This window comes from Zophobas morio, unplaced genomic scaffold (assembly GCF_036711695.1).
Source record: "Zophobas morio isolate AGI-343-1 ecotype UQ-CSIRO unplaced genomic scaffold, CSIRO_AGI_Zmor_V1 ptg000823l, whole genome shotgun sequence".
NCBI lineage: Eukaryota > Metazoa > Arthropoda > Insecta > Coleoptera > Tenebrionidae > Zophobas > Zophobas morio.
In genome coordinates, this window is record NW_026972925.1 from 36,693 (window position 1) to 98,565 (window position 61,873).

At 22.4% G+C, this 61,873-nt stretch overlaps 1 protein-coding gene and 5 long non-coding RNA genes across 6 annotated transcripts; 3 read left to right on the forward strand and 3 right to left on the reverse strand.

Annotated features, from left to right (window-relative positions):
• The first annotated feature begins 27,512 nt into the window (after positions 1–27,512).
• LOC135121990 (uncharacterized) lies at positions 27,513–28,430 on the forward strand. The gene is made up of 3 exons (XR_010279194.1): positions 27,513–27,587; positions 28,196–28,259; positions 28,320–28,430. It is a non-coding gene; the product is annotated as an uncharacterized LOC135121990 (long non-coding RNA).
• Positions 28,431–29,413: 983 nt separating this feature from the next.
• On the forward strand, positions 29,414–30,283 carry LOC135121986 (uncharacterized). Its single transcript, XR_010279191.1, has 3 exons — positions 29,414–29,554; positions 29,724–29,802; positions 30,067–30,283. It is a non-coding gene; the product is annotated as an uncharacterized LOC135121986 (long non-coding RNA).
• A 3,225-nt stretch (positions 30,284–33,508) lies between these two features.
• On the forward strand, positions 33,509–33,853 carry LOC135121989 (uncharacterized). The gene is made up of 3 exons (XR_010279193.1): positions 33,509–33,585; positions 33,644–33,701; positions 33,773–33,853. It is a non-coding gene; the product is annotated as an uncharacterized LOC135121989 (long non-coding RNA).
• Positions 33,854–34,276: 423 nt separating this feature from the next.
• Positions 34,277–38,129, reverse strand: LOC135121985 (uncharacterized). The gene is made up of 5 exons (XR_010279190.1): positions 38,068–38,129; positions 37,014–37,157; positions 36,425–36,520; positions 35,880–35,984; positions 34,277–34,332 (listed from the first exon to the last, which is right to left on the reverse strand). It is a non-coding gene; the product is annotated as an uncharacterized LOC135121985 (long non-coding RNA).
• A 1,374-nt stretch (positions 38,130–39,503) lies between these two features.
• LOC135121994 (uncharacterized) lies at positions 39,504–42,847 on the reverse strand. The gene is made up of 5 exons (XM_064046247.1): positions 42,714–42,847; positions 41,412–41,505; positions 40,233–40,340; positions 39,855–39,948; positions 39,504–39,598 (listed from the first exon to the last, which is right to left on the reverse strand). The coding sequence occupies exons 1-5, from the start codon at positions 42,845–42,847 to the stop codon at positions 39,504–39,506; spliced, it is 525 nt and encodes a 174-aa protein (XP_063902317.1).
• Positions 42,848–47,758: 4,911 nt separating this feature from the next.
• On the reverse strand, positions 47,759–50,985 carry LOC135121988 (uncharacterized). The gene is made up of 4 exons (XR_010279192.1): positions 50,925–50,985; positions 49,892–50,028; positions 49,312–49,356; positions 47,759–47,833 (listed from the first exon to the last, which is right to left on the reverse strand). It is a non-coding gene; the product is annotated as an uncharacterized LOC135121988 (long non-coding RNA).
• Between the last annotated feature and the right edge of the window lie 10,888 nt (positions 50,986–61,873).

The window sequence follows — 61,873 nt, forward strand, 5'->3', positions numbered from 1 at the left end:
TGACAATAGTTAGCTACATTATCGAATATTAGCTTTTATATATTCTATTGCCAGCTAATAATCTTATGCAATTGTTAACTTGAACCTCCTAATTTTACTTTAAAACGTTTATTTTTTCTACCACTAACTAAAAACGTCAATTAATTTTCATTTACTAAATAAATTTACTTTATTCATTATTGTACAGTAGTTTGGAATCTTCAATAGCATTTAACTCAATACATAAACAAATTAAGTTATAAATCTTTGTCCCATAGCATTTTATTTTTTAATAAAATTAGTTATCCACCGTTTAACCAATCAGCTTGAGTAATTTTAACCAATAAACTGCTTAGATATTAGTTATATACACCAATTTTGAAAGCTTAGCCTTAATATTATTACGTACTTACATGATTATGAGTTTACATAAACCTAAAATAAAAAATATATATATGTAACCCTTACTATATTTTATATATGAAAAGTAAGAAAAGTATTAATTATTAAAATATCAGCTGTATGCTTTAAAAATTATCGGGAAATTTATAATCAAAAAAAATTAGCTGAAAAATTTCTAATTTTAGAAATTCCAATTGCTATATATATAAGGGCAACTATTACACGCTTATTCCGATCCTTTGCTATTGAACCGTTAGCTCGCTTAGTCTTAGCAGATTTTTTTAACGCGAGAATCCCGGCGATGGCTGCTACTGCCGTTGCTACTCACCACACTCCTGCGGTCGGTGCTATCAAGTCGAAAGGAGGCTCTAAGAAGTCTGCAGTTCCTGCTTCGCATCCCACTTATTCTGAGATGTGTGTAGCCGCTATTACTGATCTGAAAGAGCGAAAGGGTTCTTCTCGCCAGAAAATATTTAAGTGGATTAATTTAAAGTACAAGCTTGGAGAAAATGCTCGGCGTCATGTTAACCATGCATTAAAACTTGGAGTGGAAAGAGGTGTTTTTACCTCGCCGACCCAAGGGCGTTACAGACTTGCCACCGGGCCCAAGCAAGAGAAGACCACGAAACAAGCGAAGACAGGGACTAAAAGGACTAAGGCTACGTCTACTGCTAAGTATGGGAATAAAAAGTCTACGTCTAAAGGAAGTCCGAAGAAGCAAAAGAAGACGGGACCAAAGAAATCAGTAAAGGGGGCTAAGAAGTCGACCAAGAAGACAGCCAAGAAAGTTCCCCGTCAACCCAGTGCATAGTTTGGCTTATTAATTTGCTTTAATGTCAATGGGGTTTTGTACTGGTATTGTATATTCAGAAGGCCCTCTGCTGATATTTTTTGTAATGTTTTTTTACTAATAAATGTAAGTTTGTATTAATTCGGGCTCCGAGTCTTGGGGGAGTTCAATAAAGTTTGGGTGGAAAATTGGGGTGCGCTTCATTGCTGTCGCTGTAACAACTTTATGGCATGAAAGATAATATCAAAAAGACTCATCCTTAGTAATTGTATTTATTTAAGCTCATAAACCCTTTCAAATCCTACAAAGCAAAGAGCATCAGTATTAGAGGCCTATATAGATCAATACCTTAAATATGCGTTACAACGCGCTGATGATTATGCTGTTTGCTATAATACACTTCCATTATTTCTGTAAGGGTTATATGATGGGTTATTAATAAACGGAATATAGTCAGCCAGTTAATTAACTTCGCTTTTGTTTTTGGTTTATGACTACATTTAGTAAATATACTATGGCCTAAGTTCCGATCCTTAGTTAAGTCCTCCTAAGTAACTTGGTCAATAAATTAATAGATAGGATGGGTCTCAGTCAGTGAAGTGCAAGGACTGTTTTCCTTAAAGGTGACAAAAGTATTAACTGCGTTGGACTTTAGCTTCAAAAGTTTAAGAAATTTAGAAGGAACACAGCCTGTACAACAAAAAATTGGGTGGAGCATAGTTCTTTCTCCAAGTTTTTAAGGGCAATACTTTTGCTATTTTTATTTAAATGTGTAGCTTTTTCTGTGTAAGAACGACAATCGGCGTAATCATAAAACTAAATAAAATTTAGTCGGACTGATGTAGTATCAGCATATATTCACTACGGGCGCATCTGTGTACTTAGGGCGGACGCACGATAACTGCCTGCTGGTTTTAACGTGTCCTTGTTTCCTTAAACTTCTTAAAGACATACCAAACTTGATAAAAAAGTTTAATAAAACTAGAAGGGTTATTGTCTAAAATAGAATTAGCCAATTCCACACCCAAAGTCCTAAGAGCTAAAAGTAAATCTATATAAAGGCTTTGTTTAAGTAGTAAGCTTTAGGCTATAATATAAAGAGTACAATAGCTGACGATTTGTTTTCCTTTTCTTTATAAACTTATTATTTATAATAGCGATATGGGCTTGTGTAAAGAATGCAGAGTTGTTTCTCCTTTGTATTGTCTGGATCACAAAACTAATATTTGTGATAAATGCATATTAGAAAGTCATCAAAGGGTTCTACTTTTTTAATTATAAAATTTAATAGTATTATATAATCTTTATGCTTCTTTTTTTTTTAATTTTATTTATTTTTTAGTAGTACTTTACTAGAAAAAATTTGTAGAGCAAAAGTTTTTTAGGTTTAGTTAAAGTCTTAGATAGTTATTATATTATTTATACTAAACTACTTAAAAAGTTATATAAACCTTTTTTTTTTCGTTTTAGTGTACAGTGAAGCCTTTTATTAAGTATCTACAAAACGAAGAATGTGAAAATACTTGCTTTCTGTGTAAGAAAGAATTATCGGAGGGCCAAATTGTTCGTTTGTGCTGTTTAGGTTTTATAATATATTCTAAATATTTTTTTAAAAAATTATTATATTTCCTTGAAACTTAAGATTTTTTTATCTTTTTTTAATTTAAAAGTCGTTTTTAACATTTTGCCTTTACTTTGTCGTCTTATTTTTTCTGTTAGGATTAATAAAAAAAACTTTGTAGTTACATATTCCACTTATAACAATTTTTCTAAAAATAGCCTTTATATTTTAAAATTGTTATTAACTCGTAAAGCAGATTGTTAAATTTCTAAGAACCAATTTATTTAATTTTAATAATATTTTTATAGTTGTTTATTATGTTTATCTAATGAAAACATAATTACTAAATGGACTTTGTTAAATTTTTTTACCGTAAACTTCTATCCTTAAGAGTTTTCCGTTTGGAAACTCCTTTTAGTTTGTTTTGTTTATTTTTGCTTAAGTTATGAAACTTTTCCTCTTCACCAGCTATTTATAAATAGCCTTAATTATCTTAAACTATATAAAGTTGTAATTTTTTGACTTATGACTATTTTAAACACTCTAATCTTTACATAACTTATAATTACTTAAACTTCGCTTTTAAATTAAGAAATTACTTTTATAATTAACCTTTATAGGCTCTATTATATATTTTTTGTAATTAATTTATTTTACAATTAGTTATCATTAATTTTTTAATAAGAAATAACTAAGTTTGCGTTGAAAATCTTACTAACATATTTTATTATTTCAGATCTTTTTCATAAAGATTGTTTCAATTTTTATTTGCGCGGGGAAACTCCTGACGTCTGTCCCGTTTGTAAGGTGGTAATAGTAATAGTAGCTCATAAAAAATTACTGTTTTAAATGGTATGTATATACCAGTTTACTTTACGCGGTTAAAAAAATTAGCGGATAAAAAAATTTTTTTTAGTGATTGTTGTGTTTTACTTTTATTATTTCTTTTTTTTTCTTTGCATTAATTAAGTTTTAATAATACTTTAAAAGAAAGGCAATTTTTTTTTATTAAAAAGTTTTTAGTGAAAATTTAAATAAATATAAAAAGTTTTCAGATTTTATTTTTACTTAAAAAGTTTGTAATAGCTTATATACTAACTTTGCTAAATTTGTTTAAATTAAATTGTTTTTTTTTTATAGCAAAAATATTTCTTTACTTTCTTATTTTAAACATTTAATAAATTTTATATTAACTATTAATATTTTTATTTTATATTTTATATTAGTATTTACCTTTCTTAGTAAAGTATAAAAAGTTATATTTTATACAGTTAAATATTATTTGTAGCTAAAACTTTTTTTTAGTTATTTTTTTAATAGCAAAAGCCTTTTATCACTTTTTAGTTTTATAATTTAATATTTTTAATTATTGTATTATTGATTTATTATGCTATTTAAAATATAAAAAGTTAATAAATTCTTTAAATTAAAAATAATGATCCAAAATTTTTATATTTCTATACAAAATTATTAAAAAATATATATAAAATTTCCTAATTTTATTTAAGCAAAGGTGTTTTTTATCACTTTTTTATATTAAATATTTATTTTACTTTTTACTATTTTTTTTTTATTGTTCTACTTTTCTTAATGAAGGTTAAAAATTTAAATTCTTACCAGAATTAATTATAGCTACTTTTTTTTTTGGTTATTTTTTCATAGCAAAAGCATTGTAACACATTAAATTTAAAGTTTTCCATTTCTAAATTAATTAAATTAATAATTTTTTTAAAATTATTTGATTTTATTTTTGGTAACTTATATATAAACTTTGCTAAACTTTTTTTTAATATAAAAATTGCCCAACTCTAAAATATTTATAAAATAAACTTAATGTAAGATTTTTTTTTTTTTTTTTTATTAAACTTTAATTATGTTTATACCTAAACTTTATTTTATTAGAGTTCAGTATAAATTTTTATTAGCAAAGCATTTTATAATTTTTTCTTATTAATTTAAAATTTTAATTTACTTTTTATTATTTTCTTTATTTTATTTTAATAGCAAAAGCGTTTTACCATTTTTACTCATTTTTTTAATTTAATAACTTTTATTTTACCTTTTATTCTTTTCTTTATTTTATTTTTTATACTGTTGTTTTATTCTATTATTTATTCTTCGAGAAATTAATTTTTGAAAGTTTTTATTATATAATCTACAAACTTTTTTTTTAATATTTTATATTTTACTTTAAACTATTTTTTATATTTATTTTTGTATTTTATTGTTTTATTTTTTTAAGTTATATTTATGATTATTTTTATAAATACTATTAAACAATATTTCTCTTTATTTTTTATTATTTCGACATACTTATTTTAATTTTTTATTTTTTTAAGTATTTCAATATTTATTGTTATTTTTATAAGTACTGTTATAATAATGTTTCATGTTACTTATATTATTTTTACTTTTTATTATAGATTTATATTTTTATTTTTTAATTATTCTCTTTTATTTATCATATTTATAAGTACTGAATTAACACTATTTCTTTTTACGTACATAAATTGTACTTCTAATTATTTTTTTATTTATATTTTATTTATATTTTATTATTTAAGTTGTTCAATAATTATTATTAGATTTATTATTGTAATATATTTTTTAATGTATTTACATTGCATTACAAAATTATTATTATTATAATATTCTTTTATAATATTTTTATTTTTATTTATTTTTTCATTAGTTTATTTCTTGATTAAATTTATTTTAATAGGAGTATTACAATAATATTTTTCATTTTTTTTTTTATATTTTTTTATAGTCATTTTATTTTTGAGGCAATCCGAATTTAGTTTTAATATTTATTTAAATTTTGATGTACACTTTTTTACATTTACTTTATAAAAAATTTTTTTTGTATAAATATTGTCACATTTTCTATATAAATTTTATTAAAGTTTATGATTGTAATAAGTAAACTTTATAATTTTTCTCTAAACTTTTTTTTTTAAGGCTATGAAAATAAGTTACACTTTTTATAAATTTTTATAAACTTTTTGAAGTTTAATTCATGAATTTAGGGATCCACTTACCCTTTAGCGACTGACCATACAAATGTCGCTTCAGCGCTTCGTGCTTTTTTTTCTTTTGCCGAATATGTCCAGCACGAAAACTCCAAATTATCTCTGGTACTTTATATAATTAATAGTACCAATTTGGAATTCTTATAAAAAAATTGGTATAAATTATTGATAAAACTTCATTAAGACGTTACACGGTGCAAGAATTTTTTTTTTATAAATCCTTAATAAGAGGACTTAATGTAATCGGCTAAGCCAGCAAATCCGCACTCTTACTTGGTAGGAGGCCCCTGAATTAAATAAAGATCTCCAGATTAATAATATAATCTACCACTTTTTACGATTCGTTTCAATTAAAAAAAGTTTAAGAGAAATTGTTTTTATTTAAGTAAAAAATAATAACTAACAAAAAAAAAATTTTCTACATATAAAAAAGTTTTAGAAAATAATATTTTTTAATAATAAATAATAAATTTTCAATGTTTTATAATTGTTAATATTTATATAAACTTATAAGTTTTATTATTTTATAATAAAAGTTTCTACACATAATTTTTTATATTTACTTTTTTACTTTATTTTATCTCTTTTTAAAGAATTAATGTTCTAAAATTCTTGCTGAACTTCTTTATACTTTTTTTTTAATTTTTTTTAGAAAACACAAGTATATTTATTTTTTAGTAAACTTATAAAAGTTACTATATTTATAATAAAAGTTTTCGAACATAATTTTATTTATTAAAACACACTTTAGTATAAATATATAATAATTATTATAATAAACACTATTATATTGTTTTATAAATATACTTATAAAAATTATCATTATTATAATTAAAAACTATATTTAATTTTTATTTATTTTTTAAAACTTTATTAAAAATATAATAACTAAAATGATAAACACTTTGTAATTTTTATTTTTTGAATAAACTTTTAAAAGTTATTGTTTCTATTAATAAAGTTTTTATATATAATTTATTATTTATTTTTAAAAAAAAAATTTTACAACTAATATATAATAATAAGCAGTTTACAATTATTATTTAATTTATTATTTTTATTAATAACGTTATCATTAATAATTATTTTATTTATTTTCCAAAATTTTATTAGAAATAATTGTAATAATAAACAATATATAATAAATTATTTTTTTTAATAAACTTATGAAAGTTATTATTTTTAAGATAAAGTATATATATAATTTTTTATTGTTCAAAAACTTTATTAATAATTATAATGATGAATATTTTATTATTAATTTTTTCAATAATTTTCTATTAAAAATAGAGAAGCTTTATTAAATATATAAAAATTATATTAATAAACATTTTTATTAATAATTTTTATATAAAATTTTTATTTAAACTGAAAAGCCTTTATTAAAAATTTAATAATTATAATTATTAACATTATTATTAATATTTTATATATAGTTTTTTTGTTTAAATTAAAGAAAATTTATTAAAATGTATAATAATTATAATAATTACTTTATTATTAACTTTATCAGAGAAGTCTTAAATATAACTTATTTAATGTTATAAGAACTTTATTTAACTTTAAAAAATATTATTAAAATGTATAATTACTGATTTTAGTTTATATTTATTTTTATAAGCAAAATTAATGAAAACACTTTTTATTAGCAAAATGTTTTGGATTAAATTTCTTTATATTTATATAATACTTTTAATAATAAAAATAAAATTTATTAATTAATAATTTTTATTTATTTATAAGCATATTTTTATTATTATTCATGAATATTTTATAAAAAAACTAAATAATTCAATATTTGCAATATTTTTTTAAAATTTTATGATAAAAATTAGTGCTCCCCTGAAGCTTTAATGTATTATAAGTCACTTGATTTTTTTATTTATTTATCGGGGTTTAAATTTTTTGGCGGTATAAACAACAACCAATAAGAATCTAACTTATATAGAACAATTGCTTTTGGGGGAAAAACATCATAAAGTAATCTAAACTATCTAGTGGGATATATAAATTTATATAATAATAAACATTTTCATTAAAAAAAGGTACTTAAATTGTTTTAAAACTTAAACTACTTTGGTTGGTGATATACTTTGTGGGTTGTCTAACTTTGAAAAGATGCTAAAAGAGTTTTGGTAAACTTTTAAACCAATTAACTTTTAATTTGAGTGAAACCTGATTTTTGGCAAATGCATAAAATTTTATGAAGTTTATATATAAATTTAAAGTGCTTAAATTTTTACGCGAACATATTACACTTATAACAAATTCAATTGGTTATTTCTAATTAGTATTTTTTCTTAATTGCTGTTCTGCAAGTTATTACTGATCCAATCAATGCTAGAAAAATCGTTTATTAGTGGGAAAATGTCCTAATTAAAAGACATAACCAATCATATTAGAGTATATTATTATAAAAAGTTTAACTTTTTTAAAGGAGCCTATGGACAATGGGTTGCCCACGAATACTCAAAACGGATTGGTGACAGTGAAGAGCGAATTAAATGAATCCGTCGTTGAATTTAATGATCCCCCAATAGCTAATAGTAGTTTTTTTATGTGCATTCATAATTTCATATAGAATCGATATTTTATGAAACTTTATATATATAAATTATTAGAATTAATTAATTTATAAGATCCTTTTTTATACATTTATAAAATTATTTCACTTTTATATTTTTAAAAGAAGTTATATCTGTTACATAACATATATTTTATTATAAAAAGTTTACATTTCATAATTTTTATAATTTTTTAGAGATAAATTAATAATTGTTATTATATTTGTAAATATTTAAATATTATACTTTTATATGTGTTATATATACATATTAGTAATTATATATTTTCATTATATTTGTGAATTTATATATATTGAAAAGTATTTTTGTCTGCGTAACTAAAAATACTTTATATCTTTTTTTAACAAAAAAAATTTTTTAATTAATAAATTTCATTATTATTAAAAAAAATTTTAATCGAATCATATTTTTGCACGCATTGTAGAATTTTTTTTTCGAATGCTTACTTTTATTTAGTATAAATAAATATATGACTAGCAAATAATAATATTAATAACCTTAATAATAATAAGTACTTATAATAACAGTATTAACGCAAAAGTATTTCCAATAAATTTTTTAGGTTCAAGTATTTTAGTGGTTTATAAAGAAGTTACAATATTTTTTAAACAAAAAATGTTATTACTATTATAATAATTATAGAAATTTTTCTTTAAAAATTATTTTGCTCTTATTGATGCACTTGCTTTATTTTACATTAAAAAAAAGACGACCTCTTTAACCACGTGTTAGTCAATTTTTAAGTTTAGAGATAATTTTAAAGGATCTTTTAGGACAATAATAATAATAATGAACGTTGCACAGAAGACGTACACCCTCATGTTCCCTTTTAATTATTAATATTATATACTATTATTTTAAAGTATTCTACGTTTATATATAAATATTATTCATTATTTTATAATCCCTTGATATTTTCATTAGATTTCTGATAATTTAATTTTTTTAAACTGTTTTTTATAAATATAAATAATATAAAACTTTTAGAATATATAAAGTCCATTACAACGTCCGATGAAGGAATTTCCTCGTGGTTTTTGCTTTTGAAAAGAAAACTGAAGTAAATTTCACTATTATTGTTGTCTTTGCTTCAAAATAAAGTAACTATAAAAATAAGTTTAAAAATAAGCAGTAAATAATAAAAAATAATAACTAACAGAAAAACTTTAAAAAAATATATAAAGGAAATAAAAAATACTATGAACAATATATTTTACTTTATTTTTTTACGCTTTTTTATGTTTATTTTTTGAAACTTTCATCTTTTTTTATATTTTTTATATCCTTTTTCATTTATTTAACTGAAAAACAGAATAAAACATGACGTTGTTTAAAAAGTAAAGTATTAAAGAAAAACATTTATAATAAAAGGTATAAAAGGGGTGTCAGAAAGAGTTATATTATTTTTTAATATAATTATTTTCAAAAATTAACAAGAGAAAAAAATATTCATTTTTTAAAAAAAAATTATATAAACATAGAAATATAAATAATTTTTTTTAAAAAAATTTTAATCGACTTTCTAATTATAAAATAAATAAATAAATAAAAATTTTACAAAAAATAAATTTTTTAAATAATTATTTTTAAATCTTTTAACAAAAATTTTCATATAAAAAAAATTGTTTAAATTTTATTAAATTTGTATAAAAATATATAATTTTATTTTTTTATTTTTTTATAATTCTAATAAAAAAAGTGATTATCGCGATTTTCATTGTAAAAAAATAAATATTTTTATAAAAAGTCGAATTTTACTTTTTTATAATAATAATAATTGATTGTTTTTTCAAAAAAATTAAAAAATTTATAATGTATGATGGTAAATCATTGGGTAATAATAAAATCAACTGAATTATTTTTTTCTAGAAAAAGGTAAAAAAAATATTTTTTTAAGTCCTCAGCATGAACGTGTAATACGCTTCCACCTTCAATAAAGCATTTTTGTTTTGTATTTTTTATTGATTACTAACCACGTGTGAGGGTAAGCACTTTAAAAAAAAGTATACAATATATATCTTTTTTGTGGGTGTTATTTATATATAAACGAAAAAAAAAATAAAAAATGAATTTTTCATAAAAAAAGTACCAAATTTATTAATTATTTTTAATATTTTATATAGTAATATTAAAGAAAACAAAAAAAATAACAATTTTCTTACTGAAAAAAAAGTAGTTACTTAAAAAATATTTTTTGACTAAAAATTATAGTATATATTTTTTAGCGCTGTTTTTATATAATTATTAAACGGAAACAATAGATTTAAATTTTTTATAATAAAGTAATTTATTTTCTTTAAATTAAAAAAATAAAAATTATTTTTGTTATTTTTTATTGCTATTTTATATAATAAATAAAGAAACAAAAAAAAGTGAATTACTATTTTTAACTAAAATAAATATTATATAAACAAAATTTTTCTATAGTATTAATTTATAAAAGATTTGTTTTTAGCGCTGTTTTTCTTTAATTAAAAAAACAATAGAAATTTTATTTCTATAATTAATACTTTTATAATAAAATAATTTTGGTTTATAATAATAAAATAAAAATCATATTTTTGTCATTTTTTAACAGTATTATTATATAACAATAAAGGAAAACAAAAAAAATTATTTTTATTTTCATGATAAAGTAAATATAAAATATATTTTTGTTATTTTTAACGCCATTTCTATATAATAATTTAAAAGAAATAAATGAAGGTGATGATGAAAAGTGTAAATATTTTATTACACTATTTTTAAATATTAATATAGAAGAAGTGAAAAAAAGTGAAATCGATTTTTTTTTAAAAAAAATTTGAAAACATATTTTCTTTATATTTTTACGCTATTTCTTTAAAATAATTAAAAAAAAATTAAAGTGAATCGGATATTTTAAAAGTAAAAAAAATAATCTATTAAAGAATTAAATATTATTTTATAATAAAAAAGTGGCAAATATCATTTAAATATTTTATTATAACTTTAAAAAAAAAAGTTAACTTTAAGTAAATTATGTAAAACAAATTCAAAAAAATAATAAAAAATATATAACCTGTTTATATAACTTTTATATTACTTCTTTATTTTTGATAATCACTTATTAAAAGTTTTTGCATTATGAATATTTTAAAACTTTTATAAAAAACACTACATTTACTATAATTTTATTATATAATTATTATTTGGTCAATATTGTTAGTATTTACTATTAATAAAATCTAAATATAAAAAAAAAAATAAATTAAAAAATTAAAATATAAAGAAAATTTTATATAATAAATAAAATATGCATTATTATTATCATTTACTCTAAATAAATTATAAATATTTAAAAAAATAATAAATTTTAAAATCAAAATAAGCATAATAGTACAAAGTAAAATATATTATTTAAATATTTATACCATACATAAAAACAAGAATTCAGTTTACTTTTAGTCATAAAGTTTTTATTTTTTACTTAATTTTTTTTTAGCCTCCATCCAATCCGGTTGATGGGAAGAGATTTTACGCGAATCTTTTTTTTGCTTCTCCTTTTTTTATTGCTGTATATATTTTTTTTAAATAATAAAACTTAATATTTTTTAATTATTGATTTATATAAATTCAAGTATAACGAAATGTGAAAAGTTAAATTAAATTTTTAAACAATTTTTTTGTAATAGAAGTAAATAGATTTACTTATTATATTTTTTAAAAACAAAGTTATATTATAGAAAAATATATTATAATAAATTTTATAAATAAAAATGTATTATTAATAATTTAGGCAACTTTTACTTATTTATATAATTTATGTCAATCTTTTATTAATATATTTTTTCTAACTCACTTTTCCAATTAAAAAGTTTTAAAATTAAAAACTTAATTGGCAAAAATTTGTAAATAGTAGAAAGGCGTTTCATATAATAATTTACAAAGGAGTATATATATAAAAATGGAATAAAATTTTTATAAAATAGAAAACTTTTTATATATAAAATTGTTTTCTTGCCATTATTATTACTTTTAATTTTCTATTTAAAAAACCATAAGATCTCATATACTAAATAGTAAACTGGCAAAAAATTATTTGCCTAGTAGTTAAGTTGATAGTAAAAGCAGAAATACTATATATAAAAATTAAAAAAAAAGTTGAAATCAAAAAATTATATATAACGATATTGACATTATGCAGGAAGATTATAATACTTTTTGCTTTGGAAATAGGTATGCTTTAAAAAAAATAAAGAAATGAAAGAAGCTTAATAGTATAAAGTGGTTTTTGCTCCTCCAAAACTGAATTAAAAATGATTACCGAAGATGGCTAGTGCACCAAAATTTTGTTAATAGTATTTTTATCTTTATAAGTACTTTTAACTATTAGAAAGGAAATATTTTATAATAATTGTTTTTATTATCATTTAGAAATTATTATATATATTTTTAATTATAGAGAAATTCTTGTTAATAAGCGAGTAAAGTTTTATATTAGATAACTATTTTCTGTTAAATTTATTAATATAATCTTTTAATATAAATATTTATTATACTTTATTTGATTTATATATAATCCACACTAATTTATTGAAATAAAATAGCCCATCTTACAAATAATCATTCCTTCATTATTTCTTAAAAAGTATAATTTTAATAAATTTAAAGACATTATAGGACAAACTTTTATTACGTCACAAATAGCAATAATAGCAAAATAAAAAGTATAGCTTAGTAGGTTTTCAGAAAATTAGTTAAAGCACGATAATAAACATTTTTCTAATAATATCCATAAGTACGCTAGCTTTCTATAATATTTTAAAAACTAAGTCTCGTAAAAGAAGTACATCAGAATTATAATAGTTTTTGATAAAAAAAATTGAAGCATTTTTTTGGTCAATATTAGCTTGCAAAGTGATGATATCCAATGAAAATAGAAGCTAACAATTCGTGTTACTAAAATGTTTTTTTTTTTAATTAGCAAATCACTTGATTCACCCCTTAAGTAACTTTTTATAGTAGCAGTTTAAATTTATCATGAGATTAATAACTTTTGTATTTGTAGATTCAAAACTGCTTATCGAATATTCAGTAAGAACGTTTCAATAAATTATAAAAATTAACGTTTCTAACAAATGCTAACAAGGGTTAACGAACAGTAAATTAAAAATCATAATATATTAAATGCGATTTCCAAAAGTTAATATTATGTTAAGCTACAAAATCTTTTTATTAAGGCTTAAATATTTGTACTATTTATTTCTTGTAAATAATATTGGTCAACAATGCTTCAGGTTATTAACTCAGTAATCCATTATAAACTATTGCAGCATTTTTATTACAAATTTTATTTTAAAAAAAATTCTTTTAACTAGTACATTATATTTTTATATTACTTATGCAAAAAGTTAGCTCAAATTAGCATCTTATACACCAATTCTTAAATCTTATGCAATTGAAAACGACATCCAAGTTTATTTTTATGATCCAGCTGGCTTTTTTGCTAAAAGATATATATAATAACTCCTCGATCATTCGCAACTTCGCACAACTGACAGCTTTTTAAATAGATCTCTATAAGCATCTCCACACACTTATGATAGACTATTTTCTTAATGAAAATATTAGATTCTACTCTCGTTTTCTTGCATATTTGGTCGGCCGTAAGAGCATAGTCATTCTAAATATAAGTTTTGAGTCTTATGTCGAGGGTGAACATAACCAAGCCAAAAAGCTAAGCTCAAATTAACATATTGTGCAATAAATGTTAGGGTAGTTAGTAAGCTACTCTTATTATGGTGTATACTTAACAAATCTAGAAGAATAACGTGAGGCGCTAACCGCCTCTTTTATACTTTTATTTAATATATTTACATATTGATTTAGTATGCTATCATTATATCAAATAATTAAGACAGCTTTATCTACATTTCCTAAACTGAGAGTTCTGAAATTGTTAAACCATTGCAAAGGCTACCTGAGAAACGGTGTTTTGTGTAAGAATAAGTAAGACTGCCTATGTCTATAAATACTTTTAACATGCATATATATAAGTTATAAAATATTCTGGTTTTATAGATGGATATAATTAGAAAATTTATTAACACTACAAAACTATTATAAGTATGTTATTAAGGTCAAATTCTGGGGCTCATATTACTATTTAACTAATATTACGTCAAAGGTAATATAACTATTATATACTAATTTCTTTATCGTTTTTATCTGTATGAAAAGTAGTTACCTTTCATTTTCTGCTTTAAAAGTTAATTTCTAACAAAGTGAGGTGTTTTGAACGTCTTTACATAGGAAAGTAAGAGATATCATACGTTAGAAAGTAGAATTAGTCCATAAAGATTACTTTTATATGGTTTTAAGAAGTTTCAATGTAACTTCGCATTTAAGATGGAATTCAGTATTAAATATTTGATGTGAACATTCTTAACAGGTTATTTAAAATAGTTGCAGTCTATTCAGGCTAAAAGTCGAGAAATAGGTGGTTCAAGCTTCTAACTCTTTACTGGTTAAAAATAGTTTTGTTAATAAGTAAATTGTTATTAAAAGTTAGTACGCTTTCTTTGTATATTAGCAAGAATGAAGCGTAACTCGAGTTTCTGATTCCTTAAGTATTTAATATGAGAATACAAGTTACGTTTTTTATTTATTTTAACGCCGAGATTTAAACTTGCCTTTAAATAGAACTTTATTTTCTTTCTCTCATTATTAGAGATAAACAAGGCGTGGTTCTCTAAAAACGTTAACGGTTTTACTTAATAAACCAAGCCGCAAATAATTCAAAAAAGCTATGCTTTTTCAGCGGAAAGGAAGTTACATCAGTCTTGTATAAAAGTTTTATCTTTTAATATATATATATGTTTTTTTTAAAAGCTTAAAACGGTTTAAACAAAGGTTTTTACCTAAGTGTATATGAAAAGAATTATGTACTTGGTTAAAAGTTTATAATTAAAAAGTTAAACCGATTTAAAAAGTTTTTTATTTAAAATTATAAAAAGTAAAACATTATAGTAAGGATCTTAAGCGTAGAGTAATATAGCATTTAATATTTCTATTCCTAGACGGAATAAAAAAAAATCTTTTACTTAAAACTGCTTTTAAATTCGTATTGTATAAGAGGATAAAGCAACTCGATCATTTTAAATATAAACATATTTCCAAGCACTATCAAAAACTATTTAAATTATCAAGACTAGTTATTCATAGAATATCGCTTTCAAAATCCCAACTGGTAACCTGTAATGAGAATGTTCGCCCACGAGCTTTTCAAATTTTAGAAAAGCACAATCACTGTTACTTATTTAACAAAAAGATCATCTTACGAGACGATGATTCTAGCGTAGTTGCTTAGGTGTTTATTAAGTAAAGACAACATTAGCTTATTTCCATTTTACTGAGAAATAAATGCGACTAAAAATTGTTATAATCAGCTTTAACAGGTAATTGAATGCCAGTAGGAGTAAGCTTATTATAATTATATATTCAAAACTTGGAATGGGACTAAGTTTTAGTTAAAGTTAATTTTGTTGCGATTGCACGAGGTTCCTCTACATATAGTTTTTAAAATTGGAGATGGGATCGCACAGCAAAGAATAGGTATATTAAAATGTATATTAATTGCATCCCTTTTCTCTATTTGTCCAGACTAGTGTCATTACGACAATATTACAAATTCTCTTCAAAGAGAACAGCATTTTTATAGTTTGCGTTAACGCTCTCTCTGTTGTTATATATTGATACTTTGCATATATTTTTTTTCCAGGTTTAAAAGCCTTTTCCTTTCTCCACAAAGCCTTGCCAAAGGAGATTTAATGTAGTTTGTTATTTTTAATTGTGTTTAAAAAAATAGCAGTTTATTTTCCTTCAAAAGTATTATTGACTTTAAAAAAGAAAGCCAATATATCACTAAGGGCTTACAGATTAGCTTTATTAAAAGAAAAATAACGTTAAACTTATAAAAGATGGATACAAATTATTTTAATAAATCTCTTTTTATAATTATTTTAAGAAAGTCTTCAGGTGCTTTTTCATCCTTTTAATTTTTAATTAATAAACTTACACATAATTAAATAAGAGATACTATATTATAGAGTAAAGTACGTAATATAAATATATAATAATTAAGTATAATCTATAAATACCAAGAGGCAAATCAATCCCATAAAACGCAAATTGTTAGTTTCTCTGTTTTAAAAGTCCTTTTTTTTAAAAATAATAATAATAATCGGTATTTCTTATTGCTAACTTTTAAAAAGTGGTTATTTCTTTTTACAAAAACACTTAAATTATTATTTAATTATGAGGCAAATACAAATTATAAACACAATTTCACAAACAATAACTTTTTAATAATTCTAGTCCTAGTGTTATAATATATAATTTTATTTTATTTGTAAAGTAGTTCTTTATTGTACTTGTGTCTGCGTGTAGTGGCGACTTTTAATAAATTTGAATCTACCGTACTAGGGCGTTTATATACTTCTTTGCCAACTTTCAATTTAACAGTTTGCACAGCTTTCATATTTAAGTAACAGTTTTGGTTAACATAAGTTTTCTGATTTTTTAAAATTTTTATGAAGTTAGTTTTGAAGTCAAATAATTGCTAGATAATATGTAGAAAATAGTATACATTAAGTACGTTTAACTTAAACGTACTCCTTCAACCCTTTTTTTTTCTAAATAAAGAGGTATAACGAAGGATTTACTTTTTTTTTTATCGATGATTCTTCCTGGCGCTCGATCGGTTCGTAAAAGGACGCACTACATATTTTAAAAATAATTCTATCTCTAACCCGTATTATATACTGAGTCCTTGCCGGTTAGCGATAGCGTGCGCAGGCCCTCTTCTCATAGTTGATTTCATCTGTCAGTAATCGATTGGAGTGCTAATCAAGCCGAGCATAGGTGCAGATAGCACTGCGTCGACAAAGGTTACTCAAGGTCTTTATGGCATCGTTACGAACAAAGCACGGCGCGCCCGTCATAAAGCGTAGCAGCTTGTTTTGTCTTTTTTGAAGCGAAGAGAATATTGCCGGTGAGTCATAGGCCCAGGCAATTGACCCGTATGTCATGATCTGTCAGATGCACGACAAAGACTAGCGTCGTTTGTTGTGCAGCGAGAGTTTGCTTTGGACACAAAGTAAAGAGTTTGAACCGCCGTCATGAGAGCTTATTTTGGATAATTACCCCCAGGTATTTCGCCTCAGAACACCAAGGAATTACCTTATTTTTAAAGGTCAGTGGCGGTAGTTGTGTAGTGCGCTTCTCTGTAATTAAAAGGCCTTTGTTCTTTTCCCCATTAATACTGGTTTTCCTACGACAACGCCAATTGGCAAGCGTTTCACTAGGCAGTACTGCAAGGCAGACGACTTTGACGAGGAGTAAATCGCTGTGTCAACAGCATATAAGGCAATCCGGTGTGGGAGGTCATCAGGCTGAGGCACGTCGCAAATAAAGTGCAAAGAGTAGGGGCGATAATAAAGATCCTTGTGGGACTCCGGCTGTTAGTGGTCTTAAGAATGAGTGCGCATTACCCACACGTATATTAAAGACGCGGTCTTTAATGTTAAATTTGATCACGTTAAGTAGTATAGTACGAAGAGCTATGGTGCGCAATTTATGTAGCAAGCCCTGGTGCCAAATTTGGTCCAACGCTTTTTCGACATCGAGAAAGACGGTGCCCGTTGCCCGCGGCTCGTCCACTCTGTTAAGTGAAGGGGTTAAGAGCCCAAATTGGATCTCTGGCAGGGCGTGGCTTGCGTCAACAAACGCTTTCAACCGGCGCGGTATAACCGCCTTAGCTACTTTGCCCACAGCTGACAAGAGGCTGATAGGCCTATATTTTCTTAGCGTAGATGCTGAACGTGGTCTTCGGGAGCAACGCAATAATTGCCGTCTTCAAGCGCTATGGGAAGGTGCCGAGAGTCATCATAGAGCTGATGAGGCAGCATAGGCTTTCTACCGCCATTGGTAATTGGTTTAACATAACATTGGTGATACCCTCGGGGTTAGGTACCTTTCGTCTTGGTAAAGTGTTAATAATCTCTACGATTTCGACTATGGTGATTGACTGAAGTCATTCCCCGGCATCAGCAAGGAAGTTTGATTCACAAGGCACTTCATCAGCGACTAAATAATCAGGTGTACACACGGGGTAGCGAGGCGATTGGCAAAAAATGTCGCTTTGTCAGCATCATTTTCCGCCACAAAAGTGCCGTCTCGCATACTAGGTAATGGTAAACGCGATCGTTTTTTGTATTTCCTTATAAACTTCCAGAAAGAGACGCAACCTAAATAATTATTATCTGATATAGGACTTAACTTGTCTTCCACAGTCGGTTATGGTGCGCTAACGGCTTTTTCCTAATGTGCCGGTGTAGTCTGTCAAGCGCTAATTTATCTTCGGGACGTTGCAATACCGTGGTTACTCGAATAAGGCGTTGGCACTCGTGGGTAAGGGCCTTCAGTTCATCAGGCAAGCGGTCAAGGCGGGACTTAACTTCACGTGTTGCCATGGTCAAACCACCCACAAATTCAGCACCACCAACGTCAAGTAAGGCGGAAGATGTTGCAAGGTTATATCAAGAGCCTCGGAAATTAGGACCAGGCCATAAAAGTTCTAGTATATGTCTTCAGTAACTACTTTTCGTCGCCCAAGTCAGCAAAACTGGCAGATGGTCCGACGAGCGTTGTAAAGAGCTTTAATCGCCGCTGAAATTTAAATTTTTTCAAGAAGGCGATATCTAGTACGTTTGATATCCCTGTCTTCTTCATGTGCGTTGGGTGCTGAGGTACTAAGACGTGCAGCCCGCGCTCGTCAATGTAAGATTCGAGGATTCCGCTATTGGGTTGTCGACACTGCTGCTCCAGGCGGGACGTAAGCAGTCAAGGTCCCACATACAACAACTGAGGAACAATTTATAAAAAGGGCTTCAAGATCCGTGATAAGTGACATACTGGGGGACTTGTACGCTGCAATTACAGATAGCTGCGACTCTACCACCCCTATTAAGATTATCCTGGCGGTGCGCCGAAAAGTTGCAGAGATTAAAGGGGGAGAAGATGGATTTCGCCAGCGTTGCATCATTTCCTGCAACTCTTGTTTCCTATGTAGACCGGCATCTGCGATTAGAACAGAAGACGGATATGACGAAGCGCTTGGGGTCTAAAACCAGTGCAAACAAATTCCAGATCCTTTACCGTCTCTAACATTGTTGACAGGTTTGTCATCAATATTAAAAGCAGTTAAGTGTTGGTTGCGTTTGTTGGGGAGTTGTCTAAGTAGTCTTCGTGGCCAAGCGAGCGGTATAAGAAACAGTCGAAGTTACATCAATAGGGGTCTGTTTTAAAGTGTCGGTAGAGCAATTTTATTGGATATTGTAGGTCTTCACGGTAATGTTTGCAGCCACGATAAAATAGGCAGTGTGCGCTTCCGCACTTAGCACAATTGGCAGGATTTTCTCGCGTTTTTGTGCACTGTGCAGTCAAGAGCCCTTGCCACATTTAACGCATCGGGGGGCTGCAGAGAAGAAACTTGCGCTGTGTCCAAATAACTGCCGGCGGTGGCGCTGTCCGACTCGATTACTCTTATGGAGCTCCTCCGCCCTAACCTGAAGGTAGAAATCCGCCTTTAATTCCTACAGCTTTTGTGGATCACACCTTGATATATGCACTAGCACCATCAGTAAAGGTCTCTTCGTGTCTTTCCCATCGACAGCATTCTCAGTGTGCACCCTTGCCCCGCGGAGGTTGTAAGGCGCCTCGCATGCGTAAGTCTCCCTCGACGGTTTAGACGTCGAGATCGCAGTAGAGTTCGCGAAAAACAAACTTCAAAGGCTTGTCCGCTGGTAGTTGGTAGGTAAAATGAGGTAGCGTTCCATCACGCCTAAGTTTAGTCATGACTTGATACTTGTCGGTTGTTGCTGGAAATATTTGAATTTCTTGACATGTGTTCCTAGACTACAGCATGTTGTTAGCGCTGTTGCCTAGCGGAAGTTTTAAAAAAAAAGATATCACTTCTTTTTGGCAGAGGGCCACAGAGGGATTTTATTATTTCGCTTAAGAGGAGATGCAGCCACGGAAGGTGGCTAGGAGTCACTGAGGTATTTCGGGCGTTGGGATAAGTATTGCCCATCACTAATTCAGGACTATCTTCGTGCTCTCTACCAGGCTTATGTGTCTTTATTACTAAAGACGTTTCTTTCACCCTCCTCTAAGACCTCTTTCCGAGGCTCGTTAAGTATTTGGAGAGAAGAGTAAGGATTAGCATTATTAATTATAATAGAAGAGTTTTCTATCGGCCCTTTCCGTCGTTAAGCCCCGTTTTTAACAAAAGACGTTTTTTCAAAATTCTGTAACATCTTTTACAGCCTTCGTGAAGTGTTAATAATGTAAGCTAAAGGTTTTTAAGCCTTTAAGCATAATCTTCAAATTTTGAGATTTTATTAGGGTCAGATAACTTCTTTGAAAACTAGTTAAAATGGTCTAGACTTATTATCAATTGTGATTAAAAGAAAAATGGAAGAGTTATTAGAGAATAAAGTGCTTTGTATAAAGTCAGGTAGCAGAATTCACTCTATTCAGGCTTTGGCCTTTTTAGTTTTTTTTTACAGTAAGAACATGTACGCTCGGTATTGTATAGCATACCTACCATCTCCTTTTAGTTATTCCGGTGTTGGCCTTAAGCAATTTAATAAATTAGTTTCTGATCCTTTTTAACTTTCAGTGCGTATTCTATGGTTAATACGGGTACTAAGGGAAAGATTAACAGTATTAAAAAAACAAAACTTTAAAAAAATGATAGAACACATGGCGCTCGGGTGGTAACTCTCTACTGTTTACAGCCTATACTTTTTATTTGAAACAGAATTATGAAAGAGTTCTAAGCCCAATTGTAGTCATACTTTTAAAATCTTCCGGTGGCCTAGTTGGATTGTATACCTATTTTTTGTAGTCGACAAATATATAAAGACTAATGAATTTTCATGCGATAGGTTTAATAAATTCGCAGAATGACTTCGCGATCTTTAATTAAACTAGTTAATAAGAAAACGGTTTGCAAAGGGAAAAGTTGTGTTCGCTAAATATTTAAGTATTTTTAGATAAGCTATTAATTTTATATTAAAAAAAACTTAGTTTGTCTATTAGCTAATATCTACTTATACGATTATTAGTAAATTTCGTTAAAATAAATTTTAATAGTAAAACCTTAAATTATAGCACTTGTAGTGCTTTATTTCTTCTAAAAGAAACAGTGTTTACTTTTCTATTACGTAAATAATTATATAATTTATTGTTTACATTGTTTCACAGTCTTAAAGAGGGAAGGAAATGAGGAACGTGAAATATTTTTATAATGTATAAGTGTAGACCTTACGATTAATTTATAGCGCAGTATGAGTAACAGTTATAGAAGGAGAGATAGGTCTATTAGACTGTCTCGCTCTTTTTTAATAAGTAAAGCTGTCTTTGAAGTGTGCACTATAGACATACATATTGACCTCAGATAAACTTAATATATCTACTACCCTTATATATGGGACACAATTTCGGTTTTCTAGGATAATTTTAAAATTTAACTTATTTCTAAGTTGGCGAATATATTTATCAACCTTTTAATTGGAATTTGTCATCTTATTTATAACACTTTTCAACATTTGTATAATTCGAAAGAAGTAATTATACTTTTTTGTTATAAGAATTCTATCAAAAATTCCACACACCTATAAATAAAATATAAGGCATGAGTATATGATTAATTGATTTTTATTAAATAATTAAAGTTCTAATTCTTCTTCCTCAGTAGAAAAGTTAAGCATGTTTTTCAGAAAAGACTTAGTTTTATCCCAACTTTCAGAAGTAGTATCTCCATTTTGGTACTTTTTAGGATCCGCATATTGCTTAACTTTTTCACCAATTTTTTCTCCAGGGTAGTTTTTACTTCTAGATTCAGTTTTTTCGCTCTCATCGCTTTCCTTTAACTTTTTTGGATTTAATTTCTTTGCAGTATCTTTCACTCTTTGTTCAGCATCATTTACATATTTATTTAATTTCATATCTTTATCATTACTTTCGATCCACTCCTTTGGGTTTAAGTAATCTTGTGCCTGATTCTCGGTGTATTCACTCTTATAATTTTCGGGATTAAGATAATCTGCAACATTACCATTCTTTTTAGACCCCCTATGAGGATATATATAATCTTTAACTTTTTCATCAGTATCTTTACTTGCAGCTGCCTTGATGGGATTTAAATACCCTTTAGTGTTTTCTTCATTACCAGACCATTTTCTTGGGTTTATGTAATCCTCTACGTCGTCTTCCGTCCATCTGTTAAGCTTTAAGTAGTCTTTAACCTTCTCTCCAGAACTTTTGCCACGAGTTATCTTTTTAGGATTTAAATAATCTTCTACATTGGCATCTCTTTCCGTCCATTTATTACTATTAGGTTTTAAATAGTCTTTAATTTTCTCTCCAGTACTTTCTTTCTGCGTAAATTTTTTAGGATTTAGGTAATCTTTTACGTTAGCGTTCTTTTTCGTCCATTTACTTGGATTTATAGAATCGAACATGCCCGCCTCCTTATAATTCTTATTTGGGCTTAAGAAATCTTTAATTTTTTCACCAGTACCCTTATTATTTTCATTTTTAGTCCAACTGTCGGGTATATAATCTTTCACCTTTTGTTCAGCGTATCCACTATTCTCTTTAGCTTTCTGAAATGAATTCCAATTTTGAGGGTCTACGTAATTTTTTAGTTTCTCCTTTGTGTTTTCATCTTTATTAGAGCTAGCCTTTCCACTGTTCCAATTTAAATAGTCTGTTACTCTACTTTCTTGGCCATCGTTATTATAGTTCCAGGGGTTTAAATACTCTTTAACCTTTTCACCAGTACCCTTATTATTTTCATTTTTAGTCCAGCTGTCGGGTATATAATCTTTTACCTTTTGTCCAGCGTATTCACTATTCTCTTTAGCTTTCTGAAATGAATTCCAATTTTGAGGGTCTACGTAATTTTTTAGTTTCTCTTTTGTGTTTTCATCTTTATTAGAGCTAGCCTTTCCACTGTTCCAATTTAAATAGTCTGTCACTCTACTCTCTTGGCGATTGTCATTATAGTTCCAGGGGTTTAAATACTCTTTAACCTTTTCACCAGTACCCTTATTATTTTCATTTTTAGTCCAGCTGTCGGGTATATAATCTTTTACCTTTTGTCCAGCGTATTCACTATTCTCCTTAGCTTTCTGAAATGAGTTCCAATTTTGAGGGTCTACGTAATTTTTTAGTTTCTCTTTTGTATTTTCATCTTTATTAGAGCCAGCCTTTCCACTGTTCCATTTTAAGTAGTCTGTTACCCTATTTTCAAAGCGATTGTCTTTATGGTTGTAGGGGTTTAAATACTCCAAAGTTGAGTTAATTTGGTTCCGACCATGAGAAAAGGTGGCATAGCTTAAAAATAGAATGAAGGTAAAAAAGTAAGGTTCCCCTCGCCTCATGATTTCTAAACAAACATTTTCGTTGTTAAGTTGGTTATTTGTTATTTATTTATAGCTACCATATCTTTGATGTTAAAATATTTCTCAGTTTATAGATAAAGTTATTTAACTTGTAAATAGTTAATTGGTATATTTTAACGATATATATAAAGTTTTTAAATTTTAGTATTGCAACACTTTTTTGATAAATATAAAAATTTTTCACTAAATGGGTAGATCATCTAAAAAAAAGTTAAATTCTTGTGATCTTGTGGTAAAACAGATAAATAAACTTTATTAACTAAACATCATTGGTGTATTAAAAGAAATATATATATGGTAACTTAAAAGTTAAGGTAAAAAATAAAGTCTGTAAACCCTATAACTTTCTTTTAGGTCGTATATAATCCCACCTAAATTTTTATATATTATAGCATTTTAAAAAATTTAAGCAGTAACTAGTTAATCAGAGCTAACTTAAGCAACTTGCAATTAAGTTAATTTTTAAAAATGTGTATTTAGTTTAATATAATAAGAAATTAAGAATCTTTAGTACACAAATAAAAGCAAGCTAGTAATTTTAGGACCTTAGATAAAAAAAAGTTTGCATACAAAGTGTCATGTAAATTTACTAAACTTTTATTTTATTATATAAACCACTAACAAAACAAAACTTCTCGATAAGAGGTCAAAGAAGGTAGTAATATTATACTATAATATTAAATTATAAAATAAGCATTTTTTTTAAAAAAAATTATACTATTTAAATAAAGTGCAGGTAGTAATAAATAACGGAGTTAAGCTCATAAATTTTTTAAGCATAATTAAAAACTATGGAGAAAAGTTTTTTGTTAGTGAACATTGGAGTTTTCCATATATCAAGTCCCTTGACCATATCATAAGGTCTTTAAAATACCTAACTATCGTGAATCATATAAACTTAATAGCAATAATAAAATATAAAATAAATTATGTAAGTATTATAATTTTGCATGTAGGGGTTTGGTTTATACAAAGTTAGAATAGTGGATGAGTATAAAAGGGATACAATACATGTTTTTTGGTTTGAAAAGTTATGCTAAAATTTAAATACTACAAAGAGTGAACTTTATTTAGATTTTCTACTGGTTTTGAAACAGTACAGTAGCTATAATGTAGGAGCTATTGTGGTTGCGATAACACCGATTAGTTTTAGAAAAGAAAGTTTTAAAATTCTTAATAAATATTAGAGCATCGGCTTACTTTTTATGGTAAATTCGCGATAAAATTTTTTTATATACCTGAGCATGTCACCGCAGCCGTCTGCTTTCGGCTCCTTTCTAAACCGCTCTATCAAAAAGAAATTTAACTGTTAATATATTATTATCACAAATGCTGTAGGATATTCAAAAAAAGTTATTCCTGACGGAGAGTATATGGATTACAACTGACACAGGATATATTTCTCTTGTCGATAAAAACGAAAAAGAGGGGGCTACTTAATATTTAATTAAATTTGTTGTTAAATTGCACTGTCTAATTTTCTGGTAGAGGCACGTTTGTATTAGGAATAGAGGTTAGTAATTTCTTGGACGAAATCTTGTCATTTTAATAATCCTTAAGATGCTCTTATCCTATAAAGTTTTTAAAAAAAATTACAAAATTACCCCTTTTTCCTTCGGTTTTTTTAGATAAGTTTGTTACCTCTTGACGGAAATTACGTAAGGGATACAAGCCAGTATACCTAAAGGCACTACCTTTTCCTGACTTCATAATTCTCAATAACTTAAAAGTAACGGTTCTACTAAGACCTAGAATTTTTGTAGGTTTAAAAAGAATTAATTAGACCTTAACAAGTTGAATAACATAAGTTACAGGAAGAAAATATTTTTACGAAAACTAAGAAAAGATGCATGTTTACAATGCTAATTATCTCTTTTACGCATTTATAAATGTTTGAAACCTATTTTTTTTTTCCTAGCATAAGGCTATAGTGTTTGTGAAGCCGAAACTTAACCTGTGTTATCTAGTTGAGTTTGAGACACGAGCGTACATCAATATTAATATTAATATTATTTTCTTAATTAATAATAGTAGCGCAAACATGCCAGACCTAAATTCTGACATTTCGCTTGATGTGGGGAAAGTTAAAATAAAAAGTGCCAGTCTGTATTGCTACAAGCCAAATCTTCTAAACTACCGGCTTTCAATTATGATGAAGAGTTGACTATCTAATAAAAAATTAAGCATATAGTATTTTTTTTTAAAAAAACAGTTTCATACACATAGATAAGTAGATATAACTATTAAAATCAATTGAAGCTTTAAAAACAAAAAAAGAAAAAGTAAATTATTTTTGTGGATTATTATAAATTTATTTAATTTTTTTTAACTAGTTGTATAACAAAGAAAGTCCGAGGTGACCAATGACCGGAAAATTCTTAACTCGTTTATTTTCTAGCATATACTATTTTGCCCGAGGTTTGCTGTCCCTTTATGTGGCATTAACTACAGTAGACTTATTCAGCTAGTAAGAAATAATGTGGGGAAAAAAAAAGTAACGCAAACTTACTAAAAATAATAAATTCCAAATTTTCACAAAATTAGTATATTTTTTACTTTTCTGCGTTTTTTATTCCAGACCGAAACTAATTTTTAACCAATTGAAACTGTTTATGTCTGACAAAAATGTAATGTCACATGCTTTTTTTTAATTTTTGTTTTCAATTTCTTTTTTTTGCGGTATTAAAGCGATAATTTGTTTGCAATTATATAAACTTTTTTATTGTCTTTATTTATTGAGATTTATTTGTTCCCCTTTTTTAAAAAAAATATAATATATTTTTATATTTTCGAATTTTTTAAGTTATATATTTGTAGTTTTATAACATTTTTTTTAAATATTTTTCACTTAACTTTTGTCATTTGCCCCGCCCACTTAAGAGTTTTATTTTGCAACTCATGTATTTTAGCTTTTAATAAAGTTGTTTGCTTTGCATATATTTTATTTATATATATATCTTTATTTTATTGTTTATATAGCTTCTCATTATGGCTATTGCATACGCCTTATTTATTTAAAAATTATGATTAAATTTTTTTAGTTTCTTATTATTATACAGTATTTCATGGAGTAAATCTCTCATGTAAATACCACTTCCTTTCCTACTAGTTTTTCCATCTCTACTCTTCAGTCTAGTTTAAGTATTACATATTAATTATAATAATTAAGCTTAGGAATTAACATCTTTTAAGGATCTTGCTTCACTCCTGTCCTTTATTCATTATAACTTTTTAAATAAAAGCCATTTTTAAAAGTAATTGAGTTTTTTTTATTATCTTTTGCTATTTATCGTTTTATTTTTATATTATAGAAGAAGTTTATTTTATTCGTGAACGTAGTTTACTCTTTCGGAGTACTCCATTTACTTCAACTCTTTTATAGTCAACTATTTAATAGTTTTTTTTATGAAACTAAAGTAAAAATCAAATTTTTAAAGAAATTTTTTCCGCCTTATATTATCATGATTATAACCATTTTGACTTTGAATAATATCGACAGAACTTTTTACTTATTTATATTTTTGTTTTGGTTTATTAAAAAAATACATAGGAATCTTTAATAAAGTTTTAGCTTTACATAATAAAGTTGTGAAATTCTAAAATAATTATTAATATTTTTATACTTATATATTTTAGAATTATATTCTATAAATTTTAGCGGGAGATTTTGAGATAAATAACGAGAATAAAGAATCTAAAGTTTTGTGTTCCTCCACAAAATATGTTAAAATTTTATCCGTCCAAGTAAGTTTCTTAATGTAATTAAATTATTTTATATATTTTTTATACTTAATTATTATTATTACTAACTTTTTGTATTTATTTAATTTTAATTAAAAAATAAATTTAAGAAACTAAATTATTGTTTTCTTGTTTTTCTTTTTTTTTTACAACTTTATATTGTTATTACATTTTTAAACAAATTTTTTTAAATCATTGACATACTTTGTTTTCAAATTAAATTGTTTGGAATAATCACTTTTTCGAATTTTTATATCTTCTCGGCTTTATCACTTTATAACCATTATTATCATTTTTATTATACACACCATAGTTTATTATTATACTCTACTTTTATCACAGTTTTTAGATTTATTATTAGTATTGTTATAAGTATTGTTTGTATTATATTTTTATATATTAATAAAATTTATTTTTATGTTTTTTTATTATATAAACGCGGAAATTTTTAATATATATTTTGAGCTTGATGATTGGACATTTTTGTAATTAGCGAAGTTTCGATTGGTTTATAATAGTATTCATATAAAACTAAACTATAAAGTTTATATATATTATAATAATTTTAGTTAATTTATTTTTTTAATTTTTTTTATAATATTATTTTATAGTGTAAAGTTTGTGGTAAACTTGTGAAACGGACTTCATTAGTTGCTCATGAACGCACTCATACAAGTTATTTTTCATTTTTTTCTTATATACCAAAAATATATAATTTTTGATTCACTATTTAAGACGAGTGCCCATTTTTGTGCCATTTTTGTCCCAAATTCCGGCAAGCGAGCGCCTTGACGGCTCATCTTCGCATTCATTCTGAGGAGAAACCGTATACATGCAACTTTTGTAATAAAGGAAAGTTATATTTTTTTATTTATTATTGAAGTTTTTTTACTAATCAACAAGTTTATCGCTTTTACTTATTAGTTTATGTTATCTGTTAATTTAGAAATATTTATTTTATCATCTTTTTTCCTTGTATTAGTTTATTATTATTGGAAAATAATTTTATTCTCAAACGTTTTTCTTTTCTGTTAATACTTATCCAGTTCGTTTTTAATTTAAGTGTTTTGATTGGATAATTTAATATTAAAGAATTATTGGTAGTTGCACAAATATTTTTAATGAAAATTTTTACTACTATAAACTTTTTTTTTGCACTCGTTTATTCAAAGTTTTAAGTTTATTATTTTGGGTAGTTTATATTAATTAGTAACTATTATTATTATTATTATTATAATATTTCAATATATGATAAAACTGTAAACATAGCAATAATTTTATATTTTTGTTACTAATTTGTGAAGGTAAATAGCAACCTTTTAATTTGTGCCCAAACAACAAAATTTGTCTAATTAGGGTTTTTTGTTAGTAATTTTTAATTATCTGGTTCGAATTAAAATATATTTTTCTATTCGCGTACATTAATTTTTTTGTAAATAATTAGCAACCTTTTAAATTTGTGCTTTTGTATAAAATGATCAATTAATTTTTTTTTGGTAGCGGTTTTATGTAATTATTTTGATTAAATAACACTATTAAAAAAAATTTCAGAATACTATTTTTTTGTGATGTGAATATATTTTACTTTATAAAAGTTATTATCTTTTCAATATTTATATAGCCAAAATTTGTTATGTGCAACGCTTTTCGGAATATATATTTATATTTATAAATTAAATAAAAACTAATTATTATTATAATATCATTTGTACAGTTTTGTGCAACTTTGTGCTTTTAATATAATTATAAAAAAGATGTTTATTATTATTATTTTCTATGTTAGTCGTACTTTTGAGCACCTGTATACACATTTGTTTTTAAAAAAAGGTTTTTCTCAGAGCGGTAATCTCACGGCTCATCTACGCATTCACAACAGTGAGCGGCCTTACAAACGTTCAGAAAAAAACTGTCATAAACATTTTAAACAACGAGCGGCATTGAATTCGCATGCAAAAACTCGCGATAGAGAAGTTTCGGGAGAATTTATTATTATTATTATTATTATTATTATTATTATTATTATTATTATTATTATTATTATTATTATTATTATTATTATTATTATTATTATTATTATTATTATTATTATTATTATTATTATTATTATTATATATAAAACTTTTTTCTTCGGTTTTATAGAAAACGGGTGACCGAAAAAAAATGAGCGCCACTATTAGATTGCCAAACCAAGACGGCTTCGCTTCTGAGCATTTGAATGGTATTCATGTATTTATAGTTTTACTTATATATATGTATATATTAAATATATTTTTTGTTTTATTTATACGTAATTTATCTTTTTTAATTACATAATATATAAAGATTATCTATATTTATAATTTAGTAGTTTTATTATATTTTTCATTTTAATAGTTACTAATAAATATTATTAGTTATCTTATTATTTATTACATATAGAAAACATATATATTTTTTTCTATATAATTGTGTTTTTTTTAAAAATTCTATAACAAATTATTAGCCACTACGCCGTCTGTCCCTCTAACTGCCCCACGTGATGGAGCTGCGTTTTCCTTCCCGCGGAATCGTCTTCCATTAAATTCCTTTAGCCCTCGAGGATTTCCATCGCCCTCGTGTAGCCCCCTTTATTATCCGCCACCGCAGGCCGGGCATCTGCCTACTACGTGGCCTCTTAAAGGAGATTTTTGCACTCATTACTATCAATATCCGCCTTATAACCGACCCCGGTTAATCAGAGTTATTATTATCAAAATTAATATTATTATTACTATTAATGTTATTATGTATATTAGAATTTTTTTATTAGTGCTATAAATCTTTATTTTAGTAATATATATTATTTTTATATTAATATTCACCTTGAATTTATTCCAGATTTATTTTAAAGGGAAAGGTTTCTTACGGAAATCTGCGTTATTTAGAGATTTAGATTTTTACTTTTACTTTAATAATTTTTGAAGTAGTGTGCGGAGTAGTTGAGACATTTTATTAAAAAATTTGTTGCACTGCTTTGGAAAGCTTTTTATATTAACTTATTAAAAGAGTCAAAATAAAAATTTAATTAACTATAAATTTTTCCAGTTAAATTTATTATACAAATATATATAAAAACTATCGAATTTTAGTTTTGAAACTTTTAATCTGAAGTATTTTTTATAAATTACTTTTTAATGGAAGCCAAAACATATTTTTAGTTAATTCAAATTTTATTGTTAAAATTATATAAATATAATTAAAAAGAAAATGAATTTATTTATAAACTTTCAATCTGTCGCACTTCTAATAATTTACTTTTTAACGGAAGTTAAAAGAAAAATATTCTTAACTATAAAATTTTTATTGTTAAACTTTTATAGCAAATGCTAATAAACTCTAATATCTAAACTTGAAAAACTTCTTATATATTAATTTTTAACAGAAGTTAAAAGAAAAATCTGATCTACTATAAAACAAGTATAAGTAAAAACCAGTTGACTTATGAAAGAAATTTCAATTGATAAAAATTTATTTCAAAATTTACTTTGCATTTAAAATTTTTATCTTAAACGCTTTGCATAAATATAAGCAAAAAGTTGTTTAGTACGAGCTCGTTATGCATTATTTTAGGTAATAAGTCTATAAAAAACGCTGTAAGACTTTTTAGAAAAAATGAAATAAAAAAGATTTATTAGTTATTTAGAATATTATACTGGAAAAAATAAAAAATTGTAACAATCTTTTTTAGAAATAATTTTTATATAAATATTAGTAAAATAATAGAAAATTTATTAGTTTTTTTAATTTTTATATTACAAAAATATTATTAAGGTAAACTAAGAAGCTTTAATTACTACTTTCAAAAAAAATATACTTTGCTTAAAAAATTTAGACATGTAATTTTCCAAGCTAAAAACTTGTACTTCTGCTTTTAGATTTTTTTTTATAGTTAGCGCTTTGCTCTTAAAATTTTTAAAATGGATTCTTCCCGCTTAATAGATTGAGTAAAAAAGATAAGAGTCGCGAACCTATAGTAGTACAATAATTTTATTAACTTTTGAAATAAAATTTGTGTATAAATAAGTTTATTCTCTATTTTTTAAGCACTGCACAATTTTCAATTGTATTATTGATAAATTTTGCTTAATTATATATAGTGATGTTTTGATCTTTTTATATATACTCGAATTTCTTTTACTACATATTAAGGTTTACTATATACATATTAGTTGATTTTCAGCAGCCAGTTATTAATAATCAAAATCTTCCTGATGACACTTTACCTCTGAATTTTGGTACTTATTAAATATAATTTAATTTATTTAAATTTTTATATTTTTATTTTTTTATTACTTGCAGATAATAATGGGTTTACTTTTCCTCAATTTTTGGGTTGAAATTTAGAAATTTTTGATCCGTTTGAAGAAAAACTTTGCTACTTTTAATAACTTTTTATAGAAGCTTTTAAAAGAGGAAGTAGTTTTTGTAAAACGTTTCAATTTTTATAGTGTTAGTAAAGACACAGTAGTTTTTAAATTTAGTTTAAAATTCTAGTATAGAGCTTGGATAAGGTAGTATTACTACGGTTTACTTGCAGTTTAATTTAAGTCAACAAAGTATTTGCTTGCACGCGCTGGCGAAGCTGCTAATTTAAATCCGCATACAATTTGTTAATTCTTTTGTAACGTTCGAAGAATCTTAAAGTTTTACCGGTTTTATGAAGTATTGCAGTATTTTATGGCTTTATTAGTGGTTTAGATCTCGGAATTATATTTTCTATATATTATTTATACTAAGATGAAGGGATATTGAGCGCTTTAGTGATATTTTACGGAAATATTGTCATAGATAGTAAGGCTTCTAAGAAAAATGAAACTATTAAACTTTATTAAGTTAATTTTTTCTGTTTTAAGAATTTATTAATTCGTTAAGAAAATAATTTTTAAAATGATTCTGCAGGGAAAGTTTTAGGCGTGGCAAATGTACGCTTCTCAAACAAGAAAAAGATTTAGTACAAGTAAAGCGTATTTTTACAGTTAAGCATTACAGAAAGGTTCTTTTCCTTAAAAATTTTTTCTTCGAAAATAAGTAAGAATGAATATTAAAGTGCTTTTGAAACAGATTTAGTAATATATTGAAGACTTATAAATAATATATACCATTTATTACTAAACCGATACTAATTAGTGGGCTTTGGATTTATTTTAAGTAATTGTTGGTAAGTTTTGAAGTAGAATTTGTTTTTCGTAGTAAATTTTTTAAGGTTCTTTTTAGTAACATAAATAGTAAGAAAGTAAAATTTAATTCAAAATAAGCACTTTGTAAGAAGTTTATTAAATTTTATTAATTCCTGAAATAAAAATTTGCTGGAAATAAAATGCTAAAATTCAGAGTTTTCAATAAAGTTAAGGTTTTTGGATAATTTTATTTTAAAATTGAAGCGATTTAAAAACATTCCTTATTAAAAAATAAACTTTTTTTTTTATGAAAGGGAGCTTTTGGAATTAATTTAGTAGAGTTTTAGAGAATGAGAAGGTTACCAATAGTAAATGACGAAGTGGTTAGCGATTTTTTTATTTTATAACTGATTAAAGTTTGCGTAACGACAATTACTTATAAATATATTATAAACACAATAGTTTATGTTTATAATATATAAATGTTATATATCAATATTAATATATATTTATATTTCAAAAAATCTTTACTCATCTCTTTTTTAATATAACTTAATTTCTTTTAAACTTTATCACGTATGCGAGGCGTCTTTATTATAGATATAGTAAGTATAATACTTCACAAAATATGAAAATACTTTAGTAGAAATTTCACTTACTAGAAAATTTTTTTATTATATATTAAAGTGTTATCGCTTCAGTTTTGAGTTTTCCTATGATTGTATACTTTCTAAAGAAGTTAATCCGAAAAAAGTTTATAGCGCATTGAAAATTTGAGACAGTTTCTATTTACTCGCTAGCAAATAACTATTTCAAAACTTGCAAAACTGGAATAGTCTAGTGAAGAAAAAAATCTTAAAGAATTAGTTTTACTTTTCCTTTTACATTGTTGATTAATTTTAATTATATATAATTTTTTTTAAGAGACAATTTATGCAAAAATACTGGAAGGATGCAATTCGGTTGACTTAAAGATTTATTAGTATAATTAATTTTTTTTAATTATTTTATTATTTTATTATTTTTATTAACTAACTTTTGATTTATAAATAGTTTGACGGAATGCTAGACAAAATCCAACACATTTCAAATTTATGCAGTTTTTTAAAAAAAAAAAATTTATATTCATTGGAGAATTTAATTTTAAAGGGAAACCCAACTCGGGTTTAAAATTTTCTTTAAAGCTGCTCAACTTAATTTTATAATAATTGATTTTACTCGCGCTGTTGAAATTTTATTCTACTAAAATCTGTACATCCCACAAATTTTTAGAAGGGAGCGGTTGTATTTCTTGAGTACCTTAAAATTTTACTACAGCCGAAAGGAATTAAAGCTAAATTTATAATTTTAAAAAAATTTTTTTTTTAATTATACTTATATTAACTAATTTGAAGAATAAATATGTAAAGAACTGTAAGTAAAATATTTTTTTGCTATCTTATTTTTAAAATTTAATAAGAAAAACTTCCATTACAATTTCTTGAAATCAAAGTTGGACACAAGCATTTATAAAAATTTAAAATTTATTAAAGGTGCTAAAAAGGGAAAAAGAAAAGTAATAGGTATTAAATACTTTGGCGGTTGAGATTTTCCGTTTTAAGTTTTTTATTTTTCTAAAATAAAAAATAAAATTAAATGAATTAAGCGAGCAAAGTTTATTAAAGAGAAGTTTCGTTAAAAAATTTTTAAATTACAATATTTTTGTAAGAAAATAATTTAAAAATTTTTATCTATAAAATTTTATTTTTATGATAATAACAAAAAAAATTTAAAATTATTTCGTATAAAATATTTTAATATAGATTTCATTTTTCCTAAAAGACTAGTAAAATATTTATAAAATTTTTTTTTTACTAAGTCATTTTGTAAAATTACAAACAAAATATTTTTTTGCATTAAAAACGGTTTTTAAAATTTCTTAAAATTTAGTAATTAAAAGTTATATAAAAATATTATTGAGCAGAAATATAAATTTTTTACTAATCAGTTTTTTTTTTTCGTTTGATATATTTTAACTTTTATATAAAATAAAAATAAAAAATTTAAAAAATTTAGTATAATATTACATTCTTAAGCATTAATAAGTAAAAGTTATAAAAACATTATTGAGTGTAAAAATAAATATTTATTCATGATTATAATACATTTTTTACTAATAAAAGTATAATTAAACAATAATTAAAGAAAATGAAATCACATAAAAAAATTTTTAAAAATTCATAAAAAATTAATAATTAAAAGTTATAGAAATATTATTGAGCATAAGAATAAATTTTTATTTAAGATTAGAAAAATATTTTTTTTACTAATAAAAGTTTTTTATGCACTTTTATATAAATTGAAACTAAAAACTAATATATATATATATGTATATTAAATAATCTGTAAATTATTTGTTTAGAGAATATTTTTTACTATTTAAGTTTTTTTTTCACTTTTATATCATTAAAAACTATAAATTAAAAAAATAATAAATTTACTTTAGAAAATTTTTAATAAATTTTCGAATTTCATAATCAATAGTTTAGAAGAAAAAAAAAATTGAAGCAAGCAAGCAGTGAGGGGGGGGGGGGTGCAATCCCTTTTATACTTATATTATTGTGTGCATATGAATGTTCCCAAACCTTCTAAAATTGTTAATACTGATATATAAAAGTTCTTGCAGCAAATCCTTTTAAAAGGGACCAAGTTTAATATAAAATTGGAAGCGTGTGGAAAAGTATTGCCGAATTTTTTTTAGAAAAAAATAATATTATAAATTTTTATTTATTTTAAAAAATAATATTATAAATATTATTACTTTTAAAAATTTTAGTTTTCATATAAAAATACTTCAATAAAATTTATTTTTTTTATTTAATAATAAGAATTTTCTAAATATATTTTTTAAGAATAAACTAGAAATTGACGTATTATAGTTTATAATAATAATTTTATCGTGAAGTGGGGCACTAAATTTTTGAATTATTACTTTAATATTATAAAAAGTTTTTAGTTAATAAAATTTTTAAAAAAAAATAAAAATGAAATAGAAATTTTAGTAAATATAAGTTTTTCTTCATAATAAGAATAACAGTTTTAAAAGATTTGAAAGAATTTGTTTATAAAAAATAAATATATTTTTTCTATTTATCATATTAATTGTAATAAAAAATTCCACCTTTTGAGAAGTCTCTTCTTCATTTTCGCTTATTTTTTCAAGTTCTTTATGTAAAAGTCGGAAGTCTCTAGCAGTGCTTCGTTTTACAAACTTCGAAAAGTTTTTCTAAATAAATATATAATAAAATATAAAGTTCATATAATATTTAATTTTTTATAGTAAAAAGTGTAATAATAAATAATAGTAAATAATAACAATCGTAATAAAAAAAATGAAAAATGCTAAATGGAATAACTTATAGTAAGAAAATATAAAAGTAATAATATTTTTATTATTATATAAAATTTATAATATAAATTACAAACTAAAAACTATATTTCTTAATTTTTATTATTTTTTTACTGTTCAGTACTTCCAGTTTTTATAGAAAATGTATATTAAAAGTTTTTAATAAGTTATTAATTTTTTTTGTAAAATATAATTTAATAATAATAATAAAAATTAATAAAAGTTTTTCGAAAAAATATTAATTAAATATATTTTACTATTATGATATGGAAAGTAATTATTTAAAGTTTAAGAAAGATAATTATAATAATAATAACTTTTGTTTTTTTGGATAAAACGATCAAACACGTTTCGAACGATTCGACGGCGTAGATGACGTTCGGGATTATTCGGCTTTCACGTGTTACTTTTGACTAAGACGAAAAATAGTGAATAGTTTTATAGTAATAAATATAAATAAACAAATTTTTATTAACAGTAAATTATTATATATTTGTATTGATAAAAATTTTGATTTAAAATATTTTTATAAATAATCATAACTCTTGAGTTATTTTTATTATTTTTTATATTATATTTAAAAGAAAAACTTTGTTTATAAACATCAATATATAAATAATAATAACAATTAAGTTTTTATTACTATTTTTTAATAAAGAAATATAAAAAAATATTATAACAAACTGAAGCATTTTTCATTAGTAAATTTTTTAACAATCTTTGCAACAAAAATATTATACTTTGAAATTTACTTCATTATTTTATTTCCATAAATTCATAAAAATTCCGCACTCATAAAGAAAATAACCAAATGAAAAAAAAAGTAGCGCACAAAAAAATAAATAATAGATATTATAAAAGCGAAAACGTTAAAAAAAAAGAATTACAATAAATAAAAATAATAACTTTTTTCTTGCTCTTTTCATGTTCGTAGTTAAAAGTTAGATAAGCATAGAAACTTTCCGGCAAACTAACAGAGCACATGTACATGAGGGACATGAAAGGTTCGAGAAAATTTTGCTCGTATTCTTCGCAAAGAAAACAAGGAACCTAAAAGTTATATAAAGTAATAAATTATAATGAATAAATTTATAATAACGAGGAATTGTATGAATTTAACAATTTATAATTCAATATGTTAAAGAAAAAAGTATAAAAAAATGCAAAAAAAAAGTTTTAAAATATATAGATAGCAAAGAAGATTAAAAAATATATAACAGAAAATTTAATAGAATAAATTAATAAAAAGAACTTTTTAGAAGAAAATTATTTGTTATTTATTAAAGTTTTAAGCATACAAAAACAAAGTGAAACAAGTTGATATTTCTATAAATAATATGAAAAGAAAAAAAAGTAAAATCAAAATTTTAATGAAATAAAAATTATATTAAATATAAAAATTATAAAATTCAAAGAAAATAAAAAATTTAGAATTTTTAATGAAGTATATAAAAAAATAAAATTATGAAATATTGTTAACAGAAAAGCTATTAGTTATAAAACTAAACTTAAAAAAGATAAATTTTCAATGAAATATATAAAAATTGTAATTATAAAATCTTAAATAAAAAAATAAAAATACACAAATTATTAAAACTAAAAAGTTAATTTTTTTTCTATGAAATCTATAAGAAAAAAATAAAGGTATTAAAAAAAAAAAGAAAAAGTTTTTTTAGAGAAAAGCTATAAAAATACAAACATAATTGAACTATAAAGATCTTTTTTAAAATATAAAAAAAAAAAAAAGTAAAATTTGAATTATTTAAAAAAGAATATAATAATATTTATATAACAAGTTATGAAAATACAAAAATAATGAAAAAATGAATTTTTTTATTATTATAAAAGTAAAATTATTACTTTTATTGAATCAGAAAAAATAATTTTTATATAAAAGTTAAATTATATTATAAAACATAGAAAGAAAAAAAATTAAACTATTATGTATGAAAAGAGATACTTTTTTGGTAAAAACAGTAATTGACTCGTAAAACTTTTTCAAACTTTTATAAAGCACTTCAGCTGTTGTTCCCGTAACTTGAGACTCCCGGAAAAAAAATATTTAAATAAAAGTTTACAAAAATATTTCTTTATAATAAAAATTAAAAAAAATAAATAAAAGTAAAAATATTAATTAATAATTAATAGCATAATTATTAGAAGATTTGAAAATTGATAAACAGTAATAAAAAAATAATTTACAATGCAAATAAAAATAAAGAAACAATTAGGTTCTTTGACACAATTTTTACTGAAAGGGAGCAATGCGATAAACTAACCCAATTTAAAATGTTCAATTTAAAAATAAAGGGGTCAACAGAGAACTGAAAACTTCACAACTTAAACGTTATGTGGTACATTTTATTTCTCTATATTATTATTATTATTGAAAGTAACGTGAGAATAGGAAAAATTATTGCAAAAGTATTGTTTTCTGTAAGTAAGCAGAAAAAAAATAATACAACTTGAGGAGGGCGAAGAAAAAATTTATAGTAAAAAAAAAATCATTTTGTGCTAAATTAGTTTATTTGGAAACAATTTTAGTTAATAGCTGCATTTTGAAAAGAGAAGAAAAGAATTTTGATTTAAAGTTATTTGGTACCTTATAATAAAAGGTTTCTGTTTATAAATATACAGATACATAAAAGAATGCTAACTAAAGACCGATTTAGAATAAAGTGAAGCAATTTATATTTATAATGAAAAATTTTAATGAAAATTGATCCGATTTAACTAAATTCTCTACAACCAATTTTTAGTAGAAAACTACTGCAAAAAAGGGGACAAATTAAAGCTATATGGTACAATTTCAATGACTAAAATGGCACTTTTAAACTTAAAACGGACCTAAATTGTTATATTAGATCCTCTTAATATAATATATTTTATACCAAAATAAGGAACTTTTTGTAACAATATTGTATATATTAAAATTTTTATTTAATATGTCAGCTTCATAAAATTTTCAATTTTTTAAAATATGATTCATTAATTGGTTATTTTTGCTTTAATAATAAAAATGATATTTTTTATTGGTTTATTTATAATAATAATAATAAATAAGATAAACTTATATTACTACTTACAAAAATAAAATAAAAATGGATTATTAAATAATAATAATGCACAATCTTCATAAAAGTTTAATATTTATACGTAATCATTCTAATAATCACAATTATTAATCAAAATAAATTACGTTAATTTCATTATATTTATAAATAATAATACAAAATTATAAGGAAAATATTATAATAATATATAGTGACTATAATAATAATAATCATAATCATAAAGTTATTAATAAGAATAATAACAATTCCATAATTTTTTTTTATTTGAAATTCATTTATTGGTTATATTTGCTTTTTTAAGAAACTTATAATATTTATTTGTTTAATGATAATAATAAGTAAAAACCTCAACAAAAATAGACAAAATGTTGGCAATCTCCACGAAAATATTAATGAAAACTGTAACAGAAGAAAAATCTATATAATAATTATAATAGTAATAAAATATAAAAAAAAAATAAATACTGAGGTTTTATTTGTAGTACTTTTCTAATAGTATTCCGCCTTTTTAAGGTTACAAAAAATAAGGATATTGGTTTAGCGGGCAAAATTAACGAAATTCGATTGGGATGCAAAAGCGCCAATTTATAAAGTAGTATTGTTTACGCGTATTAAAATGGCGGTGAAAATTGTAATATTATTTTAGTCAATATATATTTGCTGGGAGGATTACCATAAAACTGACTAACAACGTCCCACCGATTGTTGAATATCCAATCAATTTCGTGGAGGTGCTCATTTAAATGTTCTAATATGGTTGACACGATCTAATAAAAAAATTCATTATTACTATAAGTTTTAAGCCAATAAAATACTTCAAAATATTTGTTGACTCATTACAATTTTTTAATGTATTACAAAAGTGAAGTTTACTAGGAAGTTTAAGAAAATAAATTTTCTGAGTTAAAAGTTTCACAAAAAGTAGTGTGATAAGTTACTGGTTAATTACAAAATCATAAAACTAATTTGACCTTATAACATAATCTGGTATTCTAACTACTGTAATGTTGCGTATTATCGTTCAAGAAAAACGGCGCAAAAAATAATAAACCGCAAACACTGTTTTTGCATTCACGAGAGGGAGTTCTGTAGCTTCTGCAAGCTCATTGGTTTGGATATGGCCCAATTGTTGAGCAACACAAGTGGCCAATAGCAGAGCCTAAACAATTTGAATTGTAATTCATTAAAATTATGAAAATATTATTTTCTATTAAAAATTTATTACAAAAAATATTTTAATACAAAATTTTTTGAGATTTATAAAAGTAAAATTAATAAAAAGTAATAAAATAATGAAAAAAATTATAATAAACAATAAAAAATAAGTAGCAAAAATGTTTTAATACATTTTTAAAGGGTATAAAAGTAAAATTATTAAAAATTAAAAAATAACGATAAACAAAATTATAATAAATAATAAAAAATATACTTAAACATTACTATAGTATATATATTTATAAAGTAAACTTTTAAAAAATAATATTCTAATATTTTATTATACTAAAAACTTTTGATCTAAAAAAGAATAAATTTCAATATAAAATTTAATAAAAACATAAAAATTTTAAAAAAGTTAAAAATTGGCTTCTATTTTGTACAAAAATTATAAAAATAATGAAAATAATAAATAATTATTATAAAAAATACTCAAATAATTTCTATTTTATAATTTTCTATTTTTTTTTTAATTTATTTCTTTAACAAAAACAGTTAGAAAAGTTTTATTTATAATAAATTTTAATAAGATCCTATAAAATATAAAAAGTTACTGTTTTACGAAACTAAATACTTTTTACATATAAAAAAACTTTTAAGAGTAAAATAATATTTAGAAGTTAATAAGAATTAAACGAGAATAATATAATAAAAAATATAAATTAAAAAATTTCTATATAAAATTATTATTTACAAAACTACTTATCAAAGAAAAAATATTCAAAACTACAACCCAAAATTTATAAAAAAGTTATAGTAGAGTTTTAATTATAAGTACAGTTTTTAATGAAAGTAGGAGTCATAAAAAAATAACCATTTTTTGTGAAAAACTGCAAATATTTATAAAAAATAATAGAAAATTCATAAAATAACCAAAATGATATAACAAAAACTTTCATTAAATACTATTATTTTTGTGATTATAACCATTATATACAAAATAATATTTAAATAAAAATAAATTGAAAGCCAATAAAACAACAAATAAAGCGCCAACGGATTTTTTGGGTATTACCGCGTGAAAATAATTTTTATGAAGACCGCCTGAAGAAGACATAAGCAAAACGGTAACCATTTGATTGGCTAACAAAAGATCTTCAACGTAAAGGCTCAAAAAAAAAAGAAAAAAATTATATAACCAATAAATAATATTTATTTACTTACCAAAAAGTTTATTATTATATTTTTATTACTTAAAAATTTATACATACACTTAGTAAAACTTAAAAAAAGCTATTGGATTATATTGTAATAAATTAATTGGTCCAAAATTTTAAGGGGTTAAACAATAATGATGTTTTGTAGAAATTTTTTAAGGGTTATTATTTAGAAAAAATCGAAATTTGAAAAAACTAAAATCTATTGGCTATAAATTTCATAATTATTCATTCATTGGTCCACATTTTCTTAAATTATATAAATATAATTCTATTTTATCAGCTTAACGATAAAAATTTTTAATTAAAATAATAACAAATTTGTAGAACTGTTATAAATCCAAGTCATTGGCTAAAATATTAATATTTCTGGTTTCGTAAAAATAATTGATATGATATTTTTTTTATTTATTATAAAAAAGTATCACTATATTATTATTATTATTGTATATAAAAATATTAATAAACTTCTATACAATAAAAACAGAAATTTAGAGGGACGCAATCGGCTAAAAATTATTATAATTCGTTTTTATTTGCCCATTACAAGCTCACTTACTGAAAAGACTATAAAGAAGGTTATTCAAAAAAAAAAGAAAAACTTTACAATTTTAGTAAAAATTTTCATTAAAAGTAATGAAGCTTCATATCTTTGTGTAGCACTTTTTTTGTTTTTTTTTTAACTTTTTTTATTTACTTGCGTTTGCTATACAAAATTATATAGCAACTTTCGTACAATATTTTTTTGAATTATTATTTTGTATATGCTTAAAAAAAATGTTAAAAAAATAAAATGGAAAAACCGGAACTCAACAAATTTGAGGTTATTCACAAAAAAAATATATAGAGATATTTATTAAATATTTTAAAATAAAAGCTTTCGTTATTATTTATATACAAAAAATAAAAAAAATAATTTATTTAGAAAAATCTGAATCATAATTAGAAAACAAAAAAGTTTTAATAATGTACGCCCCTCCCCCAGCATTTGAAGGAGATAAAGGCCAACAAAATTGTAAAGTTTTAAAGATCCTCCAAATATGTAACAAAAAAAAACCGCCAAAAAAATAATTAACTATTTGGCGGTCTTGAGTAGGACTATCAAATTTTTTAAGCCAATCAAAGTTTTGAATTTTTTTTTATTGTCAAGGTAGAAAAACCTGTGAGCAATGCTGGTCACCCAATCGTACGCTTCGGCAACCCAAAACTCCGTTGAACTACTATTGCATAAATAAACCGCCAAAATCGACATGATTATCCCCGCTTCTTTCTGACTGGCCTCCGGACTATTCATGGCAACTTTGGAAGTTATTTTCTAGGATTATATGTTAATGCTAAACTTTTTATAAATATTTATTTAGTTTTTTTATATAAAAAATTTACTACTATATATATTTTCGACTATAGTTTTTTTTTAAGTATAAACAAATAAATAAACAATAATAGATTTTTTGTTATTTACAAAGTTTTGCGTAGTTCTCATGTCATTATTTTAATTATACTTTTATTGTAAACATTAATATTTTCTTTAAAAAAAAGTTTTCATTAAAAAAAGTGTTCATAAAATTTTTCTGCTTTTCATATTTTTACATAATATATAAAAGTAACGTCCTTTCTTAATATATAATTAGTAGACGCAAATAATTTAATTCTTTAGAAATCGTCTTAGCAAAATATTATTTTCATTGAATATTTGAGTTGTAATTTTTTTTCACTAAAAAAAATTATTTTTATTGAGTATTATAAAGTTTTCATGTCGCTATAAATAAAAAAAACAATTACTACTTAAATAAATAAACATTTTTTCTTGTTTAAAAAAAAGTTAAGTTGATATTTTCATTAAAAAAATTGTTTTAGTATAAAAAAATTTTAGAATGTTGAAAATGTAGGGGCCTCATGCTTATGATCGGTGGACTAATGATTATAAAATAGTTATGAGAAGAAGAAACGTGAAATGTTGCGCAGTTCACCGTCATAAAATATTTTTTATTAGAAACAAATAATATTTAATAAATTTTTTAATGGCACATGTTAAGGTTAATAATTAAAAGTTAGAAGCACTTTAATTGTTGGAATAAAGTCACTTGTATCTTCGCAAAGTTTGAAGGAACTTTTCATAAAAGCTGAAAACTGTCCGCTAAATTGGTTGGCTACTACAAGCGCCACGCGGTAGAAGACCTCCAATAAAAGAAGCGTTTCCGAGCAGCAGGACGGCACGTGCTTGTACGCGAGTATTATTAACGGGCCCATCTTTTTGTGTGTCAGTCCGCATGAAAATAGTGATACGTAAAAAAAAAACCTCAAAGCAATGGCGTTCCAGTTTCTCGCTGTCCATGCAAAATTCTTTATTATCCTTAAAAAAAAATTTTAGTTGGTTTGAAAAAGAATACAACTCATTAAATTTCAATTTAAAATCTATAAATATGTTTTGGAAAATGCATATTTTTTGTGAGTTTTACTTTTTTTTATATGAAAAGTAAAAATGTATTAAAAGTCTTCTAGAACGATTTACTTTTATTAAAAAGTCCATATGTTTTTAAAATAAATAAAACAATACAAAATTTCAAGAATTTTAATGCCATAATAAATATCTCCCCCCCCCAAAAAAAAAAAAACTTTTTTCAACGGAAAGACTCCCCGATGTGCAAAAATGAGGGTTAGAGCAGAAACCCTCAATTTTGGTGAATTAAATTATGTTCTTTAAAAGATTGGATGCAGTAAACAACAAAGGCTGATTGGCTTTTTAAAACGTGCACCAATAAATAAGCTTTATTAAAAGTGTGCATGCGCTAATGCTATTAAATTTTTTTTAAAGAGACCAACTAAAAATGTACAAAATTATTGTGAAATAATTTTAGTGAACAAAAATACTTACTTTTGAAAAATATTTTATTAACGACTCCAAAATGAAGATGACAAACCCTATAATATACAAAAAAATAAAAACTAAAAACTTATTAAGCTTTGATTGGCTGTCTATAAAAAAACTGCATCATGGTTGTCGCGTAACTAACAATATGCTTCACGCGAGTTAAAAAGAGCTTTAAACGGCGCCAGAAAGAAAAACTGATGCAGTTTAGTTGTTTAGCACCAAATAATAAAATAAGTTTAGCAAATATTTTTAAAAAATTTGCGGTGTGCAAATAGCGTTTTAGTAGTAATTTAATGAGCATTTTGGTAAAAAGTCAAACCACGTGACTAACACGTGCGCAGAAAGAAATCCGACCTGAAAATTTTTTTAAATAATCTGAAAAGGAAGACTTTTGATAGACAAGCCGAAAACATGTGAAGAAAAATTCAAGAGAACACATGGAAGAGTGGATTTTATCCGATTTTTTCCCTTTAAATTAAAATAGTCAATGAGAAGAGGAATAAAACTTTATTGTTAAGTATGGGACCAATAAGAAAAAACCTTTCGCTGTGGCACGTTTCTCTTGAAAAGCATTATAATAAGGGATGTAGTGTTGGAACAATTGAAGAACACACTGGCACGTATTAAGGTTCAATTCGGTGCCAAGTAGTGCGTACTCGAGGAAAACCTAGCAAAATAGTTGCTTTGTCACTATATAAATTGAAGTAGTTTCCATATGGATTGGTGGCGCCCAAGTGCATGGCGCTCCGCCAGTGAAGGAGCATAAGCTCAGAAAAAGTTCTATGTAAGAGGCAGTGCGTAACATGTGTCTTTTACTAGTCAAGTAACAAATTTTATTTAGTGCTAATGCACAAATCGAAGATACAATACAACGAACGTGTTGCAGTAATTTTAGTGAATATAAAAATAGTAAAATGACGTTCATGACTATAATTAATAAATTTTAAACCTCATAAAGTCCGCCAATCATAAGCATGCAATTCCAATTCATAACGCTAATTGGGTCTTCAAAAGAAAAATTCACGGTGCCGTTGAACTTGAAGGTTTCAAGCCCGCCAATTTTCAAATCTGCAATGATATCTTCCAATTTTTTAACGACTTCCACAACAACTGGACTTGCAGGAGTTTCAGAAGCTAAAAAACAAAATAACAATTGATATTTATTAACAAAAACTTTTCTTCATAATTTTTCTAAATTTTATTTAATATTTTTTTAAAAAATTTCATTATCTTATGAATTTTTATTCAGTAAAAAATAAAAAAAAAGTTATAAATATAATTTTAATGGACTTAATTATAAAGAAACATTTCTTTACTATTATTAAAACGTTTTAAAAAATTATTTTATATATTACGTTCAATTTTATCATAAAATATTTTAAATTTCTTTTAATGTTATTATTTTTTTTAATTATATTTCTGCTAAGAAATTAATTATATTTAATAGAAGAATACAAATTTTCTGAATGCTTTTTATAAATCCAAAAAAATTAATTATTTTATTTTTTGTACAATTATAAAGTTAATTATATTTTATCTCCTTTTTTCTTCAAGTTTTTTTTTAAAAATTTGCCTTATACAAATATTTATAGTTAATAAATATTATAAATAAAAATGCTTCTATATTTCATGAAATATTTGATAATAATTGCTATATTCTATTTGTAATAATAAATTTTTTTTTTCATAAATATATGTATAGATTTTATTTAGGATAAAAAAAGATATTTTTCTATATTTTATAAAAAAGTTAATAATAGTTCCTATAATACTATTATTATAATGATATAAAAAAAATTTATAATATTATTTTTTGGATTTCTTCATGAAAAAGTATTTAAATTTTTATTAATAATTCTAAATTATCTTTATAATAAATAAATAAAAATCTTTTTTATTCACATCATGATTATTATAAAAATTAATAATATTTTATAAAAGCTTATTGTTTGTTATTAATTTTACCATATTTTTTATATTTACTTTTTATCTTTTTTAAAACAATTTATTGTTCTGTTAATATTCTCTTATTAATTCTGATTTTTAATATATTTTATATAAATAATAAAAATATATAAAAGTTTATAAGCGTTTATTTTTACCATACAACCTCTTTACTATTTATGTTATTTTTTATATATTTTTTTAAATTATTATACTTTATTTATATTTTTTTAAATATTATTGGTAGTTTCAAATTTTTAATAGGAAATAGTATTAGTTTTAATATATTATATATAACCATTATTAATTTTGCACTGATATTTTTCAGTAATTTCAAATTTTATTTTTGTTATTTTTTTTCATTAAAAAAATTAAACTTTTTATAATGTAAATTTTTTTTTACATTTTATGTATATACTTTTAACATCTTTAATTTTATTTTTAAGTTTTTAATTTATTTAAACTTTTTATGACTCACTTGTATTATTATTATATTTAATTTTAATAATAAGTTAATATAAACTTTATAAGATATTTAATATCTTGATTATTTATATTGAAAGTTTTTATATATTTTGAATATGTGAACTTTTAAAAAAAAAAGGATACTTTTCTTAATAAGCAAAAGCAAACGACAGACAGAAGAAAATAAATAATGAAGCTCTTCTCGTGCAAAAACTTTTTCATTTTCAATAATAAAACAATTATCGATGTTTAGTTCGTTGGCACTGCCAGTCGTAAGAAATGTTGAAAGCTATAATAATAATAATAATAAATAATAATAATAAAAATAATAAAGTAAAAAAACATATTAAATATAAACAAACATAACAAACCTTATAAATAATAAAGAACGTTAAGTTTTCATATTAATTATTATTATATATTAAAAAGTAATAATAGCTTATTAGAATATTTTTATTATAATATCATTGATAGTATAGTATAACATTAGTAAATCTAAATAAGAAAATAATAAAAAGTAAAATTTTAATGAATAATATAAAATTATACAATATATATAAACAAAATTTACTAGTAATGAGGGAGTAAATAGTAAAGGTAAAATTTCGATTAATCATATTAATATAAATAAGTAATTATAATAAAATAAATTTTACTAATATGTAAAATTTTAACAAATAATATAATATATGAAGAAGAAAATGTAAAAAATAAATTTTACTAATAATAATTTTTTATAAAATTTTATAATATGAAATATAAATAATAAAAATTTACAAATCATAATGTTAATAAATAATTAATAATAATAAGCAAAATTATAGTAAATAATATAAAATAAAAAGAAAATAAAAAGTAATAAAAAGCTTTGCACGTGGTTAAATAGTAATGAAATGAGCGATTCTAAAAGAGCATTATTTTCTTGTCCAGCTTTTAATAACTTTTCATATAAAAGGTTTTTAACTTTCGCTTGTTGAGAAAAGAAGCGCTTCAAAAGGCCTTTATAAAAAAAATAATAAATTTATAAATAATGCTAAAAATATAAATAAAGCATAAAAATTATATAAATAGTATAAGAAACAAAAATATTTATTTACCAACAAAAAAAATAAAAGAAATAAAAAATTATATTAAGTAAAAGAAAAGTTGGAAATATAAATTATTAAAAGTAAATGTTTTCTTATTAAAAAAAATTATAATAATTATTAAGCAAATAATTATATAAAAAAATATAAAATCATAAAATATAAAAGTAATTTATAAAAAGTAAAAATATATAAATAGAACTATAATAAAAATGAAATAATTAGAAGTAAAATTTTAGTTTCTGGTACTTAATAAATAATAAATGTATTAAATATTAGTAAATATAAAAGTAATAGTATATAAAGTAAAAAAATAGAAAAATAGAAAAATAAAGATAACCAGAAGTAAAAGTTTTATTAATAAAAATAAAATTATTTGAATCATATATAAAGCGAATAAGCAATAAAATATATTAATAATAATTTAGAAAATATAAAAGAAAATTTAAATATAAATTTTTGAAAAAAAAAAATTAATAAAAATAATTTTAAGATGGAAATACAGATGAATAGAAAAGTATATTTAAATATTATTATTACTAGAAGTTAAAGTATTTTTAAAAACATAAAATTATATAATATTAAAAATGATAATAATATCAACTTTAAGATTAATAATGTTTTTTTACTCTAGATGATGGTTATGAAAAGAACGATAAGAAATAACCGTTACTTGCATTAGATAAAAATATATATATATTGTTATTTTGTATGTAAAACTTACATGTTTATAGTAGAAAGGTTTAAAAATATAAAGAATAATAAATGTTATTAATTGTAATAGAAATAAAATAGATTAATAAATAAAAATTGTAAAAATGATAAGTTATAAATTATAATAAAGTATAAAGTAATATATATTAGTAACTCTCAGAAAAATGAATTTGCCTAAATATATAAAAAATATAAATGTATTAATAACAATAATTTTTATAGTCGTTCATTTTCTTTATTTAAGTTTGCCTTAAAAAGTTTTTTGAAACAAAAAGAAATAAATAGAAAAGTATCTGGTTGCAGGAACATGAATTTGCTTAAATACATAAAATCATCAAATATATCATTACTATTATTATATTAACTATAAGTAAAAGTTTATATAATTTTTGATTTTCTTTTACTTTAAATGGTAGTTTTACTTATAAAGTCCATTTTGTTTACTGTAAAACTTTGCATTAAAAAGTTTTATTATATAAATATAGAAAAAACCAGCTTGAAATAAAGTAAATTGCTTATATAATAGTAAATATACAATTTTTCATATTCTTTTATACTTTTAAAATTTGAATAGTACTTTTATAGCCGTTCAATTTTTTTTTATAAATTTATATAAACTACATAATAAACTAAATAAAAAATATAAGAAAAATATATAATTATAAAGTAAACAAGAACCAATAACTTCGTAATACAGATGCTTGTGAACCCACGTGTCAGAGTCTGGAATTATTAATAAATAAAGATTAATGTGAGTGGCTAATGACGGTATATTGTCAAATAACCAGAACATAATAGAAAGTTTTTAAAAAGATTTCAAAAATGATAAAATACTAATTTATATTTTTATAGAAAGCAAATCAAAAGTTCTGTATTAACAAAATATGTATTTATTATTATATTATAATAAAAACAATAATAAAAAATAGATATAAATAAAAAAAGTTAAATATTAAAAAAAGTTTTAACTTTATTATAATAACTTTGAATATAAATTTTATTAAAAACTATAAGATTTGATATAAATAAATAAAAATATTTATTATCATATAAAAAGAAAAACAATATAAAAAATAAAAAAGTTTTTAAAAAAGTTTGTTATAAATATTATCAAAAACTAAAAATTATTTAGATATGTAATTCATATGAATTTTATAGCAAATACTAATAATTAAAAGTTTTTTATGATAGTTCTAAACTTTTATAATAAATTTATTTTTTTAAAAAAAAAAAATATACATAAATATATTAAAGTAACCAATAAAAGAGTTTTGAGAGAAAATAGATTGCGAACTAAACGAAAATGATTGGTTGCTAGGCATATGTCCAGGTATATTCAAGTGTTTAAGGATCAGCGTGTAGCCATAAACAGATAAGAATCTGCTGCTTTCCTCGCTGTGAAAATTTTATTATTTTTGGATTATTGGTTATTAAGTTAATATCAATAGAATTACTGGGTAAAAAATGATGAGCAACTTCTATAATAAACACATTTTGTAATAAAAGTTTAATGTTATTACTATTATGAAAAAGAAAATCCAATCATATTCAAAATACAAATTTATAATTTTTTCAATGATTCATTAAAATAATAGTAAAAAGTTATTAAGAAAAAGATAGTTACTGAAAATAATATACAAAATCTTAGTTTGTTAATATTTATATTATTATATAAAAATATGTGTAACTTTTAAAATAATATAAATGGAATAAAGTTAAAATTTAATACAAATATAAAAATAAATCCATTAATATTTATATTAAGAAATACTATATAATTTTTTTTATGAGATTTATAAAATAAAAATAAAAGTTGAGTATTGCCGGCTTGTAGATAGTCGAATGCAGGATGCCCGTGAGCAAAAGGAGAAAGAATAGATACGGAATAGATGCAAATAACTTAAGAGGGACTATTTATATCAGCAATTTCTTCTATTATTAAGAAAAATAGTTTTATTTTTATTTTTATTAAATAGTATTATTACAAGTACGGTACCCGCTGCATTTTACGTTTTTTCATTAAACATTACTAAATAAGGAACTTATAAATATAATATTACTAATACTAGCATAGTCATTTATAAGGAAACTTAATTTTCTGTAATAGAATTATTATATATTAATATAAAGTTTAAATATTGAATAAATATATATAAAAAGTATTATTTATTACTTATATTATTACTTCTATGATAATTTTTTATTATAATATTTATATGTAGCAGTTTAACTTTTATAATTATTATAATTGTAATATTATTATAAGTATGGAATTTGTATTATATAATAACCGTGAAAACATGAGTTTCCGAAGAACAAGAAGAAAAGCGTTTTTAATTGGCGCGCTATAAAAAAAAAGCGGAAACACAGCGTCCAATAAAAGAGCAGCAGCTTCATAACGTAGAAAGGTAATGTAGTTAAGGACTTCAGTTAGCTATAAAAAAGTATAGAGAAATAGAAGTTTTACAGAAAAAAGTTCATCACTTCTATTTATTTATATAAAAAGTTTTAGAAAAAGTTATAAATTTATAACTTTATGAGTAAAAATTAGAAATATTTCTTTTTTTATTTATTTTTATTATTCATTATTATTGTAAAAAGTAATAATTTTTTATAAATAATTTCTTTATAGTTTTTAAGTAAAACCTATTAGACTTTTTTAATAATAATTTGTTCAACATAAAATTATTGATAGAAGTAAATATTTAAGTAGTAGTTTTCTCTATTGTTTAATATAGTATTGAAAAATTATAAAAATAATAATGAAAACAAAATATCTTGCTTTTTTTTTAAGTTTAATTGTGTACAAGATTTCTTATTATAATATAATATTAATTATAAAAGTTAGATATTATTATTACACTTTTTAGTATTATCAAGTACAGTTTTATAGTAAAAGTTATTAAGTTTATAGGAAAAAACAATTTTATTATTTTTGTACGTACAAATATGTATAATTTTTTTAATAAAAATTAATAATAAAAGTAAAATTCAGTTCATATTTTGATATTATTTTTACGTCCGAATATTTAAAACTTTTTATTAATAATAAAGACAAAGTTATTAAAGAAAATTTTATTATAAAATCTAAAGACAAAAAATATAAATTTTTATGTCAAGTAATTTTTTTTTTACTTTTTAAGTCTTTAAAATTTTTATCTTTTTGGCATTTTTTGAGTACTATTATAAAAACGTTTTTAAAAAGTTAATTAAATAATAAAATAATCGAAAGTTTTTTAAAATCTAGTAAAGCCTTAAAATGAAAATAAAAACCGTTTTAAGTTATAATATTATTAATAAAATCACTAATTATAATATTTTTTACAGGCGAATATAAAAAAACTTTTAAGTAAAAATAATAAATATAAAATAAACTGATTTAATAAGAAAAGTAATAAATTTTATAATATAATAACATATCTAATATTTGTTATGTGTAAATTTTTATAAAAAATACAAGTAAAAGAAAAATATTTTCTAATAGCTTATAGATTTATAACGTTAACCGTTTAATAAAAGTAATAAAGTTTGTAATAAATTAATAATATTAATAAAATTTTTTACTCTTTTAAGTTTTTATAAACATTTTATTATGAATTATAAGTAATATATTTCATAATAGCTTTCTTTAACGCATTATTTAGTATACTGTTCAATAAATAATTATAATAAAGTAAAATTATTTATAAATAAGACTTCCTAAAGTTTTCCTCAATATTTATAATTTACCAAAAAGTAGTTAGTTTTTCGTTATAGAAAGTAAAAATTAGAATATATGTTAGTAATTATACATATTAAAAAAAATAATTAAGAAAATTACTATAAAACTTTATTATTTTTATTTTTAGTATACAAAAAAGTTTGTTATATATTTTAATAACATTATAAAAAATAATAAAATTAATATTTTAAATATTCTAAAAACTTTATTATTTTTCAAAACAAAAAATAATTTAATTAATCCCTTTAAAAATATATATAAAAAGAAAGAGTTTAGATAAAAAAAATAATAACGAGAATAATAAAATTATAAAAAAACGTTAAAAAATTATCAAAAGTTACAATGAGTTCAATTTTCCAATTAAAAAATTATATTAGTTAGCCAATCATAAAACAGTAAATAGTAAGAACAGAAAAAAGTTTATTATTTTATTGTAGACTTTCCTTCACTAATAGAAATAATAATAACAAACCAATAAATTTTGTGAATTTGAACATCCACTTGTAGAATGGATAAATAGTAAATAATTAAGCTAGTTACAAACTTTACAAAAAAAACAGTAATCATAATTTTCAATGGAAATAAACATCCAAACATCAATAATATAAATTAAAAGATAAAAAGTTACTAGTGAGTATTAAACTTTAATACAAACAAGAAGCCTTTAACACATGCAATCATAAATTGAATAAATACGAAACAGCCAAGCATGATTATCATATAAACTATCAAAAAATAACATGAAAATATACAACATTCAATTACAAAAGTACTTTAAAATTGTACTCCAGTGCAAAGAATATATCCTCTTGAATGATTATTTTAAGAGCTTTTAAACAATAAACTGTGGACGACTCAAAGTTTCCAGTGATTTTCGATAATATATAGGAAACCACTTCGTTTTTAAAAAGTTTAAAGTTCTATAAAAAATAACAAGTAAAAATTAAAAAGGATTTTTTATTATAATAATAAATAAAAGTATAAAAGCATTTATCATTATTATAACAAATAAAAATGAAAAAAATTGATATAAAAATTACAAATTATTATAATAGTAAAATTAACAATAGTAATAAATTAAGTTATGGAAAACCCTTCATAAGTTATAGAAATTATACAAAAAGTATAATTATACAGTTTTTAGTAAAAAAAACTATTTAATATGAAAAGAACTTAAAAAGGAAGAGTTTCATTACTACTCAAAAATATTATTAGAACGTAAAAAAATAAATATTATTATTAATCACGGTTTATATTTGTGTAATATAATTGTTATTATAATAATTTTATTGAATTTCAGTTATTTGTAAACACTATATTTTTTATTGATATTATAATTTTTATTAGAGTATTTGCTTATTATTATTATAAACTAAAAACAATATAATGTTAAATATATAATAACGATAATAATAAATGTATTATGAAAGCATTAATAAAGGAGCAATAATTATTTTATTTAATATTATAAGATTATTTACTAGTATTGTTTGAAAACTTAAATAAATATATAATTTTTTTTAAAAAAAATGAGAATTTGTAAAAATATTATTATACTGGATAATAAGACAATAATGATTAAAAAGTGCTTTAAAAATTATTAAAAATGTCACATTATAATAATAACTTAAAACCTTTCATGTGTAAAATAGATCAATAAATACTTTAAAAAAATTAGTTTTTATTGGTAGTTAAAGAGAATATTCAAGAAGAGTAATGAGAAAAGTTTTATTTTTATATATAAAAATATTTTCTTAGTAGTATAAAGGAAAAAATCACTATTCCTACGGCATATGGAATGTATTGGCTTTACTTTATAAGCAGAAACCAACAAATGAGCGGCTATATCCAAACATTTCAATGATACTAATAAACCAATAAAATTAGGTCATTTTTTTGAATGACATAACGAGCCAACCAGAAGAAGACTTGTATTCAAATGTTTCAAATAACGCATCAACCACATGTATAATTCCTTTTTTAGTAGATGTATTTTTTTAAATTTAAAAAATAAAAATATACTGGTTGACAAAAAAATACAGGAAAGTACTAAAATTATATAAAAATGCATAAAAGAGATACAGAAAAACTAATATAATTTTTTGCTTCCACCAATCAAACAACCTGGCGCCACTTCATCCCATTTCGAATTGATCACATTCTGAATAATAGTGTAAATGTTGGGCGGTGGTTTAATGAGCTCTACTCAGTAAAATTAAAAGTAATTCACAAAAAAAGTTCGGTATTTTTAAGTTTATTATTATATAAAGTATATAGTGAAAACTTTATTCTTACTTTATTTATATTTTAGTATATTTATAATCAATTAAATAAAAAAATATAATATGACTTTTAACTTCCGAATTGTATAAATAATTGTAATAATTAAAACTTTAAGTTTTAAATGGATATAAAATTAACTATTTTTTTTAAGTTTTGAATATTTTTATTAATAAATATATTATATTCTTTAAAGTTATAACCACTTCATATTGTTTATTATATATCAAATAATAAAGATAAGCTATTATATAATTTATTAAAAAAATCATTTCTACATTATGATATACATTTTTATTTTTGTTATTTTTATAAATATACTTAAACTTTTAACATAATTATTTATTAAATTTAGTTTAAAAAATATTAAAATAAGCATAAGCATATATAAATGTTTTTATTAGAAGTATTTACATATTTTTTAACAACTTTTCGTATTATTTATTTTATTAATATTTGAAATAATAGAAATAAGCTATTAAAACTCTCATTCGTATTTCATTTATATTAATATAAATAATATTAAAAAATAATAATTATATTATTTAAATAAATAACATTAATATTTTTATAATTAGTTCTTAGGGTTTAGGGTTAAGGGTTGAGGTTAGGTTACTTAAAACTTTTTACATTGTTAACTATAATTAATATTAAAAATCATAAAATTAAGCATTGAAACTTTCATTTCTCATTTTTCATTTAAAAGTTTAATAATTATATAGTATTATATAGATATTCTTAATATAAAAAGTTGAAATAATAAAAAACATATAATTTCCATTTTTTTGTTTTTAAAGAAATTTTTATTATAATTATTTCTTATAAAAACTTTATACTAGCCGTATTTTTAACTATCATTAATACAAAAGATAATAAAAAGCATATCAAAACATTTATTTATACGTTCTATAATATTTTTGAATATATTATATTTAAATTTTTATTTTTACTATTTTTAATAAAATTTTAGTAAAATCTTTCAAATTATTTAAAAAAAATTATAAAAATTTTTATTTTTTATATAATTATTTATATAATAATTTATAAGAAAATATTTTTAAAAAAATTAATATTTTTTTTAATTTTTTTATGAGTTTCGAAATATTTTTTAATACATGTATAAATTTTCAATTTACTATTTTTTATAAGAAAATAAAATGTTCCATATTAATTTTTTTAAAGTTATAATTGAATAATAAAAAAGAATATTAAAACTTTTATTTATTAGTTTATATAAAATTTTATAATTACTACTTTTTATTATTCTTATAAATTTTTAATTAATTTATTTTAGGAATATTTGTGATAATAATAAGCATATCAAACTTTTATTTATTAGTTTTGTAATATTTTTTAAATTATATAAAATTTTTCAAATTTACTATTTTTTTATTATAATATAAAATTTTTTATATAAATTTATTAAAGTAATAGCTGAAATTATAAAAATAAGCATATAAACTTTTTAACTTCTTTTTTATAAAGACTTTGTATAAAGATATATTGTAATATAAATATATTACTTTTACTTTTGTTAATTCTTGAATTTTTATATTTTATTAATAAAGTTATTAGTATAAACATTAGTATTACAAAATTATTTTTTTTATTTAATAACCATAAACAAATATACATATGAATTTTTATTTTTAATTTTCCCTATAAAAATTTATAATCTTTTTATTTTCTTATAAATAATAAAAACACTTTTATTTTTTAGTTCTATATAAAGTTAATAATAGTAACATACAAATTATTATATTTATTATTTTTTATAAATACCAAAAACTTTTCGTATTAATTTTTTATAAATTAATACGATTTGAAATAATAATAAAAGCATATTAAAACTTTTATCAGTTTTTATATGAAGTATGAATATTTAATATATGAGATATATATTTATTTCTATTAATTCTGAAATATTTTTTTAAACTTAATATCTTCTATGTTGTAAATATTTGAGATAATAGAGTAATTATTATATTATATAAAAATTTAATTAACTTTTATCAAAACTTAAAACTTTTATTTTCATATATATAATATGAGAATCTAAAGACTATCCCCATATTTATAAATTAATGCGTCATAATATATTTCAAAATTTTTAATTTTATAGTTAAAAAGAAATATATATTAAAACTTCTCTTAAGTTTGTTTGATAATTATATTCCTTAATAAATATATATAAAATATTTTTTTTGATAGTATTTTTATATAAAAAATTTAAGTTTTATTAAATTCAACAGTTAATATATATTTGTATTTATTTAATAATAATGAATAATAAGTATAAATATATAAATAACTTTATTTTTATTATGTTTTTATATTTAAACTTACTAAAAAAATAATACAAAACTACTAAAAAATAAAAGTAGACGAAAAAATTTTTTATTATAAAAATAAGTATAATTTTTAAAAATAAATATATCTACAATATAACTTTTTATATAATATTCATTACATAAATAATAACAAAGCATTAATAAAAATATTAAAATATCCTTGTACATTCCTGTTGTATAAAATGATTATTATAATAAATAATTGGATAGAAAACAATAATAAAACTACTTTTTAGAAAATAAAAGAAAATCGAACAATAAAAATTAACTTTTCGTGAATTTTAATTCGTCCCATTTGCACTGATTTTGAACATATTTTGTAACAGTCGTGATTAAACAATCAATAGCCTGTAACAAATTGATAAAAACAGTAAAAAATGAGTAGGTGGTTCCGGAAAAAACTAGCCAATGGTCGCAATTGGCAGAGGCCGGTAAGCGCTAATAGCAGCGCAAATTCGAAACTGGTTAGACTAAAACTTTTCACAACTTTAACATTTTTTATAAGTTCCCTCCCCAAGTCCTGTTTTTTTTTATAAACTATTATTATCATTCTAAAAGGTTATAAATAATAGATTGCTGTTTTAATAAATACCTAAAAGTGATGTAAAATAGAATAAGCAAACTACTACAGCAGAGAAAGACAAAAATATATACAATAATAGTGAAAATGTAATTTTTCCCTTCTTTTGATATTCTTTAAAAACTTATTTTTAAAATACTAATAAAAAAGGTAAAGTTAATAAAGCAGTAGTGGTTGGTCTACACGTGCGCCAGGAAAACCCTCATAGTAACCACAATATAAAAATTACTGTTTCAATTGTATAAATTTTTTTTAGAAATTTCCAAACTTTAAGTAAAAGTTTGCTCAAATAGTTTTTTAGTAATCTTACATAATCCATTAGAACTGTATTTGCACTGCCTATAGCAAACTTATCTTTAGCAACAAAAAAATAATGTTTTATGTTTTATTTTTATTTCTTTTATAAAAAGATAATAGAATGAAAGTTAAAAAAAGCAAAAACATTGTAAATTTATACTAAAAGTGATCATAATAATAACTGACTTCATTTTTATTTAAGTTGATTAAAAGGTATAGAAACTGAATAATACTTTTGAGCAATAACATATAAATTTTAAAGTTTAAATTAGCGCAGTTATGCACAAAAAGTAACAAAATAAAGCATGCGAGCTCAAAATATAAAATTTGATATAAAATTTGTAACAAATAATTAAATATTAAGTTTCTAAATCAAAACGTTACTATTTAATAAAAATTTTAAAACGCAAAGAAATTAGAATGGATCAAATAAAGAAATATTTATATAAATATATAATAAAAAAAATATAGCAAATAAATTATAAGCTTCAAAAAAATAAATCAAGGAGTTAATAAATAATATTAAAATAGTTTTAATAAGTAAATAAAAAGAAAATTTATTTAGAAATAATTATAAAATATGATAAATCTTTAACTAAAGAAATAATAAAAAAATGTAATACATAAAAAATTATATATTTTTAAAATTATAAATATTTAATAGGCAATAAAAAGATCAGTAATAACAATGCCCCCTTTATAAATTAAAAGATCCTGTAAAAGTTTTACGAAAAGCGGCATTATTATAAGGAGTACTACAAATTGTGCAAAAACATAGATAATGCAACAAAATAAGGCAAACAGACACGCAGAATGACGTGTTGAAACAATATGTATCAATATAATAACCAGTCAAAAAGTAACAGATATCTCATTCATTTTGAAAAACTTTTAACAAAGCTTCTTTAAATATTCAAGTTTCACAAACATAACAAAGTTTTAAGCATGACAATTTCGAAACTATAAAGAACTATGATAAAAAACTGCTGCAATAGCGGCATGTCAGTACACGTGTGTCATGTTATCAAGAATAAGTTGCAGGTGCCAAAGCCAGAACGCAAATTGCTACAAAAACAATTTTTTAACACACACAAAAAAACTATTATTGAGGTCTTTAAATGCTGAAAAATAATTTTTTATTATAAACAAAAAAAGTTTTACTATTTGTACTTATTTTTCTACAAAAAGTTTTTAATTTAAAGTCATAAATAGGGGGATAAAAAAATATCTTATTTTATAATCCAAAGACTTCAAAAAAGAGGAAGTCATATAAATATTTATTGCATTTCCCAATATTATAATAAAAATTGCAAAAAATGGGATCAGATAAATAATTATAAGAAAAGTATTACAGAATTTTTAATAAACTTTTAACGCTTACATGATTCTGCTTTATCAAAAAGTTTATATGCAAAAGTATAGTCCCTTGAATTTTTGATACGTATTCTGGATCACTACTGCTATTGTAATTAAAAACTATAAATATGGCAAGTATAACTAAAATAACAGAAAAACTTGAATAAATATAAGGCAAAATGTAAAAATATATATAATAATAAATAAATTTATCATAGAAAATATTATAAAAAGTATATAAAATAAGTAATAGTTAATATACAATTAAATAAAGATTATATAAAAATCTATATAAACAGTAAAAAATAGATTGAAATCAAAAAAAATAACTGAAATTTATAAAAAATAATAAAAATGATGATTAATACAAAAATATATAACCCTATTAAATATTAATACTGAAAAATATACACATAATAATAGTAAAATATAAACGTATGAAATGGATAAATAAAAACAAAACAAATAATAAGGAAATAAATGGAAAATATAAATAAATAAAGTAAAAGTAATAAATTAAAGTTTCAAACAAAAAAATATATATAATACAAATTATATATTAAACTGAAAATATATAATTATATTAACAGAAAAGTATGAGAAATATATTTAAAAAATATATAAAAATATAATATTATTATTCTAAAAAAAAATAACAAAAACGATTGGAAAGTAGAGAAAATATAATACAACTTATATAGAAGTATAAGAAAAAACAAAAAAAATATTTAAGTAAATACTCATGTTAATAATATATTATAGAAGTTAAATATTTATATAATAATCAACCAAATTATTAAAAAGGATAATAGTTATAATATAAAATTTATAGAAATGTAACAAGAAATAAGTAACCATACAAAATATAAAGGTATAATAAAGTAAATAAAACATTTTAGATAAAAATTAATTATAATTAGAGAAATATAAAAATATAAAACGAAAAATATTTAATAGAATTTAAAGATTATATAAAATTATGTTTAATAATAATGCAGCATGGAATAATGGAACAGGATCTTGATTTAATTTTTATTGGTTTTCAAGATCAAGGTAATAATTAATAGGGATAGTTGGGGCGTTATTATTTAGTGGTTAGAGGGGAATTCTTAGATTTACTAAAGATTAATTTCTGCGAAAGCATTCGCTAAAATTATTTTCGTTAATCAAGAACGAAAGTGAGGGATCGAAGGCGATCAGATACCTTCGTAAAGAAAGTAAATAAAGTAAAAATAATAAACTTTCTGCTAATTATTTTAATTATAATTATTATTATATTTACCTGTTAAAGAATATTTTCTTTCATTATAGTTTAAAAATTTTATAACAAAACAATTATTTATAAATTTTACTTTTTTATTAGTATTCCATAGTAATAAAGTTTTTTTTAATATTAGTGGACTAAATTTTTACAATATTTTTTATAGTTTTTAAAATATATTAATATAATAAAGCTATAAAAAGTTTATTATAAAAATAAAAAAAAAAAGTTTATAAGTAATAAGCGGAAAACGTAATAAAAAAAAAAGAAAAGTTATTGGCTACATCCAGAACACAAGATGGTACTAAAATTTATAGAAGCAGCATACTATAGTAAAAAGGCATTTAAATAAATTTGAAGATGCAAGATTTGGGATATGAAGCCACCTTTTTACCAATAAAGACTGAGCTTGGTCCATCGAATCAACGAATGCAACAATTCTTTTTAGCGTTACCAAAAAACGAGCCTGAACAAAAAAGTAAAAAGTAGTACAGTCAAAGACTTGGAGTATACTTTTTTAACTTTATTATTTTATACTTTTTAATATAATAAAAACTTTAAAGTATGCCAAAAGATATTAAACTATATATACTTTTTACTAATAAAATAACCATAACACGTACAGAATTCAAGTTTTAATAAAAGTTTAAAAATAATAACGTTATAGTTACTAATAACTAAAAAATAAAGTTTAGATTATTTTAAATATAAAAATAAACACTTTTCCCACCAATGATTATCGTTTGAGCAAATATTCTCTAACTTTTTAGTGGTCGCAAATTTTACTCAGAAAAACCACATATCTGGAAATGTTGTAGCTTGTATATTTTATTATTATTACTAAAAATATTATCCAAAGTACGTTCCGCGCTAAAAAATTACATTCCCTAAACAATAATACTATAGGTTTCCCCGTACAAAACTTCTCTTCTGCGCTAATAATAGTATATATATTTTTATATTCAACTATTCTCGTTATCTTAATAATAAACTTTTATTATATTATAATATATATATTATGAATGTTTCTTTTAATATTAATAATAATAATTATTATCAAAAATACTAGCTTTGACCTGTTTGGAAAGTAATAATAGCCGGAAAAAGAAGGAAGGCAGTTCTTCAAGTTGCAGTTGTGGGATAAAACTATTCATATATTAGTAATAATAATAATAAATATAATAGAAAATATAACGATATACAAATCATAATAACAATCATAATAATTATAATAATATAATAAATAAGCATAAAGATAACAATAATTATAATAAAGCACCCAATAAACTTCTCAAGCACTAAATCCAGTTGGGCATTTTCTAATAAGAAGTCCTTAAACAACTCTAATAAAGAATTGATTTGCTGAGTCGACCACTCCACGTTACATATTTTTT

What these genes read in the sequence shown, in the direction of transcription:
- LOC135121994 (XM_064046247.1), bottom strand. Translation starts at nt 42,847, where the DNA reads ATGAATAGTCCGGAGGCCAGTCAGAAAGAAGCGGGGATAATCATGTCG. An exon ending in GTGACCAGCATTGCTCACAG is followed by an intron (nt 41,506 to 42,713) that starts GTTTTTCTACCT and finishes TTTTTTTTTGAG; the next exon opens with CCTTTACGTTGAAGATCTTT. An exon ending in ATAAAAATTATTTTCACGCG is followed by an intron (nt 40,341 to 41,411) that starts GTAATACCCAAA and finishes CAAATTGTTTAG; the next exon opens with GCTCTGCTATTGGCCACTTG.